At 33.9% G+C, this 72,089-nt stretch overlaps 2 protein-coding genes across 2 annotated transcripts; both read left to right on the top strand.

Moving 5' to 3' along the window:
• The first annotated feature begins 33,824 nt into the window (after positions 1-33,824).
• On the top strand, positions 33,825-36,746 carry LOC149794048 (uncharacterized). Its single transcript, XM_089967996.1, has 3 exons — positions 33,825-33,903; positions 34,855-35,236; positions 36,543-36,746. The coding sequence occupies exons 2-3, from the start codon at positions 34,864-34,866 to the stop codon at positions 36,560-36,562; spliced, it is 393 nt and encodes a 130-aa protein (XP_089824122.1). The 5' UTR covers positions 33,825-33,903; positions 34,855-34,863; the 3' UTR covers positions 36,563-36,746.
• Positions 36,747-47,542: 10,796 nt separating this feature from the next.
• LOC149794047 (uncharacterized) lies at positions 47,543-50,390 on the top strand. Its single transcript, XM_089966502.1, has 3 exons — positions 47,543-47,600; positions 48,537-48,918; positions 50,184-50,390. The coding sequence occupies exons 2-3, from the start codon at positions 48,546-48,548 to the stop codon at positions 50,201-50,203; spliced, it is 393 nt and encodes a 130-aa protein (XP_089822628.1). The 5' UTR covers positions 47,543-47,600; positions 48,537-48,545; the 3' UTR covers positions 50,204-50,390.
• The last annotated feature ends 21,699 nt before the right edge of the window (positions 50,391-72,089 follow it).

Here is a 72,089-nt window from a genome sequence, read left to right as displayed (position 1 = left end):
TATATATATATATATATATATATATATATATATATATATATATATATATATACACAATATTCCAGCTATGTCTTATTTCTTATTCAGAGCATTATGTATGTATGTAGGTAGGTAGGTAGGTATGTATGTGTGTGTATGTATGTATGTATGTATGTATGTATATACATGCGTAAGTGACATTTATCATGCAAACTAGGCATTAAGTTACAACCCTGTTATATTCAGATTTGATTGTGCCTCTATATATAATTTATTTCGTTGCTACGAAAATATTTTTATCTTCTTTTCATCAGTCTTTAATTTGTATAACTCAACAGAGATGACGTAGACTTTATTGCATTTGAGTGATGCTCTCCTCCGGTTGTTTTTGACAAGACGTATATATTGCTTGACAGAGAATGAGGATACGTCTTATTGTTATCTCGAACAAAATGTGTTCCTATAAAAGTGTCTGAGCTAATGGTCTTTTTATGTCTCGCTTTAAAAGTCATTGTAACTTTTACACGTGGACTCAGATTGTCTAGGGATTACTTGATACAGTCACGGTATAATAATATAATCTGGTATGACATGGTTAGATATGGTGGGCCTTAATATCCGAAACTTATTCTCTACATAGAAAAGTCTTGATTTCATTACACCATTCCAGATTTATGATGCTGATCCTTCTTATGTGAAAGATGTGTAGTTATACATTCACACGTAGAGCATGACACAGTATTGTTTATATTTCACAAAACTGATTGTAAAGATTTGTTTTATGGTTAAGATATAGACTATTTTATTATTTCCTGAGAAAAAAGATATACATAATTCACGAAAGTCAATACTAAGAATTACACCAAATGATATGTCAAGACTTATATGAATATTCATCTGGTCCATGGGCTATCTTAAAAGGTGGGTAATAAAAGTGGTAACCTTTATCACTGGTAAAATTATAAAAAGATCAGGCACCATAAAATAATCTTAGAAACATGCAGCAAAATGTGTTACAATGTGATAAATTATTGATAATTGTGGCTCTGGTTATGGATAATAATGGATATTAAAATTGCCTTTGGTCAAACATACCTCCACATCCGTTATTGTTTCTGCAGAATATAGATCAGATGATGTGTCTAAAATTAAAGGTTTTCAGATTTTTGTAACGGCCACATGTTTAAATGAATTTTTTATTTCACAATAGTTTATACTTGTAATCAAGTACCATATCTTTTAAGTATCGATGAACAAGATATACTTATTGTTGAAAAGACGTTCACTGATAAAACGGCAATTGGTTATGGAAAACATTGCCATTAAATTTTTAATGGCAGGGATTTAGAGACTTTTAAACCTATGCCATACGTTTTAAATATTCATGATAGGACAATGCTTCCCCATATCTAATAAGATGTGCAATTATCACGACCATTTTAAAGACAATAGCAATATGATCGTATAAATTTATACAAAAAATCACATTTAAGTTGTGTTGGAAGAAGAAAGAAAAAACAGATAAAGTGTAAGCTCATAGGTATGTGTGTGTGTGTTTGTGTGTGTATGTGATTTGGAGTTTTAACGTAGCCTTAAATATTTTGTTTTCAGTCATACCGCTACGATGTCTGCAGTGTGACAGTTGATACTGATGTCTAGCTCCCGGGAATCATCCCGCAGGCATGTAGCATGATGTCCCACCCTGTCCCATTATCCTGACACCAGGCCAACCAGTCCTAACACTAACCCTTTAATGCTGAGCGACTAACGAGACAGATGTTAGTATCAATTGTATACGTCTTTGATATGATATGGCCTTGGATTGAGCCTGTGACCTCACACGTACGAGGCAAACGCTCTACGTACTAGGCCATCGCAGCGGTCTTAAACTCCTATGTAACGTTGCAGTCAATTTACTAAAATAAGTTACTTCATGAATATCAGCGATAATTCTTTTTTTGTCAGACTAAATCTGATATTTATCATCAGATTTGTTCAGCATTATGTACAAGAGACTACATGCACATGTTGTTCATATAAACAAGGCTTTCGAAACCGTTTCGCATCGTCAGCCTTGACACAAACTGAGAACGTTCGGAACTAGATACAAACGAGGAATGGTTTAAACGGTATCTCGTTTAGATAGCATAGTGATCAAATGCGTCTGATAAGGTCCTTAAGAAAGTCTAAGTAGTTGTTACACTAATATCTGTTTCACGTCAATTACCGTTTGTTGTTCGTAAATTACTGATTTTATTTTCAATTTTAGGAGATTTGTTGTAATTGTTTATTTGTAACTTGTCAAAATATATAAATTAAACTGTCGTGTAAAAATAAACTAATGAAAAAATGACTATATCTTGACATATAAATATGCAAATATGCAACAAAAAACTCTAAAAATGTAGAAGGGGATAAGCATAGTTCATTCTTGATAAAATATCATTAGAGCGTTTTTCTTTTTGACTTTATAGAGAGATCACTTTTGGAGCAAGAACAAAATATTCATAATTAGATTGTCTCTCTGCTTGCATTCATGTTTGTTTCTTGTAGTATGGTAATATTTTTTGCGATGGCTACACTTAGCGTAAAATAGGTGCAATAGAAGTTTAGAAGAAACGAAATGTAAAAGACTTGAAATAATATAACAAATACGTGGAATCTTAACATTTTTTCGTTATATATATATATATATATATATATATATATATATATATATATATATATATATATATATATATATATATACATAACTCTCATTTTGGTCTGTTATATACCCCGCATTGATGAAAAGTAGAGGGTTTAATTAAAGATTTTAATGTAAAGATACGATGCATATGATATATTAAATTATCGAACAGCATGTTACGTTATATGAAATATAACATTTTACGTGAAATAAAAGAAAAAATAGAAAAATAACAAAAGGACAATTTCATTTACCTGTGATTAATACATCCATATATATGACGCCACAAAAATGGCAAACTTTTTATAAATAATCGTACTGTTTTTTCGTAAATAAGAACAGTAATTGTCAATCTAATCTACTGCCCGAACGTGTGATATTTAAAACATTCTCACCTGCCAGAGACTGCACTTTTTAATATCGATAACAAATTCATCAACTATTTCCAATGTCATGCCCGTCGTGAGATCTTCCCATAAAAAGTAATACTATTTTGTATATATAGGTTAATTTGCCATTTTGATTTGAACAGCAGCCTACATAGGTTGATGGTTGATGAAAATAGAATATAGACACCAAGGTAAGCAAATATTGTTAATAATCTCTCTCTTTCTCTCTCTCTCTGGAAATAGTACTGCTGGAAACTGAAGTCCCCAATGAAATGTATTTAGTTGTGTATTATTTGATCATATGTAGACAACTGTCACTAATTATTAATTTATAATTTTCCCGAAAATATTTTCAAGCAAAATACTCAATCATTTCTTTGAGTAGGTTCAGGTGGATTAGTGAATAGAAAGAAGGAAAGAACTTTATTTATTGAAACAATCAATATCATTTCGAAGTTAAATTGGACAACGTTGACATTAACATGTTCACTACTGAGTCCAACATAACCACGATTGTCCTATCCTCGTTTATATGATTTTTCTTTTTCAATTCAATCAACCTTGTCTTTTATACACATTGATAGCACACGCAAACTCAAAAATAATCGTCGAAACTCCATATCAGTGGAACCTTCTTTGAAATCAGAGAACTGAATTTATACTATATCATATGTAAAAAGAAATAGCATGCTGAATGCACGCATATATAGATCATAATTATATTTCCGTTTAATTTTAAAAAAAAATTAAATTGACATAAAAGTACAGCATAAGAATTCTATGAACAAATACTGACAATACGTTAGAAACTTGTTTGTCCTTTAATTGGAATGAAAGGCGTTGTCCATGTTATATAAAGGAACTTCATGTCATGGTTCCATCATGTATATAGGAAGGCAGAATAATCTCGTGTCTGTCTGGAATGGCATTACAGTGCATACACACCTCTATACGTATTAAAAGGTGAACCAAGCCCTGATAAGATCGACAACCAGCTACGAGCGGAACACGATACAATCCCATCGAGTATAGTTTTCGCCTTTTCTCCTCTTAGGTCTGAGCCGTCCAGAAATGTTGTATTCCATGGAACCTAACAGACATTCTGGTCTGCACAAAGGTCATTGCCTGTGATAAAGACGTTATAGTTTACACAATTACTTCGGGATATAAAAATTTCATTATTTCAATAAATTTGTATCGGTATGTACACAAATGTCTTAATAGCATAGCATAAGCTTCAAAGGAATAGAAGACATGTAAGGACTATTTTAAATATCATTTTATTTTGGTTTGTTTTGAAAAAGTATTGTGAATTTTGTGAAGGAATATTCTGGGTAACTACATTGATGACTCTGTGAACACTACTATTGTTTACTTCATTTATTTGAGTTTTGGACATACTTATTTTTCAAACTATCGAATAAAGTTCAGTCAATACACTTTCTTTAATTTAGACACCAGATTCGTTTTTAAATTTACATGTAAATAATAATTGCCTCCAATAAAACTGGCATGTAAATGAAAACACCAAGATTTGTTTATACATTATATAATGTATCGTTATTGAGGAAGTGTACGTGTGAGATGACTCTGAAAATAATTTAGCAAAGACCTATCTAACACATAGGATGATGACTGAAATTGTAAATGATGAAATTATGTGAAGTTTACTTTAAAAAAACCGCTGTCATGCTTTGATACCTGTTCGTTTTCATCAGTGCACGATTAAAATAATCTTACAATTCATTAACATTAACGGTTTACTTAATAATTCTTTGAATCTAGCTTTTTCTAAACAGTGAGAGAAGAGCATTATGTGAGCGACTCAGGGTCCAAATACTTACATAGAAAGCTCCGTTATTGATACTCTGTGTAAGATCTTTACTGACATATGGAATAGAAGCAGAGAGGATGAACACGGCGTAAATAACTTTAAAAATCAAGGTATTGTAACTACACTGAGGCTTATCTAATTGTGTTAGTTTATTTTTTATTTTTATGTTTTTCTCGGACAGAGATAAGCGCAAATATATTATGAACTTGAACCAACTTGAGGTCGCACTATTTCTGCTGCTGTAATTAAATCATTATCATATCAATAATACCACCAGCTAAAGAATCTCACACTCCAAGATTAGCTCGAGAGAGACTATAGGCAATCAAAACATTTCCTCCTGTTCGTGATTCTGTTAGAGAAAAATTACAGCAATGTCAAGAAGCACAAGTTGAATTTGAAGGTACAGAAGAATTATTTAAACCTGCTACAAAAGTTACTGAAAGAGTTGCAACAGCTACTGAAGGTCTCCTTCCATCAGTCAAACAAACCGCTGAGCAAACTGAAAAGATAGCAGAAGAACTAAACAAACGAAAAAGATTTTACGAGATCTTCCAACTAAAATAGCTGATGCTCAACCTCTATTTCCCACCGATGATATTGGAGAAATTCCTACTGGAGTAAGAGATATCAAAGATCGTATACCAGACGCAGGAACAAAAACAAGCAAGGTACAGAGTTGATATAAATGATAAATTTACCGAAGAAGGTATTAACTACATAAAAACACTTGACCTAGATAGGCTAGCTGAGTTTGCTACGCAAAGTTATGATCAGCGAGCAGTAGTTTAAAAATCCAAGCATGCCAATGATGCTGATAACTGGTACAAATGGATACTGCACCAAGAAATTCTTTGCCAGGATGAACATGTAGTAAATGTGGCCATCGTAATGGTCCTAGTTGATAAATTCGTTCAAAAGCAGATACAACTTCAGTTACTGGTTTAGTTGATAATGGTTCTGCCTCGTTATATCTACTTGGAACGTCAATGACAGCTAATGTGTATTTATATTTTAATCGGCGTATTCCAGTTATGATAGTATCATGTGGTAAAAATAAAATATCCATCTGATGATCTTCATTAGGAACGCTGACATCGAAATGTGCATACTGAATTCGTTTCGGTGGTGGCAGTTAATTTTCCCATATTGCCTGTCGTGCTAACCACGCTGCGGCATCAGAACGTGTGCCATTTGCTGCATCAACGAGTTTACTAATAGCTGCTCTACCTTTCCAATATCCTCTTGGGTTGTATTAAATCGATTCCATTATAATAATTGGTTAATTAATTACCAGCTTGGGAAATTTTCATTTTCCTAATAATAATTTACCTTTCATAGTAGTTCTTACCAACCAATTAGCTAATGCTTCTCTTATTTTTATTTGTTATGGAATTTAACGAATGAATCAACTTCACATCTGCAATATGTTCATCTTGTAGGCTTTTGTTTTTATATGCTACATCATGAACGTGACATGCTCTATCAATATCATTTATAGGATATTTATCAGGCTTTGGTTGATCTTGGTTATCAAGTCGGATGTCAAGTCGGGTTCTAGGACCGCAATAAGTATATCCAGGAAGATGATTTTCTCCTGGTTATTTAGCCCATGGAGTTCCTAGTAATTTTCCTAATGAAGTAGCGATATCATCGCCAATTTTCCTTGACTTGCCAAGGGAAATAATGTGTAGTTTTTTTGAACCACATCGCACACATTTCCTGTATGTGTTAATATTGTTGCCAGCATAACCGAGGAGTATGTGGTCTACATTGAACACAATTTAAATCCATATTATTTGGTATATTTATATAACATGGATGTCATTGATTTCTCAGCGACACAAAAGCAAAAGCCAGTCAAACATCATCCAGCGCTAACAAATTATATCAGAATGATAATAATAGGTCCATCTGGAAGTGGTAAGACGCAATTATTATTTAATTTGATAATGAGATGGCTCAAATGGGATAGGTTGCATTCATTAACTCGGTCATTTGATGATCAGAGATGCTGAGATGTACTTAAAGATTTTAATGAAAATGCAAAATCGTTCGACGAAGATGGCGATGATATTATTAATTTTATAACTGATATTGATGAAGCACCATCTGTAGACGACCTTGATGGACTTATTAATAATGTAGTTGTATACGATGATGTGATGCTGGACGAACACTGAAATCCAGCTAGAATATTTTCTCGAGACAGGTATAAAAACACAGATGTAATCTATGTTACTCAGCGATACACACAAATACCAAAAGTGATCAGAGATAACTGTAATATATTAGTTGTGTTTAATGGAGTCGATACACATACGTTGCGAAATATTCATCAGGCTTGGTGTAGCGGTGACATGGACATAATTAAATTTAAAAACTTCTTTTCGCGAGCACAGTCATCCCCACGCGGATTTATAACAATAAATTTGCAAGATCTTCGATCACGATATCGCATATGTTTTGATAACATATTTGGTTCAGATTGATATGATAATGATTTAATTATAGCAGCAGAGAGGGTGCGACCTCAAGTTGGTTCAATTTCGTAATATATTTGCGCTTATCTCTGATTTTTCAGTCCGAGAAGAAGAAAAATACATAAGTAAACTAACCCAATTAGAGAAGTATCAGTGTGGTTAGAATACATTGATTTTTAAAGTTATGTATGCCAATTAATATTTTTATTACGAAGGTTTATTTCGGCATTTGGACCCTTCAAAAATGTGGTCTGTTCACTCTCTCTGCTGCTTGAATACCCGTATATAAACGTGGACGGAAGACAACCGTCTGATAGGGGAAACGCAAGCAGGGTATGTGAAAAGAATATACTCTGCATATAACATTATGTTTCTTAATCAGGCTTTAGTCGAAACTTATATCTCTAAATAATGTGCCAGAACATTGAATTTTTGGTCCTTAATATAAATGCTGTATACCATGGTACGCGTAGTGGTATATTTTGAAATACAAACATTTGTGCGGTACCCAGCTCTAATCATAGGATCTGAAGTAAAACCATAGCAGTTTTAAGAGTCTTCAAAATTAAATGTTGGATATACTACAAAAGAGAGGACACGTCCAAATCACTCGCTCGGCCAAATTTGGAAAGAAAAAGTATCTCCGAAATATTTGAATCTTTTAAAATAATAAAAAAATTATACTGTAAAGTTCTAAGAATTGAAACTTCCGAATATCTAAAACGTTTGAGATTTTTTAAATTCTTAAAATATTTAATCTTCTAAACTTAAGAAATTTTAGAATGTATGTATGTATGTATGTATGTATGTATGTATGTATGTATGTAAACAAACATCTAATGGATGAAAAAACAAGGATTCAAACTATCTAAACTTTGCAACTTTAGAAATTTTGACTTTTGATCAAAATTCTAATTTTCTTAACAAATATGAAATATGAACAATTCAGTATTATATGGAATCAGAAGCAATTATTTTGGTAATTTTGCTTTAAATCTTTAAAATTTATTACGAAGTACATAGTTATTATAAATGTGGACAGTAATGGCTCAAGCACACTGTGACTGGTACTGTATAAACTCACTGGGTCTTTATCTTTTCACGTTTTTAATAGAGTATGTATGTATGTATGTATGGATGGATGCATGGATGCATGGATGCATGCATTATGTATGACTGACTGACTGACTGACTTTATTTCCTCTTAAAAAAGAGATTACATCAGAATAAACAAATTCATGATAATACAAGATCATAAAATAAAACAGAAAATTGACAAAAATACAATAGTAATACTGTGTCAGCTACCGTATTGACAAAATGAAATATCTCAATGCCTGCAATTATGCAAATCTGCAGTTATTTGGCGGAGCAAGGCACTAATCTTTTAACAGTTGCTTGATGATGATAATATTTCGAAACGTTAATACGTCTATAGTGTTATGTACTTAACATTAAGTTCGAGATAGTAACGAAAATGAAATGAAAAACTTATAACAGTGTAATTCTATATGTAGTTTTTTTTCCTTCATATGACGCATGTATTTATGCATATATATACTTGTTTGCGCGTATGCGTGCGTGCAAGCATTTATCTATGACTGACTGTCTAAATGACTTAGTTACCTCTTCAACAAAGAGTATATCAGGTTGCTAAGATACATATTATACATATCATAGGATTATGAGACACATCATAGACGAGAACGCAAGCATGATATATATACATCGTCAACTAATGCATTTACAAAGTGAGATATATAAATACAGAAAACCATATAGAAATCTCTTGGAAATAAACATAAACAAATACATAAACAAATACATAAACACACACACAAACAGCTGTCATACAACAAAATTTGCGGATTTGACAAGAAGACTTTGGCCTTTAATTGTTTATATTTAATGTTAATTTACTACTTACTTTTAATATCATGTTAGGGCATGTTAGTTGATAGTAGGGCACACATTTTATTGTAGAATGAAGCTATGCTGTTTGCGGTCACCAACATAAGCCTATCTGATACGTCATCGTCAATAGACGACATGCAGTCAACCCTGCTTCCAAGAAGTGTCTCCAACAATATATCGTCTTCTTGATTGAATAAGTTAACCCCGTCTCTCACTTCTAAAGAGTCAATCACTCTCTCAAAGAAAACGTTTCGTTCCTCAAGCAGCCTAAAATAAGATGTTTCGCTCTGTCGTCAGTCTCTTTTCCACAGAGTTTGCATACCATAACTTTACCAACAGGCATGATATATAGTTTCATTACTTCAGAGAGAGGCCATAACATGGATGGAAATTTACGCCCAAGAAACCATATATTACTTGGTTTTAAGTCCAAATGAATGTTTCTGATGTGAATTAAATCACCCCTTAGTTCCATATTTGCTCTCCAAGTAGTTTCTTCATGGTTTTGAATAATATCAATAATATGTCGATTCCAGATGAGTTTTTCTTCATTTTATACTCTTTCTGCATAGTCTAAAAGAACACTTCCCATACCATATTTCTTAGTTATTCTGTCAATATCAGGTATAAATCCCGTCTGTTTTAGCGGGTTGTTCAGATACTGACATAGGCGCATAATGAAAATCTTTTTCCAGATATAAGTCCAATCGCCCTTACACAATCGGTTGAAAAAGAGCAATTTCATCCTATCTATGTATGCTTCCATTGACCAGAGTCCTAAGGTACTACTCGTTGCCTCCGTAGGCGAATATTTATCGAAAGTTTGCATACGTTGCGCTGCATATCTCTGGCATAACTCAAGTTCTTCTATATTCGAGTTTGTGATACCTGACCATAGTTCACATCCATATAGGACCGAGGGTAGAATAATTCTTTTCCAAATCTTCAGACTTGTTAGAGTGTTCATTCCTCCATCTCTGATACCAATAAAATATAAAGAATTTAACAAGTGTTTGCCTTTATCACGTGCTTCTTTTATCGCGTCGTTTGGTTTTAAGTTGTATTTTAGAGGTATGCCGGCATACTTCTTACTTTTGACTGCCGGAATTGGAGATTTGTCGAGCATAAAAGAAGGTATACCAGTCGTTCTTTTGTTAGTAAACAAGATGGTACAACTTTTATCTGCATTATATCTTAATCTCCACCTTTTCGCATAGTCGGAAATTGTATCAAGCAGCTGTTGCATTGAATGATGCGAGTTAGACATTACAGTTGTGTCATCTGCTAATAAGACACAAGGCAGGTGGAGATCGACAAGATTTAGACCTCGCAAAGTGTGATCTAATTCCGTGATCAAATCATCTATCATTACAAGAAATAACCAGGCAGACAAGATACGGCCCTGTCCTACACCCTGCCTAATATCGAAGCGTTTGGACAGCTTGCCCGCATATAAAACAGAGCTTGTTACTCTCTCAAACGAATCTTTCATGATGCGCCAGGTCTTCCCTTTGATGCCAAGTCTGTACAACTTGTAGAATAACCCGTTATGCCAAGCTGTGTTGAAGGCTTTAGCATTATCAAGAAATATAGCATAGACAGGAGTATTTTTATCCAAATAGTAGCATATAGATTCTTTGATACAGAACGCTGCAGTGATACTACCTCAATTATTTCTAAAACCCTGTTGCAATGGATTTGGAAAAGAAATCTGCTTAGAAAATATAAGTAGTCTACTATATATAATTTGTTCTAGAACTTTCTGAAGCACTGGAATTATAGTTATATCGCGGTAATTATTCATATCTAATTTGTTCTTTCCCCCTCCTTTGAATATTGGTATAACCAAACCTTGTTTAAAGTGGCACGGGTACTTCTCGGCCTCGTACACTTTTGTGAATATAATTTCAAGTAATTGCACACTGCTTGGAGGGTCCGCAAACAGTAAATGCTCAGCAACAATACCGTCGTGGCCACATGCCTTATCTTTATTGAGAGAGCTAATTGCACTACTGAATTCGTCTCTAGTGGGGATTTTATCAACAAGTTCATCAAAGTGTGAATAGGTTTCTTTAGTTTGTTTTCTGACCTCTGCTAAGACCATCTGGTAATGATTTTCATCGTACAGATAAGTATTGTCAGGCAGTGATAAACTGGAAAAATGATTTGCCCATAACTCTCTAATAGAGTCGTGATCGCGTACAATTTTTCCGTTTGATTCGATTTCGTGAATGTAATCGCGGTTATTTCTTTATTCCGTATAAACTTACAGAAGGTAGAAATATCGAGCTCTGCAGCCTTTTCAAGCTCACTAAATTGTTTTTTATCGTATATTTCTTTAGCTTTCAATAATTCTTTTGCAAACAATTTCTTCGCTTTCTTATAGCTCGCATATGATATATATTCCCAGCCTCTTGGCCTACCATTAGAAATCCATACCCTGCGTTTCAGCCGCATTTCTGTGTGAAACTTTTTTACGTTTAATAGTTTCCAATAGGGGTTAGCGTATGGGCAAAATCTCTTTATGGGGAGAAACCTAGAAGCTGCTTCATGTAAAATCTTTACCGTGTCTTGAATAATAATTTCAATATCGACATTCGTCGCTAGTTCTGCTTTATGCATTTGCGCTAACAATTCATTGCGTGTTGCTTCCTTATATCTATTTATTTGTTCTGCTGAGGCTTTCTTCCAATTTATGGAATGAATGATATGCTCGTCAGCCATTGTTGCCTTATGTACTAAAGGTGTGACCAACTCTATTTTTTACAGGGAGATGATCTGAAATGTTCAAAGGATGATCATCTATTATTTCTGCCTTATCCACTAAATCCATTTTACTTTTTTGCAATAGTATATGGTCTATCAAAGATTTTGATTTGCCATCGGTTGAGAAAAAAGTAAAATCTGGCTCTTCACAAATGGATTGACTATTAACAGATATTAAATGTCTATCGCTCAGAAACTTTTCCAGAATAGTGCCTCTAGCGTTTGATGTTAGACAATTTGCTTTGGAGCTAAACAGTGAACTTAGCTGACCATTGAAGTCTCCGGCAAGTACGGGAATGCCTTCTTTGCAGAAATATCAAACTGATCCTTTAGTTCTTCTATTGTTTCGGAATAACTTGCAATAGGAAAATTAGTTGATGGCAAAAGTGCCCCGAATATAAAATATTTAAGTCTATCGTTACATTTTACCTCTATCCCTAAAACTCTGTCACTGCCAGCGCTCGACAAGGGATGTATGTATGTATGTATGTATGTATGTATGTATGTATGTATGTATGTACGTATGTATGTATGTATGTATCTATGAATGCATGTATGTGGAAAATTATCTGTTGTTACAAAATAAAAAAAACGAATTTCTTAACACGATAATCTTTGTTCCAAAGCTAATTCATTTGGATTGGAAATTATGCTGTCTATACAGTCCATACTTTGGACCGCTCCAGTGACCTTCTTGTTAGAGCGTGCGTCTCGGATGCGGAAGGTCGTGGGTTCGATTCTTGGCCGAGTCATACCAAAGATTTATAAAAATGGCGCTAACAGCTGCCTCGCTTGGCGCTCAGCGTTAAGAGGTTAGTGTTAGGACTGGTCGGTCTGGTATAAGGATACTGTGAATGGGTGGGACATCGTGCTACATGTCTGCGGCATGATGCCTCAGTGCTAGACATCAATAAAAACTGCCACTCTGCAGAAATCGTAGCGATATGACTGAAACATTGTTAAATCTAAGTTAAAATGCCAAAGGACACACACACACACACACACACACACACACACACACACACACACACTGACCATACTGAATCAGCTTGGCTTTCTCAAATAAACATTTAATTTTCGAAATCGTCATAACATATATATTCCTACAACGATATGTTTGTGTAAGCTATATTTTGTTTACTTGAATCGAAGAGGATGCTGAGTAAAACAAATGCAATTATTGTTTTGTTTCCCTTGACTACATCTGTCTTTATCGCATCCAGAAAGTCGGCTGAATTGCTTTTAGCTCCATTGCAAAGAATCCGTGGTAGTCCATTTGTTACTGGCTTGGCTCTGGTCACGATACTTTGCTTCATATGCCTAGACATCGTATAATCTTTTATATATCGACACGCTGTAGAAAAATCATATCATTTTTCATCCCATTGCAAAACTGCATTTAATTCTCGATTTTACCAAATGTTACTTATTATTACAGAAAATATGTTGAAAGCTATGCCAGACGGTATTTTAATGATTTGAAAGGGCCGATCTTATATTTATATTCATTAACTTATTTCATAATGAAATGACATATAAATATATTTAATGTAATACAATATATAATCATTGCAATCAGATATAATATAATACAAACCGAAATATATGTTCAATTTTTTTTAGATACATTTAATGATGAAGTTTGCAGTGGTTATCCTTATAGCCCTTTCGGCATCAATTAGCCCTTCATTCCAAACGTACTACCAGTCAGGAATAAGCATGGGTGGAATGCCATATGGTGGCAATGGATATGGAGGCGGAATGGGAATGGGAGGCTATGGAATGGCGGGTTATGGAGGATACGGAATGATGGGTGGATATCCCATTGGTGGATATGGATCTATGGGAGGATACGGAATGAGAGGATATGGAGGATATGGAATGATGGGCGGATATCCAATGGGTGGATATGGATCTATGGGAGGATATGGAATGGGAGGATATGGAGGATACGGAATGATGGGCGGATATCCCATGGGTGGATATGGCTCCATGGGAGGATACGGAATGGAAGGCTATGGAATGGGAGGCTATGGCGGATACGGAATGATGAGCGGATATCCCATGAGTGGATATGGACCTATGGGAGGATATGGAGTAGGAGGATATCCATCAGTGGGAGGATACGGAATGGGAGACTATGGAGGATATGTAATGATGGGCGGATATCCGATGGGTGGTTACGGTTACGGAATGGGTAATAATGGGATGAGTGGATACGGTGGCTTAGGTGGATACGGGATGATGGGCGTATATGGAGGATGGAACAGGAAAGGTAATGTAAATCGTTCCAAAATAGATTTCTGAGGTAGATTATAAATAAAAAATATATCGTTTATGAACGTGTAACGAGATAAATTAATCTTTATCTATTTCATTAATTTTATCATGATGCATGTTTAGAATAACTTTTTATTAATTTAAGCCAAACGACGTACGATGCAGGTTAGATACTAGGTCTATTTGTCCCGAAATTATAATTGACCATAAAATGCAACATAAGCAATACTAATTATTATTGCATTATTTAACTCTCATTGCTAGCCGACTTTTTAATGGCCACAACAGTCAATATCAAACGTTTACTGACGGTTAATAATATATGCCTCGATATTGGTGTTGGTGGCCATTGTAATATAGAGAAAATAAATTTATTTTTTGTTATATAAATACTTTTAGAGGCTTAAAATATTGTTACTGCAATAATAAGAATGATTATGTTAGTAATAATACTAATAATACATTATTATTATTATTCTTATTATTATTACTATTATTGCATCTGTTTTTCTCTGTGAATGTTTCATATCAATCTGTCATGTGATTATATTTATACTGAGCTGGCTCTTTCTTTTCACATTATCTAGGACTATTTCTCTCTTAAGTCATGCTGCAAAATACATTTTATTGATCACTGGCTTGACACTCGTAACGCTGAGCCAAAGCTGATTGAAATCTACGTGTTTGCATCCTTTTGTAAATCTCCATTACAGTTATAGTGTATATTTTCAAAATAATGACAAACAATAATGAATAACTCATATTTAAAAGAAATTTTCCAATGCATAATGTTTCTTTTATTTTAAAGGCAAAACACTCCAAAAAGGATACTATTGACAGTGAATGACATCATAACGATGGCAATGGACAAAGAACGAATAGCGGACATCAGTCTTTTATTTCAAAAATGGATGTCGTCTAACACTTGTAGCTTGATACTAAAGAAAAGACAAATTTTTCATTTTGGGTTTATTTTTAATATAGAATCTTAAGTGTTTGTTCATGTCACTGTATTATGTATGCAAGTCATGCCGTTACATATGTACCCATCGAGGCTGAATAAATAGCTATATCGTAAATCAGTGGCCATTGTCTTGATATCGAGCTTGTGATAAAATAAATGCATATTCCTCTATTTGAAAATCAAATCATGAAAGGTGCAAGTTAAGTAAGATACCTTCTTCAAAATATACTACTAATTCGTAAAGTAGATACAATATACCTCCTTGGATTCATGCAATGAAGGCACCCATTTATGCTGAAATAATTTTATTTTAAATTCTTAATACCTAAAATCAATTTTATTTAAAGAAATAAATTTATATTCAATTACTTCATGACAAAGAAATAATGCTATAGTGTCGACGTTGCTTAAATACAGAAAAGATTCATGAATTGTATTTTCTGTTAACACATTTAAAGTGTCGACTGACTATCCGGATTCCGATTAAATAAACCATGCGCGCGTACGATTCATTAACATCTTCCCATAAATGTTACATATTATAATGTAGTTATAAACAAACCTATTTGCATATTAAGGCGTCAACAGAACAAGAGAACAGATCATACTTTTTATGTGTTCAAATGTACGGCCTCTCGCAAGTAGCGCACGAGGAAACAAAACTTCAAAAGTAGTGATAAAATGTGGTAACTTTATGGATGAAACCAGAATACATTTTTATGCAGTATTTGATAACAATAACTGAGAGAAATTATGATCCGTCATTCACATTGGTATTCATAATTCTTAAGCTTTCCAATCTGTCAGTCGGCGTGTATATTATCAAATTTGTACTGAGAGGCAACACGTTTATATTTAGAAACCTTTCCTATCAAGTTGAGAAAGAAAACTCGGGTTTAATTCGTCGTCATTGAGTAATATATTTTGAGTAATATATTCTGCACTTCTTTTGTTCATATGGTACCATTTGGCAGCGGAAGGATACAATCACAACCAGATGGATCTCGGATTTGGTTGTTGTAACATATATTGTGCACTCCAACAGAAACGAACCACCCAACACATCAAATTGATATGTATTCATACAACTGTTTTCGACGTTGTTTAATTACCAAATGGAAATGATCGAGCCCTATTACGATCGGTACTTTCATTTTATAAAGAGTATATCTAACTGACCGTAACAAATGGTTGTAAAAACAGTCTTTCGAAACTCGGATAACAACAGTAATGAAACGTTTGATAATTTTTGCACTCATATTTCTATTCATTCTGTCTCACAATTATTTATTTTGAAAACAGGATTGTACTCCCCTTCTCTGGTGTCCTCACCCATCGTAAAGCATATTGGTGGTGCTTGTTAATTTATTTACGAAACAAATAGCACACTGTATGATCCACACGATTTTTATTAGCTAATTTAGAGGAAGAGACATAATAATGCACAACATTAACGTAAAATGGATCCTCCCTCTTTTCTTAACTCAGGGACTCATCTGGATATAGTTTAGGTACGTGCGTGTATTGATGTGTTATAAGAATACTTCTTTATATTGTGTGTTTGCGTTGTGTTTTGTATTGCATGTTGAGTAGTAATAATATTCGGCTTGGAAAGACATACTACTGAATTATACAAATGCGAAACAAGAAACATCATGCAAGTGTGAACGTATTAGAGTTTCGTGCTGTGTGGTCATTACGTTATTAAAGGGAAATTGGTTGTTGCGTTGGCACATTTAAAAACCTTTCAGTTGAAAACAACTCTTGTCAAAGACAGACTGACGAAGAAGTTGTTTCATTTAACTCGGTGGTGAGACTACTTGCGCGTAACAATACATACATACACAGAGAAGGCGACCCACTTACTTGCCAACATACGTGCATACTTACTTCCATATGTACAAACATACTTACACCCAAATCTCTAGTAAGTAATCATCTCTGGGAGGCAGGTAGAAAAGTGGCATTTCAAAGCAGATGTTTCTTTACACAAAAGAAAGAAATGTCTACGAATATTTTGTTCGGGTAATATATAAAACTGTCCTCGTAAGAGATAACCGCCCATGCACATGTATACATTCAAGGATTTAAATCTTTTATAAAATTCCACTTGCTCCGGGCAAACTGATTGGAAAATTTAACTTGCCATTTTATACTTTGAAATTGCCCCGAAACGTGATATCCAAATGAGTATAAAACAAGAAGATAAAATATGACATATTATCAGAAAAAACCTGTTATATTTTTACATGATGTTAGAAAGATAAAGGGATAAGTGTAAACGATTTAGGAAATAACGACATTTTTGAGAGAGAGAGAGAGAGAGAGAGAGAGACAGAGAGAGATAGTTAAAGCAAGACTGTTTGTAATGATTTATTTATACTAACTATTATTTGATCCATTTACTTCAGACTTATCATGAAGTCACCTTCAAATTGGCGACATGTATCAAAATATTGAGAATCTAAATGATTTGAGAATATGTTTTAAAGTTTTTGCCAGGCGGCTTATGTCGAATTTCTAGTTATTATGTAAGCAACATAGGCGCTGCATTTTCCTAACATTAATCGCACACTGAACGAAATTTTCCATGTAGTGAATCGTAACGGAAGTGTGTTATTTATTTCTATACTTACACCTGTCAATGAAATCTCGCGAATATAATTTTTAGCGCTTAACATGTAATTGCGAAATGCATCAAAACAATATTTGAAAAGTCATTGTACATCTGACAAACTGGTTGAGGTTAATTTATATGGAAAGTCATCGAAATCCATACTACATACAATTTTTTACAATTTCATTATAACTATTTATTCCTTATTTGTCAAAACTTGTTTTCATACTTCATAGTCTTAGTATCACGTATGCGCTACAGAATCCGAAATTGACGTTGACATTGACTACAACTTGAAAATTATATTCAATAAATAAAAGAAACTCAAATCATGTATAGTAAAGAATAATGTGACACGCTAAATAAAGGTATTTATACATGAATTGTGGGGTGATCAGATGGTATAAAACTTGCAGAGCATAGAACACAATAAAATGAGCACGATCCTTGTAGGTAAATCACATTGCCAAAAATTACTGTATTTTACTCACACCACCCACATTCAGTATCTTGTATCCCTCTCTTAGTTTGTGGACTTACCCGCGGGCTACAACCATTAAAAATGACCTTGTCCCTATAATCGGGCCAATAGATTTGTAAATCCCGTTTCAAACGCAGCGTATAATTTGGTGTAAACCTCTTTAAATGGAACCTCTTTTATCGTTTTAAACTGTTCTATATAATCTAAAATAGAGGGTTATTGTAAGTTTGTGTCATGTATATACCGAAAATGACATTCACATTTATTTTGTTTCTACCGTCTTTGACCTTTCTCTGTTAAATTATCGTTTTGCAACTCAGGAAATGTAAGATGGGTAGCTTTAATCGATTTGTTCATATAAAAAAAGCCAAACCATTCGCTAGTCAGTTTATTAGTTTGATTACCTTATTGTATGATTTTGTCATTCCAGTAGTTTTACTAATGCTCACGGGCAGATTTGAAATGTTTTTTATTTACAGGGATTTTTATTTGCATTTTCTTCAGGATAGTTTCTAAGTTATCAAGCTCATGGTTTGTGCTCGGATAGATCGGTTGAATATATGGTATAACATTAGGTAATTCAAGTGCTCTTGCTCATTCTCTTGTAATACCGGTTTTGCATTAGACACAAGTATTGAAGTTATTGACAACTGTTGGACTTTGTGTTGCAGTTCTCCTATTTTGGTGTCTCAAAGTTGAAATATATGAACTCAATAGGAGATCAAAAGCCCGCAAAATGTATCTGTATTGGTAGTGGCTTGAATAGTTGGATGTCTATTTAATACTAACAATTTATTATTGTAATTGGTTATGTGAACTGTTTAAATGATACGTTGAGCGATTTTTTTGTAATGTCATGTCTCAAATATTGAATATCAATACTTTCTTCATTGTCACTACTCGCATTTATTCCCTCTGACTTTTTAGTGTAAATCTGAAGCTTGCAATAACGGCAGGAACTGAAAAAGTCATAGTTGTTTTATTTCACTTTCCTTGAACGATATTTACTTTGGGTCTGGATTTTAAGTACGATAACACAAGTATGTTAATTAGTGCCAAGGCAATGAGTACAACGACTCATGTCTAAGAACCAAAAGAGTAGCTACCTCAGAGATAAAGTCTTTTGTAATATAGCTGTCTTGTTCTGCAAATACTGGAGTAGTTAATTTGTCATTTTGTACCGGAAATATTTTACCATACCTTAAAGCTCCCCATATTGTAAGTTTGTTTCCTTGTATCTCTTCTGCGTGCCGTTTGTTTCTTTATTTCTTTTCTACTTATTCCAAATTTTGTCTCTTTATATTTATTGAGCATTGATGATCAAAATAATCTTTCCGTGTATTCTCTTTGCAGTCATTGCATTGGTTATCAGAAATTAATACTGATTGAAGTATAAATAGGTGATGTTGCTTTTTAAACACTTTTAAAAACATTTTTGAAGCACATTATTTCTTTCATGGCTTCAAGCAAAATGCCTTCCAATGTTGTACTAACACCAAGGAATAAGAAGGAAGAAATACGAATAGAATTATGTGTGTGTGATTTGGAATTTTAACTTAGATTTAACACTTGTTCAGTCATATCGCTAGGATGTCTGCAGAGTTGTAGTTTATAGTGATGCCTAGCACTGAGGCATCATGCCGCAGACACCAAGCGTATGTCCAAGCCAGTCACATTATCCTGACACCAATCTGACCAGTCCTAGCACTAACTTCTTAATGCTAAGCGCCTTGCGAGGCAGCTGTTTGTACCATTTGTATAAGTCTTTGGTATGACTCGGCCACGGTTAGAATCCGCGACGACTCCGCATCCGATTGGGGCATTCTAACCTCTAGGCTACCGGAGAAGTTGAGTATAACTATTTCCTATAAACAAAATCTATAAGTTGAAACTTGTTTACCACCAGACACTGTTTCCATACATACATCTAACCAATTTAAAGACTTGTGTGAAACTTGAAATGGGACCCGAGTGGCCAATTAGTCTAAAGCGCTCACCATTAAGGATCACTGTCGTCTCAACCCTGTCTGCGTGTAGGTGCGAGTCTCGGGGACGGGCAATGTGGGTACGCAAAAAAGCTTTCCAATATCTTCTCGTGGGTTGGTGGTTCTTATTGGGGTTTTTCCGGTTTCTTCCTCCCGAGTGCTTGTGCTTAAAAATGGCGCTAAACCCTACGACGACAACATCAATAGTCACCTGAAATCATGATATACATTATTAAATAATGTTTAGTATCCACGACCAGAATGCATTTTGTTCTCCTTATTTTTTCAAATATTGTTGTTAAATTCTTTGATACTTATCGAACTGAGTAATATTGCTATAAAGCTTATCAGGCCATTGCACATGTCCTATCAATTAGTCATGTGCGAACTAAGCGTAAATGGAATTATTACAGTTAAACTTTACAAAATCCATATTTGATTGTATACATTTCGAAATTTGAAACAATGCCTGTAATTGCATGTTATATGCATCTGTGAGAATATGTGATTGTCTAAATACGACGAATGTTATTTAATACGTCGTATATTTGCCTGTAGTGTTCAATTTGTATGTTTTCTAGGAATAAAATGATTGGTTCTTATTAAGGACATACAGGGGTTGTGTGACCTTTACATGTAAACATGATCACGTCATCCTATATTTCGCAATTATTCATTTCCAAAACTGCGAAATACTTAATATTAATAGTGATATTGAGAGAGAGAGAGAGAGAGAGAGAGATAGAGATCTGAGAGTTTACCATTACGAAAACTGAAGTTACTAAAATTCCTGTCTGCTATTTAATCACAAATTGAATTCTAATGAGAAAATGGAGACCTCCCGAGGTACCTGCTGATGACGAATGGTCAGTGAACTATGAAATTGTACTTCCAAAACCTTTCAGACAGGAACTACTTAGTCTGGCCCATGAAACTCCATTAGCTGGTCATTTAGGGATCAATGAACTTATCACAAAATCTTGATTCACTTCTACTAGCAAAAAAAGAAATGTGATGCTAGTAAATACTGTACATCTTGTCATACCTGTCAAATGGTAGGAAAACCAAATCAGAAAATTCCCAAGCTACATCTACATTCTATCCCTGCTTTCGACGAACCATTTAGTAAAAGTATGATAGACTGTGTTGGTCCCTTATCCAAGACCAAGTCAGGTAACCAATACTTGTTGACCATTATGTGTGCATCAAGAAGGTTTCCAGAGGCAATTCCCGTGAAGAATATAAAATCTAAAATAAGAGTAAAAGCTTTGATAAAGTCTTTTACTCAGTTTGACATTTCTAAGTCCATCATATCTGATCAATGGTCAAAGTTTAGGACTGGAACTTTTCAGCATATTATGCTTGAATATGGCATTCAGCAAATCAAGTCAAAAGTAAAATTACGGCTTGACAGAACTTTTGAATTTTGTAACAATGGAGTTATGTCTCTCTTGCTCATTCTTCAACTTTTTCTTCAGTTTAGATATTACGGCCCTTACAAAGTTAAGAAGAAAATGAATGAGTTATAATATTAGTCCTCCTGGGATATAAATAAATTATATGAGCACGAGTATATTGAAAGAGATAACCAGGTTAAACATACAATTAATTCAGTTGTACCTGTCCCACTCAGTGAATTTTTATGTGAAGGAATATCGTTGAATTCTACTAATATTGAGAGAAAAATCATCGGAATTCAATAATTATGAAAGATCTGGACCAGAAACTTTCACATCTGCAAGAGCAAGAAAGAAATGAACTTAAAAGGTTATTATTTCAATATGAGCACTTATTTCCAGATGTTCCTACACGAACGAACAACATTTTTCATGACGCTGAAATTCTAAATTCGTAACCTGTTAAACAACACCTGTACAGGCTGAACCCTCTCCAACAGGAATACTTGAAAAGGGAAATTCAGTATTTGCTGGATAATGATTCTATAAAGCCCAGTAAATGTGACTGGAGTTGACCATGTATACTTGTTCTAAAACCAGATCAAACTTTCCGCATGTGTACTTTCTATAGGAAGGTGAATAGTGTTTAAAAAACAGATTCATTCCCATTACCAAACATCGATGACTGTATTGATAAGACCGGGAATGCATTTTGGCATATTCTACTAACGGATGAAGCAAAGAAAATTTCGGCATTCGTGACTCCAGATGGACTTTACCAATATAAAGTAATGTCGTTTGGGATGAAAGGGTCGCCAAGTACATTTCAAAGTCTCATGAATATGATTACCTCTGGTCTAGACAATTGTGATGCTTACATCGATATGTCATCATCTACAATGACAATTGGAAAGAATATTTAGCAACAATTCGGACATTCTTTGACAGACTCACATTTGCATGTTTGACAATTAGTTTATCAAAACTTGATTAATACCGTGCTAGTGTAACCTTTCTAGGACAAGTTAAACCTATATATGTTAAGGTCAAGGCTATCTATGATTTCCCTGTGCCTATAAATAAAAAGCAACTGATGCGATTTTTGGGTGTGGCCGGATACTATCGAAAATTTAGTTCCAATTTTTCTATAATTGCGGAACCCCAGACAATTTTCTGAGTAAGAAAAACAAGTTCCTTTGGACTGAAAAATGCCAAGAGGCTTTTGACAAGTTGAAAGCCACGCTTAAAAGCGCGCAAGTTCTTACAGCTCCAAATTTCAGCCATTCATTTTAATTGTCTTTTGATGCAAGTGATGTTGGGTTTGGAGCAGTTTTGATTTAAGAATATGAAAATGGTATTGTTCATCCAGTGGGCTATATTTCTAAGACATTAAATAAGCACCAAAGAAATTATTCAACAAAGGAGAAGGAATGTTTGGCTTTGATATTGGCATTATAATTATTTAGGGACCATCGTCAAAACGAAAACTAAACATCAAAGACTATTAAGGTTGAGTTTGTTTTACATGAATATAACCTTGACATCAGTCACATCGAGGGAAAAGATAATTTAATAGCAGACGCACTTTCCCCTGTATAACAATGTATTATTTCATTTAAGTGTGTGTGTGTGTGTGGGGGGGGGAGAGAATCACCAGACAGATGCCGCCAAGTTGTCGAAAAAGAGAAGAAAATGTGTTTTATATTATTTGATGTACATTGTGTGAAATTCATAGTAGTTCTTATGTGTTTCTTTAATGTTCTGTAAAAAGAAAGCTTTATTATATAAATCTTTCTTTTGTTTATGGGGTGGGTGTTACATATATTTGATTTAATTTGTATTTGATTTAAGTTATGTTTGGTTTGATTTGATTTTTGGGGGGTTTCGAAATCTTTTTGTTTTCTTTACATGTCAATGTAATGTAATTTTGTTAACTAGGTATTTGATATTATCCAATAAATTCAGTTTGACCCGAGTTTTCCCATAGATACCAAATAATAAAAACATTTGTTTCTATTTTTGACTTAGTTCCTGGCCTTGACTGAAGGTCAAGTATACAACTGTTTCTAGGAGTAAAATGATTGGTTCTTATCAAGGACATACAGGGGCTATGTGACTTTTGCATGTAAACATGATCACGTCATCCTCTATTTCGCAATATATTTCACAATTAGGCATTTCCGAAATTGCGAAATTCTTAATATTAATAGTAATGTTTTTTGAGAGAGAGAGAGAGAGAGAGAGAGAGATCATAGTCCGGAGCTTTTAAACACTTGATAACAAGTTGTTTTCTTCTGTTGTGACTAGCATTTAAGTTTTGACTTTTTGAGTTATTTGCTAAATTTCTTCAGATTATTTTGACTCAGATTAGTTCGTTTCTCTGGAAATATTATTGTATTCATACAGAACTCTTGAACAAGAACCTTTCTTGAAAATTGTATTTGGATTTCCAAGACCGGAGGATTAATTATTATGTTTCTACAAGGAACTGTAGACGTTAACACAGTACAGGCTACATAATATGCCATCGCCTTTCATCTTGGATTCTTCGTCGGGACTTGAGATTGGAATCAGTAGAACATTTCAATATTAGGAATTTAAAAAAAAAATATATGTGGATTATTCTTGTATTATTTTTGGATTTGATTCTGGAAACCGTAAATTCTCATATTTGTTAATTTTTACAGTATTTTTCCAGGGAAATAAATTATTTGTTATATTTTTCAAAGCTTGTTGTTTTCACTCTTTCTTGTGTTACTGTTTATTCGAGCCTAAACACGTAACATAAGATTAGTCTCATGAAATATTCACACATCATCTCTGTAAACTGTAAAGTGTATAACATAAGATTGCTCTGTTCTATTTATCTGAGTTTTAAAGAACAATTGAATTCTTTGTTTGCATTGTGCAGATGCTGTCCTAAGTGCTATCTTAGCTTTGATGTAAAAGATCCGGTGATATAATATTTAAAGGTGGGCTTGAAATGTTCATCTGCCACTGCACGAAATGGAAATAATTTCACATTTACATGGCTCATCATGTTCTTTTACACTTATATGTTATAGCACTGCTTTACACCTATACGAGATGGTACTTCTTTATACCTATATGAGATGGAACTCATTTACACCTATATGAGATGTTACTCCTTTACACTTATAAGATGGCACTCATCTACACCTATATGAGATGGTATTCCTTTATACCTATATGAAATGGTACACTTTTGCACCTAAATGAGATGGTGCTAATTTTAAAATGACAAAACGGAATGTCCGATTTAATTTGGTTGAGTGAGCTCGCGCTATAATTTACAAAAGCAGAAGGAAAAAAAAACCAATTGGACCTCAGTCACAGGCAGAGGCGTAGCTATGATATTTTGCGCCCGGGGACGAACTATAAAATTTGCGCCCCAGCCCCCTCCCCGTTTAATCACATTTTTGAATATTACCCTTGTTTACTTATTATAATGTAACGTTGTAAGCCTCATTTTGGCGCCCCTGTACCTTGGCGCCCGGGGACATATGTAATATGTACCCCCCTGCCCCCCCCCTCCCCAGCTACGCCTCTGTTCACAGGTACGTTTTCAACAACACGATTATAAACCGACATACGTAAAAACAAATTAGTACAAATGGGCTCTAAGTCTTTATATATATATATATATATATATATATATATATATATATATATATATATATATATATATATATATATATATATATATATATATATATATATATATATATATATATATATTTGGCAGACAGTACTTGCAAAAATCACACACCCGACGGATCAAACTATTTAACATTTGTTTTCTCGCGGGCTCATGTACAACTTACTTGAGAACACAGGAGCCGACTATGTTTTAAAATACTTATACCACTTGAATCATAAAATAACGATAAAAATATATCAAAACAGAGGCGAACGTGTAAAATTACTTTCCTGTAGTCAGTACCGGATTTACCATTGTGCTTAGGTGTGCTTAAGCACAGGGGGCCCCATCTTCCTGGCCAAAAAAAAAATTACGATGAATTTTTCAAATGTTTTTCAAAGTAAGGGGCCTCATAACTTAACTAGCACAGGGCCTCATTTCTCCTAAATCCGGCACTGCCTGTAGTGAATTTATATATGTAAGTTTTTAAGAGGTTTGACGTTTTGCAATAAGCGACTCGTTCATGTCGGTCACAGCGTATATTTCTTTCATTTTAAAATCGTGGTTAGTAATTTTATTATAAGTGGTGGTAAGATTAGTTCATTGTTATTCCTTTTGATGTTTGGGCCGTCGTACTGAACAAAAAATCATCACAGTGATACTCAGTTGTATTTCTGTGTGGTCCAAGCGTACTAAAACTGGGCATTTGACGTCCTCATGAATAAGTAACTGCATGAACAAACGGTATTAGAGTTGTGTGAAATGAACAGATGTAACATTCCAGGCTTGGGGCGTTTATTATCTAGCCTTAGATATGTCAGTACATAAACCGGACATTAAACCAACAAGCGGTACGTTATGTTTGCAATGACACGCAGGGCAATGAATTAACATTATAATGAAAATGTAATAGACACAAAGGGATTCGAACCGGCACCCTCTTGTACGACTGGTTACTCTGGCCTTTGGATGAAGTTATTTAGAGGGCCTTTGGATAGCTTTTGTAATTACTCATGTTTGTTTGAAATATACTTTAAAATTATTTTAGTTTCTTCTAGATGGCAGCTAATTAAAGTAGGCCATACACTTATAGTCTTGAATATTGACAACGTTTTTGGCAGACATTAGCAATAAGCATACAGTAGCGTTCACATGTAAATGATGTATATTACCCAAATGGGACCCATTACATGTTATGAAATTAAGACTTTTGGTGGAATAGAACGTACATAATTTATATTACTAACTATGTCAAAGTTTTAAAGAAAACTGAAATTTAAATGGTTTTATAACGTAGGATATAACAAAATCCCAAACACAACAAATAAAAAAAATTAGATTTGAATGTGAAGAGAAAAACAAAACCTCCAAAACGAAGCGTTTTGTTCTATCGTAAAATATATTGAACACCAATAGTAAAGGGAAAACCGTAGACGTCTAATAGGAATGAAAACTTGAAAGAGAACAGTATTCTGCAAATGACGCCAAAGTAAGCGAACCTTAGAAAATTAACACATTCACAATATGGAGGTAAGAAAAAAGTTACTAGATTTATTTTGAAAAATATGTATCCACATACACACACTGCTACTACTAGATTTGATAAAACAACTGTAAGACGGTATGAAAAATGAAACCGGAAGATGCTGGAAACATTTTTATAAAACATATCTACCGACAATCTTCTTAAATATACACACCAAAAGTTATATATATATATATATATATATATATATATATATATATATATATATATATATATATATATATATATATATATATATATATATATATATATGTATATATATATATATATATATATATATAAAGTATCAGTGATCAGTGAGGTCCTACACAACAAATTTAAATATTCAAGGTAAGTACAATACGATCAAAATCGATTTGCAAGAAAAGATTACTGAACTTGTGACAAAGTAGATTCAGTTTTAATTAAAATTACTGGACACTGTCGTCGTACTGCTGGCCCTCACAGATGGATTGAAATGCTTCACAGTCTTCTTTATCATTGCCCCATCATATACTATTAATTTGTCATGAACATGAGTTATTATATTGACGGTCACGAGTAATGAGAAGTGGTCATTTCATAGCGACCTTGAATTATTTACTTTCCGAAACGACACCTGCTACTATTTTGGGTGTACATATTGTTAATCCAATTGATGTGAGTACTTATTTTATAGATTTATTATAATGAGGATACCAGTGTTCTCCATTGTTAGTTTTGAGCAGTAAAATCTCTAGAGATAATTGGGTATTCATATGATATACCTTAAATATTGTAACGTTTGCCAGGAGCTGTGACTTGGCTCTCACCAGGGTCATAACCATTAATTGTTATTAAAAAATCTACCCAAAATGATTTTGTATATGGTGAAAAGAATGAGATACCTTTGCAGATCAATAGAAATTACAGCGTTTTGAAATATCTGACTAATATAACATACTCAAAAAATATAAATTATATATCTGTAATATATAACCTAATACTTACCAAGACAGAAGGTCATCATGAAAAGAAAAATCGGACATTGTCAATCCGGAATGTATTATATAGTATGGGTCTGCGGGAAGTGCCGATAAATTAAGACTTGAAATTGTTTAAAGTTATTTTGGGAAACGAATGTACACTCTGTACACATAAATCTGAAATTACAGAACATGTAAATACACAAATGATCAGTATGATCCATTGATCAGTATGATCCAAATTATAATGTGATACTTACAAACAAATGGAACAGTCCTACTTAGATAACTGGATATAATTTGACCAATAGAATATCTATGTCGTTTCGGAAAGCTTCGAGAACTCCAGTCGGACTGCTTTTCCACGTTGGAACATACAAATTATAATGCATGCCGGGCATGCAGTAACGTGTCGAGTGATGACCACCGAAATACGTACTGGCACACAGCTGGGGTATAATCTCGTCCAGTGGTGGTGGCTCCTATTTCCCACTTCTTGAGTAGACGTAGATGGCCAATTGGCCGCAAATGTCTTTAGTCCAATTCAAGTGAAGCTGTCTGACCAGTCTGCTGATAATACATAGGAAATAGCACATACCAAACATAATTGCTGTAGGCGATGTGAGGATCAGTAGAAATTCAACGAAGATGGAAACATTCCAATCTAATTCCAATCTAAAAACATGGAAAGGATTGATATAGTTTCGTACAGATCCATCTCTCTTGCCAACATTATTTGTATAGTAATGGAGACTATGAATAATGACAGATCGGAAGACAACCTAGAAAGAAAATATTTTTGTCACAAAAGCAGTGCGGGTTTTGCATTAAAAGATTGACCATAGATAAGTTTGTATCATTGGAATCAAACTGGCATTCAATTAGAAAAGAAAATTTTGATAGAAACTAATCAAATTTTTCGTTACTAATGAAAAGCAATTGATTTTATCTGGACACAGAGACTAATTTTGATGTTAAACTAGGTCGCATACATAAAAGGATATTACATTTTGTAACCTTTCAAAGAATTTGAACCAGAGATGGCGGTGGAACCTAAGCTCGGAAATTGAACGCATCAGAGCAGTGTACTGAACTCCATTGCGGCTCAAGATCATGATTGAAGACGTTAACAATCAATAGCTGAATACCGTCTGGACCCAACGCAGTTTGCCTACGTCAGCGGAATCTCGATAGAGGGTAACCTATCCAGTGAAGCTGTTTTACGCGAGATGCAGTCTGGAGTAGATAAAATTGATCGTTGGTCCGATAGAGTGGATTTCCGACAATTTCCAACTAAGACATCTGGAGTACTGTTTGCACCTAAATACAAAGCCTGCTTGGGAACTGCCGAATTTATACATTAGTACCATTGGGATCCGATTCGAAACGTCGACAAAATTCTTGCAGAAGCTAATCGATGAGCACCAAACATATGGCAGTCACAGCGCTAAGCTAGTGAGATGCGAACATGACAACCTTCCTGAGGAACCTAAAGAGAATCGATTGAAGTCAGACCAGGACACGCCATTCTACAGGATATTAATCCGTTCGAAAATAGATTACGGGTGCCAGACATATGCCTTGGCAAACCTAAATTTATTTCAATACAGTACCAAGGTCTAGTTATTTGTACCTGTGGGCTCAAACGATCTTCCTGGGAGGAACTTCAAGTCTTAGGAGTCGAGAAATATTGTTCCTGAGATCTCTGTTGATGACCTGTAGCACTCAGCCAGTAATATCATGGGTAGATGATATAAACCGGCATAAAATGGTCTCAAACGTGTCAAAGGGAAAACATCCATGACCTCCAAAGAGAATTTAAACTTAATGACCTTCAGGCTTTTCTGACAAGATACCCTAGCCATGCGTTTCGGGCCTGCAACACCCCTAAAACGTTTAGCCTTTACATTATGGGTCGAAACAATACCAACTATCATAAATTAGGGCAACAATATTCTTGGAGATAGAAGGTACATACAAGGGATCCATCCATATATCTTTACTGATAGCTCCAAATTACAAATCTCAAGAAACTCTGTAGCAGCGGTGGTGATCCCTGGCTAGGTCATTAAAGTGGGAGAAAGACTTCCCGATAACTGCTCCATATATACGTATAATCGAATTATGATCTGTAAATCAAGCAATTAAATGGATTAAAACACATGAACATCAAAGCTAGTTAAATTAGGGACTGCCTAAGTATACGACACTCTCTGGAATCAGTTAACTCTTCTAACAGAGACAATCTCTTGAGACAGGCAACTTTAGAATCGAAACCCTGGACATAAACACTTCATCTATGGAATTAATGTAGATGACATCACACATTGACACAATGCCACACCAGTAAACAAAAGGGCCGATAAAGAAGCAAAAACTAACTTGAACGAACCCTGGCACAAAATCGACAGGAAGTGTCAATGGAAAAGGGACAAAATCCAAAAGGACGCAAGCTTTTTTACATCCAAAGATCAATACGTATAAAAGTCAGCATGTCAATATTGATGAATCAACATGACGCCAAAGATATGACAAATAATTCTAACAAAATCAGGGAAATCACTTATGGCAGGCAGATTGGGTAGTTTTTACATAGTCTCAACCCAGCGTGCGGACATTGCCCCACCCCAGAAACACCAAGCCATGTTATCAATGAATGTCTCAAATACAATTAAAGAGAAAACCTGTCCATAATTCCTTCAACAAATAGATACAAATATTGTCAAGATGTAAAACAAAATCCTGGCATACGTTTCAATAACCAATTAAAGAAAAAATAACCATTCGTAAAACCACACAAAATGGCCTAATAATTCAATCAAATAAGGGTGGTTTACATCCAGAATAAATTAGGAATCAAACAAGCGAAGCATTCCTTAACAAATCCCACAAATATCTAAAGAAGCAATAATAAAATAAAATACGAAAAAATAATGGAATAATTCCGTTTACTATGCAATATATAGCCCATAGATTTGAAATATAAGGAAAGAACATTTTGATAACGGAATTATTCACAATCATACCTAGGCTTCAATTTATAAACAAATGACTAAAAAAATTTGCTAACAACCATTTACGATTTAAAGCCGTAAAATCCATTCACAGGAACAATTAAACTATTAAAGAGACAGACATGGAACCAAAATATTAAAAAAAATATAATCGAAATATATCGTGTAAAACATTCAACATGGCGGAGGAACAGGTGGTGGACGCGGTGATTAAGGTAATACAAATACGTTCGTTGACAAAGTTAAACATAAATTGAAACATACCGACAACTGCTTGTTTGAATTGGGTAAGAGCAATCAGTAGCAGAATTGCGTGCTATCTTGGCAATATAGCACACACTCTTGCCTATTCAGCATTGAGTTTATTATGTGTTAGCTGATGATATTAGTGTACTATATAAACATTAGCTGGTTAATTATTCTGGTTTTGATCAAAGGCGTAGAGATAATGACAATAGGAATTAATAAAACGCTCTCAAACGAGTACTATTAAGAGTAAGCACAATAACTTCTACAACCATTTTAATAATAATACACGCTTGCTAAATTGTTTTTTGATTTATTTCATTTAAATCGTTCACAGATTCGGTTGTATGGTTTGCAAGATTTTAATTGTTGCTTGCCTTCTGGTCTACATATTCCATACTCCCGTTTTCTTCTTTTCAATTGGTTTATCATTTAACGAATTCTTACAGACTATTCGTCACTTGCTGGAATTCAATTTATTGCCACGTTAGTATTTATAGTTGTATTTGTTTCTGGATTTAATGTATCTCAGGATTTATGTAAATTGTTATTGTAACCTATTTTATCACTCAGTTTCATAACCATATCGCAAAACTATACTATAAACAATAATATCATAGATTGTCCCCCCCCCCAAACATTTCGCTTCGTTGTTTTGCAGTTGAAACAGTCTACGAAAAGATGGTCTATTTCTTACATTACCCATACTTTGATGTAGACTTGATATTCCTCCTTCTGTTAGTCCGTAACTATTTTGCAAAGTAATAAGTCCATATGTTATTTCAGTATAAATAAACATTGAAATAATTTTTTAAATCAGGTAGTTTTCATCAGAACTTAACTGGTTTAGATCCATAATCATATTTACGTATATTATCATCTTTTATATGATGTCGTGTAGGCTCCGCAATCACACACTCTACAGTATTAGGTTTTTCAGGACAAGTTGCAATAAGCTGTTTTTCCCCCAGTAATATACCTCCAATCATGATGAGAAGTAATATTCAAGTTAATAAAGATTAGGTTTAATTATTTATATTCTTTTTGTTGGATTTATAATCTATTAATCACTCAATGGTATTTTGCATTCAGATGACATAATTCAGATATGGAAGGAGTTGTGGGACCTAATTATTCACTTTAATAATAAAGATAAGCAAGTATATATTAGATGTCATTAACATCCAGTATAACACATTTCACTAAGCATCAATACAAATCGCAAAAACCAACGTTTTGTTAAAACTGATTTCGACAACATTCCATCCCCTCCCCACAATAAAAATTTATATTTTGAAACTTCTTATCATACCGGTCAAAGAACGAATATAAGAAAAAACAAGTAAACAGAAAGGAGAATGAATGAAAAAGGAAAGAAAATTAAAAATGTAGGAAAAGAGTGAATTATTTATTTTATTTTGTTTCTTCATATATAAAGATCATAATTTAAAATAAAAACTTCTGAGAAGAGTGGAAATATGGTATTTAACGATGTACTTACAAAGTTTGGTTTATTATGTGATCTTTGCAACATAAAACCAGTAAAATACATCTAATACCAAATCCTTTATTAGTATCTACACTGGAGCAACATTAACAAAATCATCTTGCAAAACGACAACAACAATAACTGTAATAATAGTACTACCACTGATACTACTGATATCACTACTGCTAATAATAATAATAATAATAATAATAAATATACATATATAATATTAATCAGAAGAATAATGAAAACATCAATAGTTAAAACTGTCGCGGATAAGTTACAGTCGTTTATCTGCTATTGTTAACATACTTCATCAATATTCTCATTTGATATTCTTCTTCTAATGCTACTGTCATAGCTCCAACTACTAATACTTTACTTCTGCTACTCCTAAAACTGCTACTTCTGCCACTTGCACTACTACTAATATTGCTAAAATTACTACTTTTGATCATTTCACATGTGCTTCTTCTACACTTCCTTTCTCTTCCGACCTTGTCTTATTGACACTGCATTATAATATTCATACTAGTAATTGGCTGAGAAGTTCCTCTAATGCTAAAAGAGTTTTCTCTAGATGCAGTGTGCCGTCTCTTGATGTGGAAACAAAGACGTCTGTTTCAACTTCAAATCAGCCAAGACTGTGATGCTAAAATTCCCAATAGATGATTAATACCTGTAAGATGCTTATCATCCACTGATACTTTAATTATAACTCATGCATTTTTCTGCACAATAAAATATCAACAAATACCATTATCTTGAAATTGTCTTTACAAAAATAAGCATAACCTTAACTTTTCATTTGTTATTCAATTTTAGTTATATAAAATCAATCTAAATTTAAAATCAACCACAAAATTAGGAAAATGTTGACTCCAGAAGAAAACTATTTTTCATTACACATACATGTTTTGCAGACGTGCTCTAATTTTAATGTCTTTGTGTTAGGTACTGATATGTTGACATCTGCATTTTAATGAAAAACTCTTGCGGGTTTCAATGTTTTTGTTTCTATGACAGTTCCGGATTTGTTCAGGCTGCACAATACGTGCGCGTGGTCATATATAATTTTATATACTTTTTATTGGTTTTCACTGAAAATAAATGATTAATGAAATAACGCTAAGTCCGGCATTAATGGCAAAACATCTTGCTGTAGATTTGTATAAATACCGAATTCGACTGCTCCGAGAGCAGAGAAGAAGGCCCTTTCCTACAGGTAAGCTCTTTTCTGAACACGTACATTCAATCTTTATATTTACTTGAGAGATTTATAAACTAATGGAAGACATCGTATCTTTACTAAGGAATTGTTTGGTTGACTAATTAGTATTTCATTGCACATCAGCTCACGATAAACTATTTACAACTTAAACAATTGAATTATAGTGCTGGTACGGAGAAAAGTTGGTATCGGCAGAATACGAACCAGCAACCCGCTAAATATAAATCTGGCACACTGTCCACTCAGACACCGTGGTTTCCAAAGATATAAACGTAAACGCAATAGTTTGATTATTCGAACCTAATTAAATAAAAAGCCTTGACGTAATAAAGCAGTCAAGACTTAGGGTGAGGAAAGATAGGAAACTTCTGCAAGCATTACCTGTGGAATGTGGCTTACAGGTAGCCACCTGTGCAGAACTGTAACATCGTATCAAAATATAACTAATACGCAAGCGTTTTGAGGTACGTATTAAATATTCTGTATACAACATTTGAAACATTTGCATTTCTAAAGTGTACGTCATGTGGGGTCGTGCTTAATTCCAAATTATCTTTAATTCTTTGCCTTTTGTTGTGTTACACCATTTATGATGCAATTGTACCCAAATAGCAAAGAATTCATTTTCAAATCGATGTGTTTTCACTGCATTAAAATAATAACTTAGCGTAAACATTTACCAATATAAAAAAGCGAAGTAATTGTTTGATTATATTTGCCATCAAACTTAAGACACAATGCAAATTGTCTGTAGAAGATTTTGGCATTGTAATGGTTATTTGTCTGTATGAAGCCTGTTAATATTGCAGTCAACATTTCAATGCAGCCAAAACTATTCGAAAGCTGAATGCATGAAAAGCAGACGACTGAGAGAAGTTTGAAGGAGAAGCATCATGAACAATAATGCCATGAACAATGTAATGCTCTGAACATTTCTTTTTGTAGTCACTCAAAATGAAGATAGTAGTTTTGCTGCTCGTTGTCATTTTGGCTTCCGCCAACGCCTTCTGGAAAAAACCACCCCCAAAGAAATGGGGATTTGGCGGAGGTTTCGGAGGTGGATATGGTGAGGGCTACGGAGGAGGGTACGGAGGTGGTTACGGAGGCGGATACGGAATGGGATATGGCGGTGGATATGGAGGAGGTTACGGTGGTGGATACGGGGGTGGATACGGAATGGGATATGGCGGTGGGTATGGAGGAGGTTACGGTGGTGGATACGGGGGTGGATACGGAATGGGATATGGCGGTGGATATGGAGGAGGATATGGTGGTGGAATGGGAGGTGGATTTGGAATGGGTCATCATTTCAAATGGCCAAAGAAATGTAAGTATTGTATGTATTGGGAATATAATAAATCTTTAGTATCTGTTACAAATTGTTCATCCACATCTTACCGCGTCGGTATATAGGTTTTTACGATTGATGCAGTATATTGATTCTGAGAGAAACTATCTACAATATCAAATCGAATATATACTGTGTACATCTCAGTCGCTGTTAATTTAAGAGAAAGGCAGTGAAAAGAGGAAGAAAAAAGTCAATCACACTGGGAAACTTAGCAAGGGTAATTAGTTATCGGTATAGGTCACCTTTAGTGGAATATTAGTTTTGGATTGCACATGGATTATTATGATCTATATATTGTCATTACTTAAAGATTGTATGGAAAAATTATTACTGATCAGAGTTTCGTTCTGATGTGATTACATTAAAATGAAAGTAAAAACAGAATGAAGAGAACCATACAAGTTTATAGAGCAACTATATTTAAAGGTCTTACCAAGGTAAAATGTATTTTGGTAAAACTGTCCTGTAAATAAAAGTTAATATTTTCTCATATAATATAAATATTATATTATATATTTGTTTGTCTAAACTAGCGGAATTGAAATTGGTAATCCGATTAAACCGATTAAGACAAACTCCATTATATAATTGGAAGAATCACAATGAACATGGAATGGTTTACGGATGTAACTGAAATTGCTGCTCACGTCTTGCGGAATTATTTTGCTATGAAAAACACATGCCTTATTCGTTTTTGTAGTTTTCTTTGTATTCATTAGGTTAATATTTAGACGATATTTTTATTTATAATCAATATTGTTCATATCAATGCACATGACAAATGCCTTGATAACTCTGACAGTACATTTATTTAAGTATTCAGGACTATGGCATTTGGATTTAAGAAACAACAATACGATTTACGTTAACTGTAAAAATAATTCCAAAAGACCTATACAACAATATACTTATTTAGTACCATGGTTAGGCAAGACCTGAATCTTTACGTTGGTGAGGGGACGCTACTGTACGAAGCAATGATCTATCTATCTTAGGTCACATTTGCGCCACATTTCCCCTGAAAATTGAAATTACAGATTTTTGTCTTAAACATTAAGCAGCAAAATGGGCCCGATGAATGTCCAAGAAAGATCAGTGCGAAGGACTTAAAACAAACAATTCATTTTACATTTTACATTAATGTCATGAACTTATTTTCTAGTTGAATCAAGTATGTATATGTATTCTATTAAAACGTCCCAGTATTCAAGATATATCATTTACTTTGAACGATATGTCGATCAGCTCAGTATCATGATTTTTTTATTCTTCTCGTTTTCAGTCCCTCCCAAGAAATATTAAACGTCCAACAAAGTGAATGGAGGTGTTATAGATATATATCTTAATGGACAAACGAGACCTGAATGCTGGATGACATGAAGAATATAAACAACAGCTAATAGACATTATATCAATAAATTGTGATGTATGTCGACATTTTCATGCAGTGAATTATTGTTTATTAAATGCAAGCTAAAAACAAGAATCTTTCCAATTGATTTTTTTCAGTCTCATCTTAGTATGACAAGGAAGGATGGCGGAACTGTGCTGACATAATTTGTTTTAATTAAAAGTCATAGTCTTGTGTTTGGTTCCTACTTATATAAATTGTTTCTACGTATCATTTCCTTCAAAGCCACCTTTTCTGTTACAGAAGCTGGATAGCGGTTTAGTCACTATACGTAGCCAATGCGGAATAAATACTACCTTTGGCGAGAAATCAGTATTGGAAGACATTAAAAATCATTAAACCTATTTTGCAATAAGACATCAGTTTTATTTTATTTGAAAAGACTTTTTTCCTTAAAAGGTGTAATTCTACACACACCAAAATAGATAAACACACACGCAAGCACTTAAAACAATATTAAACATTTTTGCAGTATATAAAGATATAAAGTCATTCATTTATATGAAAAGGTAGTTGAATAGTATGTATATTGTCTCTCGAAGAAGACATATATAATTAGGTTGCTTTTGCGATTTTAATAAAAATCAGAACAGTTTGAGTTTTTCTCATCTTTCATCGAAATTGTACATTTTCGTTCACTTAGAAAAATAGTTTTTGCACTTTTTTTTCTACTAGGGATGCAAACTATTGTTAACTGGAATTTTCCTGAATTTATTAAACTTAAACCTACATGCAAAATGTAAACTATGTTTAATATTTAAAGCTAAAATAGCATGTCTCACATTTATAAATGAAAGAAAATGGGGTCACTGGTCACAAACTGTGATATTTTTATAGTCATAGAAAACCGCAATTCTTCTTTTTTCTCACCATAGAAACGTTCAATTAGTCTTAAAAATCCGCTCTTTTAAATGTAACAAATTATTTGGCAATCTCCATAAACAATCGATAGTTTCCGCGTGCCAAAAACGGATATAACTTACATTCATCCGTTATATTGTTCCTAGACATTTCATCCCCAAGACATTTCGACAGAAAGACATTTCAACCCCAAAGACAATTCGGCCCGGACATTTCAACCCCAGGGACTATTCAACCCCAAGACAATTAAGAGCCTAACTTATTTATTGTGTCCCGTGTTTATGTCTGGGTAATAAAGCAGTTCAAAATGGTCAACGATCATTTTCTTCTATAAACAAGATCTGACATTTATTCCGAAGACGAAATCTAAAAGAAAAAAATACGTTGCAGTTTTAGTACCAGGTAGACTATCCATCTTTTTAACAAATAAATATAACTGTTAGAAAGATATGCAAGCATTTGTATACAAGTACGGTATAAGAAACAGGAAGTATTTCATGACTTATGTCATTCATACCTCGTCACTATACGATTAACACAATTCAGTTAGAATTATACCAAAATATATCCAGTCAATATGTCACAACAGAAGATTCATATTGATTATCTGAACCAAATAGTGTGTAAGGTAAATGTAGCTGCTTTGTTGACGTTTCATGTTGAAAAACGTACTGTACTTGTACTTAACCTGTATTGTTCCTCTTTTTGGTGTAATTATTTTAAGAAGTGTTTACTCGAAATAACTCTGTTACAACAATGCGTATGGATTATTTTGTTTACATTCACCCACACAAAGGAAGATTGTGATTTAGTTTTAACAAAACATATTGCCTCTTTTTATTCAATTATACTATTATACGTACACGGATGGATTGTTTTAGAACTAGACTCTGTCTTCTTGAAACAATGTAATTATAGAATTGTGCAGTGAGCTGTGTTAAGGGCATACCAAGACTCGTGATTAAGTAGACATGAGCAGAGTCATCTGTTTCTTTTTAGAAGATTCAGTCAGTTCTAGCAATGCGCTAATTGTTGTTTCATACTATAATATAATTATTGTTTTCCTGTCCCAAAAAATTGGGTTAAACACTTTTTAGTCAAGGTATATGTCCTATGACTTGAGAAACGAACTATTTTTGTGTGAATTTGTGCTCCCTCCTCTACGGTACAATAAAATAGATAAATAAAACACTTATTTGAAAATAAAATGTAAGAAACGTACCTTGCATTATTAACGTTTATTCCTCCCATTTTATAATCAAAAATTTCTTAAAGAAGTAAATATATTCAGGAACTTCGGATAAGTAGGTATGCATGCTTAATATAGACTGAATAGCTTATATCAGATAAAACAAATTTGTAAAAGAGTCGGAAATATCACCCGATTGTTTGATGGAACCTGCCATTCACGCATGACACGTTATAAGGTATAAAATGACCAAGACTGTATTGTATCCAGGTTAAAGATACGTCTGTTTCTCGCAACTAACAACCGTTATTTGAAAATACATTCACTGTGAGTGCACATCATAATCTCTTCTCTAGCATGGGTTATAAAAGTATAATTAAAGTAAGTTATTGTTGTGTATACTATTTAACCTGCGCCCATCAATGCCCGTTTCTATCAATCATGAATACATGTCGCAAATAAATATAATTCCAGTGATAAATAAAAAAAACTGGCAGCTTACAATAACCTCTTTGCTTAAACATGCAGACAGAATATCAAAGACAAATGTTATTTTATTACAAGCAATCATAACTCGGAAAGTAACCTTGGATTCTTTGAAGTGTGCCAATTGTTGTAATAATCAATAACTTGATCGGAGTAATTGTAAAGAAATTATTTTTAAAAATGTTTAAAGAAATTATCACATATAAAATTCGTTAGAAACTTACTTGTGATCCCAATCTAGAATTTGTGCGCATATAATTTCCACAAGTCTAGTCTAATGTCTTAGGAAAACAAATGAAAGCAACGATTCTGCAGTAAAACTTGTATTTCGGTGTTATTTAGAGGGCCTTAGGATCGCATTTGTAATTACCCATGTTTGTTTAAAATATACTTAAAAATTATTTTAGTTTCCTCTAGTTGGCAACTAATTAAATTAGGTCTTATAGTCTTGAATATTGACAACGTTTTTGGCAGACATTAGCAATAAGCATACAGTAGCGTTCAAATGTAAATGATTTATATTACACAAATGGGACCAATTATGTGTTATGAAATTAAGACTGTTGATGAAATAGAACTTACAAAATTTATATTACTTGCTATGTAAAAGTTGTAAAGAAAACAAAAATTTAAATGGTTTTATAGCGTAGGATATAACAAAATCACAAACACAACAAATAAAAAAATTAGATTTGAATGTGAAAAAAAAACCTCTTATACGATGCGTTTTGTACTATCGTAAAAATATATTTAACACCAATATTAAAGGGAAAACCGTAAACGACTAACAGGAATGAAAACTTGAAAGAGAATAGTATTCTACAAATGACTCGAAAGTAAGATTGCAGCGAAGCTTAGAAAAATAACACATTCACAATATGGAGGTAAGATAAAAGTTATTAGATTTATTTTGAAAAATATTTATCCACACACACATACACACACTGCTACTACTAGATTTGATAAAACAACTGTAAGACACTGCAAGAAAAATGAAACCGGAAGATGCTGGAAACGTTTTTATAAAACATATGTACCGACAATCTTCTTAAATATACACACCAAAAGTACATTACACAGACAAAGACTCAATCTGGCAACTGAAGGTATCAGATGACAGATTCTTTTCTGGTACATGAACCAACCGAAATCTACCATACCTATTCGTATTTCAAATTAATGCTAGAAAATGATTAAGAATTATAAACAAGATATACATACATACATATATATATATATATATATATATATATATATATATATATATATATATATATATATATATATATATATATATGTCTATGTATATACATATATATATATATGTCATGTATATATATATATATATATATATATATATATATATATATATATATATATATATATATATAAAGTAAAGATGAAAGTATCAGTGATCAGTGAGGTCCTACACAACAAATTCAAATATTCAAGGTAAGTATAGTACAATGAAAATCTATTTGCAAGAAAAGATTACTGAACTTGTAACGAACGAAGTAGATTCAGTTTTAAATAAAAATACTGAACACTGAATTGAACGCTAATATATATATATATATATATATATATATATATATATATATATATATATATATATATATATATATATAGATGTGTGTGTGTGTGTTTGTGTGTGTGTGTGTGTGTGTGTGTGTGTGTGTGTGTAAGTAATGGCTGTTAGAATGTATATACACCTCGCAGGCCGGGTTAAAAGAAGAAATCACTAATATGTATTAGGAACTTCGATGATATAGATGTTTTTATGCATTAATGTCATTTACTGCAACAAACAAATATAGTTGATATATTTTTGGTACGGCACATAATCAAAAACAGGTTATTTTGGACCGCAATAATTCAAGTAAAATTCCTTGCCTAAAGATGGCACCCATGCTGGTGTGATGGTAGGCATCGAACCCGCACCCCTCCGATCCCTACAAAACGCTATACACTTGGTCTCGGCTGCTTAGCTATGGATAGACATGGTATGTATAATATTTAATAGGATATTCGAAAATCATTCTTTTCACGTATGCTTTTCAGACCAGCCACAGATCACAGCATCTGAGGTTATGTACTCGCCACGTTTATAGCTCATTAATTTTATATCAGTTTCAGAAACAACTGTCATCATACTTGTATACCATCTGAACCTGAAAATATTTTTGGTTAAAGCAACACATTTTCCTGATATAATTCTCACTGCTTTACTAAAAATGTAGGACAATATTCATGTCTGTTTTTATAAATAAATCTTACATTTGATTACAAGGGAACTAATTTAAAATACAGCAACAATATTCAGTACAAATAACTGAAAAAAGTATTGAAGACACTTATCCTGAATCAATGAATGTAGAATTTCTGTCACAAAATGCTGAACAAATATTATTCAGATCTAGGAAGAAAGATAACACGATTAAGAAATAGAAATAATACTCTAAGTTTAATGTTTTGTGTAATGAATAAAACTAACTACATATTGCAAAAATAAAGAAAAAGAAAAAAATTATTCCATACAAAAGAGTATATACTGGTTACGCAGCGTTTTGAAACACCGGACAATGATTACCTTCTCAGATAATAGAATTTATTAATCTCTATTATATAAGCTAATGCTTATTAACATAGAAGGCCATTGTGGAAAGGACAAATAGGTCATCGTTAATCCGGTATGTATTAAATAGTCTGGGTAGGGGGTAAAGAAAATAGACTTTCACCTAATTGATTTAATTTGTACCTATATTTGTTTCGTGTTTCTTTTAAAATTTAATGATAGGCAATATTTCTTTCATGTTTTTTTTTTCTGCGGTGAGAATGATATTTTTAGGGTATTGCTTCATTTTGTTTATGTTTTAAAAGGTAGGTATAATGATTGCTGAGTGTTTTTAAAGTTGGTAAGAGCTCGGTTTTATTTTTTAATGACCTTCTTGCATTCGTCATTCCACCATTGGACAATTTGTTTGACACCTCCTCCCAATTGTTTTGGTATGCTTTCTTCAGCCGCCGAAGACAGAGTTTCTTCAATGTTCTGGTTGAGTTTATATCTATTGTGGTCGTACTGCTGGCCTTCACAGATGGATTGAAATGCTTCACAGTCTGCTTTATCATAGCTTCATCATATAATATTAATTATTTTGTGAACATGAGTTATTATATGGAATTTGACGAGTAATGAGAAGTGGTCATTTCATAGCGACCTTGAATTATTTACTTTCCGAATCGACACCTTCTGCTATTTTGGGTGTACATATTGTTAATCCAATTGCTGAGAGTACTTGTTTTATAGATTTATTATATTGAGGGTACCAGTATTTACCCAGTGAGTGACCCACTTTTCGATATCCTTCCCTCTCCATTAAGGCTCAAGATTATTGCTGATGACCTGGACAATCAATAGATCAATACCGTCTGGACCCAACGCAGTTTGCCTACGTCAGCGGAATCTCGATAGAGGGTAACCTATCCAGTGAAGCTGTTTTAGGCGAGGTGCAGTCTGGAATAGATAAAATTGATCGTTGGTCCCATAGAAGGGATTTCCGACATTTCCCACTAAGACATCTGGAGTACTGTTTTCACCTAAATGCAAGGTCTGCTTCGGAAATACCGAGTTTATACATTAGTACCATTGTGATCCGAATCGAAAAACCGACAAAATTCTTGCAGAAGCTAATCAATGAGCACCAAATATATGACAGTCACATAGCTACGCATGTGAGATGCGAATATGACTTAACCTTCCTGAGGAACCTAAAGGGAATCGATTGAAGGGCAGACCAGGACACGCCATTCTACAGGATATTAATTCGTTCGAAAATAGATTACGGGTGCCAGACATATGCCTTGGCAGACCTAAATTTATTTCAATACAGTACCAAGCTCTAGCTATCTGCACCTGTGGGTTCAAACGATCTTCCTGGGAGGAACTTCAAGTCTTAGGAGTCGAGAAATATTGTTCCTGAGAGGCACGGATCTCTATCGATGACTTCAAGCACTCAACCAGGAATATCATAGAGAGATGATATAAACCGGCATAAACTGGTCTCAAACGTGTCAAAGGGAAAACATCCATGACCTCCAAAGAGAATTAAAAATTAATGACCTTCAGGCTTTTCTGACAAGATACCCTACTCTTGTGTTTTGGGCCTGCAACACCCCAAAAATAAACTTTTAGCCTTTAGAGTATCGGTCGAAACAATACCAACTATTATAAATTAGGGCAACAATATTCTTGGAGATAGATGGTACATACTAGGGATCCATACATTGATCTTTACTGATAGCTCTACATAACAAATCTCAAGAAACACTATAGCAGTGTTGATGATCCCTGGCTAGGACATTAAAGTGGGAGAAAGACTTCCCAATAACTCCTCCATACATATATATATATATATATATATATATATATATATATATATATATATATATATATATATATATATATATAAACGAATTATGATCTATAAAGCAAGCAATTAAATGGATCAAAACACATGAAAATGGAAAGCTAGTTATAATTAAGGACTCTCTAAGCATACGGCGCTCTCTGGAATCAGTTAACTCTTCTAACAGAGAAAATCTCTTGAGAGAGGCAACTTAAGGATCGAAACCCTGGACAAAAACACTTCATCTATGGAATTAATGTAGATGACATCACACATTGACACAATGCCACACCAGTAAACAAAAGGGCCGATAAAGTAGCAAAAACTAACTTGAACGAACCCTAGCACAAAATCGATAGGAAATGTCAATGGAAAAGGGACATCAAAACAAAAGGACGCAGGTTTTTTTACATCCAAAGAACAATACGTATAAAAGTCAGCATGTCAATACTGTTGAATCAAAATGACGCCAAAGACATGACAAATAATTACAAAAATCAGGGAAATCACTTATGGCAGGCCGATTGGGTAGTTCTTACCTAGTGTCAGCTTAGCGTGCGGACATTGCCCCACCCCAGAAACACCAAGCCATGTTATCAATGAATGTCTCAAATACAATTAAAGAGAAGAAAAAAAAAGTTACACATAATAAATAATTCTTGAAGCCCCGATAACCTGTCTATAATTCCTTCAACAAGTAGATAAAAATATTGTCAAGATGTATAACAATATCCTGGCATACTTTTCAGTAACCGATTAAAGAAAAAATTATTCATTCGTAAAACTACACCTAAGGCCTAATAATTCAATCAAATAAGGGTGGTTTACATCCAGAATAAACTAGGAATCAAACAAGGGAATAATTCCTTAACAAATCCCATAAATATCTAAAGAAGCAATCCAGATCAAGACGTAATAAAATACGAAAAAATAATGGAAATACATTCCGTTTACTGTGCAATATATAGCCGATATATTCGGAATATAAGGAAAGAACATTTTGATAACGGAATTATTCACAATCATATCAAGGCATCAATTTTTAAACAAATGACTAGAAAAATTTGCCAACAATTTAATCGATCCTCCATTTACAATTTAAAGCTGTAAAATCCATTCACATGAAGAATTAAACTTATTAAAGAGACAGACATGGAACCAAAATATTAGAAAAAATATAATCGAAATATATCGTGTAAAACGTTCGACATGGCGAGGAACAGGTGGTGGACGCGGTGATAAAGGTAGTACCAATACGTTCGTTCACAAAGTTAAAGATACATTGAAACATACCGACAACTGCTCGTTTGAATTGGGTATGAGCAATCAGTAGCAGAATTGTGTGCTATCTTGGCAATATAGCACACACTCGTGCCTATTCAGCATTGAGTTTATTATGTGTTAGCTGATGATATTAGTGTACTATATAAACATTAGCTGGTTAATTATTCTGGTTTTGATCAAAGGCGTAGAGATAACGACAATAGGAATTAAACAATGAAACGCTCTCAAACGTATACTATTAAATGTAAGCACACCAACTTCTACAACCATTTTAATAATAATAAATGCTTGCTAATTTGTTTCTTGATTTACTTCATTTAAATCGTTCACAGATTCGGTTGTATGGTTTGCAATATTTTAATTGTTACTTGCCTTCTGGTCTACATATTCCATACTCCCGTTTTCTTCTTTTCAATTGGTTTATCATTTAATGAATTCTTACAGACTATTCGTCACTTGCTGGAATTCAATTTATTGCCACGTTAGTATTTATAGTTGTATTTGTTTCTGGATTTTTTAATATATCTCAGGATTTATGTAAATTGTTATTGCAGCCTATTTTACCACCCAGTTTCATAACCATATCACAAAACTATACTATAAACAATAATATCATAGATTATCCCCCCATGCACATTTCGCTTCATTGTTTTGCAGTTAAAACAGACTACGAAAAGATGGTCTATTTCTTACATTATTCATACTTTGATGTAGACTTGATATTCCTCCTTGTATTAGTCCGTAACTATTTTGCAAAGTAATAAGTCCATATGTTATTTCAGTATAAATAAACATTGAAATAATTTTTTAAATCAGGTAGTTTTCATCAGAACTTAACTGGTCTAGATCTATAATCATACGTACGTATATTATCATATTTTATATGATATCGTGTAGGCTCCCCAATCACACACACTACATTATTAGGTTTTTCAGGACAAGTTGCAATAAGCTGTTTTTCCCCCAATAATATACCTCCAATCATGATGAGAAGTAATATTCAAGTTAATAAAGATTAGGTTTAATTATTTATATTCATTTTGTTGGATTTATAATCTATTAATCACTCAATGATATTTTGCATTCAGACAACATAATTCATATATGGAAGGAGTTGTGGGACCTAATTATTGACTTTACCAACTAAGATAAGCAAGTATATATTAGATGTCATTAATATCCAGTATAACACATTTCACTAAGCATCAATACAAATCGCAAAAACCAACGTTTTGTTAAAACTGCTTTCGACAACATTCCATCCCCTCCCCACAATAAACATTTATATTTTGAAACTTCTTATTATACCGGTCAAAGAATGAATATAAGAAAGAACAAGTAAACAGAAAGGAGAATGAATGCAAAAGGAAAAAAGAAAAATGTAGGAAAAGAGTGAATTATTTATTTTCTTTATTTTCTTCATATATAAGGGTCATAATTTAAACGACTTCTGAGAAGAGTGGAAAGGGTGGTATTTAACGATGTACTTACAAAGTTTGGTTTATTATGTGATTCAGTAATCTTTGCAACATAAAATCAGTAAAATACATCTAATACCAAATCCTATAGTAGTCTCTACACATTAACAAAATCATCTTGCAGAACAACAACAACAATAACTATAATAATAGTACTACCACTAATACTAATGCTATTACTACTGCTAATAATAATAATAATAATAATAAATATACATATATAATATTAATCAGAAGAATAATTATAACATCAGTAGTTAAAACTGTCGCTGATAAGTTACAGTCGTTTATCTGCTATTGTTAACATACTTCATCAATATTCTCATTTGATATTCTTCTTCTAATGTTACTGTTATAGCTCCAACTACTAATACTTTTACTTCTGCTACTCCTAAAACTGCTACTTCTGCCACTTGCACTACTACTAATATTGCTAAAATTACTACTTTTGATCATTTCACATGTGCTTCTTCTACACTTCCTTTCTCTTTCGACCTTGTCTTATTGATACTGCATTATAATATTCATACTAGTAATTGGCTGAGTAGTTCCTCTAATGCCAAAAAGTTTTCTCTAGACACAGTGTGCCGTCTCTTGATGTGGAAACAAAGACGTCTGTTTCAACTTCAAATCAGCCAAGACTGTGATACTAAAAATCCCAATAGATGATTAATGCCTGTAAGATGCTTATCAGCCATTGATACTTTACTCGTAACTCATGCATTTTTTTCTGCACAATAAAATATCAATAAATACCATTATCTTGAAATTGTCTTTACAAAAATAAGCATAACCTTAACTTTTGATTTGTCATTCAATTTTAGTTATATAAAATCAATCTAAATTTAAAATCAACCACAAAAGTAGGAAAATGTTGACTCCAGAAGAAAACTATTTTTCATTACACATACATGTTTTGCAGACGTGCTCTAATTTTAATGTTTTTGTGTTAGGTACTGATATGTTGACATCTGCATTTTAATGAAAAACTCTTGCGGGTTTCAATGTTTTTGTTTCTATGACAGTTCCGGATTTGTTCAGGCTGCACAATACGTGCGCGTGGTCATATATAATTTTATAGACGTTTTTATTGGTTTTCATTGAAAATAAATGATTAATGAAATAACGCTAAGTCCGGCATTAATGGCAAAACATCTTGCGGTAGATTTGTATAAATACCGAATTCGACTGCTCCGAGAGCAGAGAAGAAGGCCCTTTCCTACAGGTAAGCTCTTTTCTGAACACGTACATTCAATCTTTATATTTACTTGAGAGATTTATAAACTAATGGAAGACATCGTATCTTTACTAAGGAATTGTTTGGTTGACTAATTAGTATTTCATTGCACATCAGCTCACGATAAACTATTTACAACTTAAACAATTGAATTATAGTGCTGGTACCGAGAAAAGTTGGTATCGGCTAAATACGAACCAGCAACCCGCTAAATATAAATCTGGCACACCGTGGTTTCCAAAGATATAAACGTAAACGCAATAGTTTGATTATTCGAACCTACTTAAATACAAAGCCTTGACGTAATAAAACAGTCAAGACTTAGGGTGAGGAATTATAGGAAACTTCTGCAAGTATTACCTGTGGAATGTGGCTTACAGGTAGCCACCTGTGCAGAACTGTAACATCGTATCAAAATATATCTAATACGTAAGCGTTTTGTGGTGCGTATTAAATATTCTGTATACAACATTTGAAACATTTGCATTTCTAAAGTGTACGTCATGTGGGGTCGTGCTTAATTTCAAATTATCTTTAATTCTTCGCCTTTTGTTGTGTTACACCAATTATGATGCAATTGTACCCAAATAGCAAAGAATTCATTTTCAAATCGATATGTTTTCACTGCATTAAGATAATAACTTAGCGTAAACCTTTGCCAATATAAAAAAGCGAAGTAATTGTTTCATTATATTTGCCATCAAACTTAAGACACAATGCAAATTGTCTGTAGAAGATTTTGGCATTGTAATGGTTATTTGTCTGTATGAAGCCTGTTAATATTGCAGTCAACATTTCAATGCAGCCAAAACTATTCGAAAGCTGAATGCATGAAAAGCAGACGACTGAGAGAAGTTTGAAGGAGAAGCATCATGAACAATAATGCCATGAACAATGTAATGCTCTGAACATTTCTTTTTGTAGTCACTCAAAATGAAGATAGTAGTTTTGCTGCTCGTTGTCATTTTGGCTTCCGCCAACGCCTTCTGGAAAAAACCACCCCCAAAGAAATGGGGATTTGGCGGAGGTTTCGGAGGTGGATATGGTGAGGGCTACGGAGGTGGATACGGTGGTGGTTACGGAGGCGGATACGGAATGGGATATGGCGGTGGATATGGAGGAGGTTACGGTGGTGGATACGGGGGTGGATACGGAATGGGATATGGCGGTGGGTATGGAGGAGGTTACGGTGGTGGATACGGGGGTGGATACGGAATGGGATATGGCGGTGGATATGGAGGAGGATATGGTGGTGGAATGGGAGATGGATTTGGAATGGGTTATCATTTCAAATGGCCAAAGAAATGTAAGTATTGTATGTATTGGGAATATAATAAATCTTTAGCATCTGTTACAAATTGTTCATCCACATCTTACCGCGTCGGTATATAGGTTTTTACGATTGATGCAGTATATTGATTCTGAGAGAAACTATCTACAATATCAAATCGAATATATACTGTGTACATCTCAGTCGATTGACTTGTCTTACTCTCCGTTTGTCAAGTGTTTGGAACACATCCCATTCAACACTTGATTGTTGGTACAATCATCGCATATGCTGTTAATTTAAGAGAAAGGCAGTGAAAAGAGAAAGAAAAAAGTCAATCACACAGGGAAACTTAGCAAGGTTGATTCGTTATCGGTATAGATCACCTTTAGTGGAATATTAGTTTTGCATTACACATGGATTATTATAATCTATATATTTTCATTACTTAAAGATTGCATGGAAAAATTATTTCCTGATCAGAGTTTCCTTCTGATGTCATTGCATTAAAATAAAAGAAAATTAGAATGAATTTTCCAACGCAATCCAAAGTAAGACCGGTATGAAATAGCTATTTGTTGTAGAAATGAGACATTAGTCTGCGCCTATCTTTAATCGCAAATTATAATCGCCTCATCTGAAGAGATTTATCATATACAAATATTCTCCAAGCTTTCGACACAAGAAAAAAAGGAAGAAAAAAGAAACCATTTCGATAGTATTTTCGCTCGTAAAAGAAACAATATAAATATTATATTATGCAAAGGAGAAGGTTGTTCTGTTTTTGTAATATCACTTAGACATTAAATAACGCTAAATCATTCATTTATATGAAAAGGTAGTTGAATAGTATGTATATTGTCTATCGAAGAAGACATATATAACTAGGTTGCTTTTGTGCTTTTAATAAAAATAACAACAGCTTGAGTTTTTTCTCATCTTTCATCGAAATTGTACGCTTTACAAGTTAATAGAGCAACTATATTTCCCCTGAAAATTGAAACTACAGATTTTTTCTTAAACATTAATCAGCAAAATGTGCCCGATGAATGTTCAAGAAAGATCAGTGCGAAGGACGAGAGAACCGGTAATTCTACAGACTGACAAATAAATTCGGAACAATTAAAACTTAATAACAAACAATTCATTTTACATTTTACATTAATGTCATGAACTTATTCTCTAGTTGAATCAAATATATATATATATATATATATATATATATATATATATATATATATATATGTAACTATATGTCGATCTACTCAGTATCGTGATTCTTTTATTCTTCTCGTTTTCAGTCCCTCCCAAGAAATATTAAACGTCCAACAAAGTGAACTGAAGTGTTATAGATATATATCTTAATGGACAAACGGGACCTGAATGATGGATGGCATGAAGAATATAAACAACAGCTAATAGACACTTTATCAATAAATTGTGATGTATGTCGACATTTTCATGCAGTGAAATATTGTTTATTAAATTCAATAAAAAACAAAAATCTTTTCAGTTAATTTTGTTTCAGTCTCGTCTTAATGAATGATGGCTGAACTGTGCTGACATAAAAATATTAATCGTTCTTTTCTTGATTTTGGTTCCTACCTATAGAAATTGTTTTTGCGTATTATTTCTTTGAAAGCCACGTTTCCTGTTACAGGAGTTGGATAGGGGTTTTATTCACTATACGTGGTCACTGCGGATAAATTGCTATCTTTTGCGTGCAGTTAGTATTGTAACACATAAAAATACAATATTAGAAAACATTGTGCAATTTCATTATTAAATTTACTTTCCAATATGGAATACATTTTATTTTATACGAAAAAGCCTTATTCTTAAACATGTGTCATTTTACACACACACACAAGAACAGATACACGCACACGCATACACATAAAACAATATTAAATATTTTTGCAGTGTATAAAGATAAGAAGGCAACCTTGTCTTTCAAAATGCATACCAAAGTTAGAATCCAATCTCGGAGATTTATCTTATACAAATATTCTCCAAGCTTGTGACACTTATAAAAAAAGAAGGAAAAAGAAATCACGTAGACAGTTTTGTCGCACTTAAGAGCAAACAATGTAAATGATGTATTATGCAATGGACAGGATTGTTTCTAATTTGTTTATTACACTAAGACGTCAAAAAACGCCATGTCATTAAAATTCATATGAAAAGGTAGTTGAATAATATGCATATTGTCTATCGAAGAAAACATATTGCGTTTGGCTTGTTCTGTATGTTATTATATATATATATATATATATATATATATATATATATATATATATATATATATATCATAAAAGCTAGAGTTTTTCTCAACTATCATCGAAATTATACTTTTTTAAACTTACAAAAATATCTTTGACACTATTTTGTCTACTCGGGATAAAAGCTATCGTTAACTGTAATTTGTAATTTATCTAAAATTATCAATTCATTAATTAAACTAAATGCCAAAAAATGGATTTATTAAATATTTAAAACCAAAATCTCATATCTTACATTTATTAATTTCATTTCAACACCAGGGACAATTCAACCCCAAGACAATTTGACATCAACTTATATATTGTGTCCCGTGTTTATGTATGGGTCATATAATAGTACAAAACCATTTTGTTCTATAAACAAGGTAAGACAGACATACTGAAGTTGACTGGGTCAGCCGTTCAAATTTTGTATGCAATAACAACATGTGTCGCTGTATGAATATTGGGAGAATTTAAACTGAAACTAGACAACGATAATGTTAATGGTAAAGGATTATGACTTGGACGTGTATGAGTTGGATTTTTACGTAGCTTTAACAATTGTTCAGTCATATCGCTACGATGTCTGCAGTGTGGCATTATGTAGTGATGTTTAGCACTGGGGCATCATGTCCCACTCAGTCACATTATCATGAAACCTGACCGACCAGTCCTAACACTAACTTCTTAATGCTGAGCGCCAAACAAGGCAGGTGTTAGTACCATATTTGTAAGTCTTTGGTATGACTCTGCCGGGGATCGAACCCACGACCTGCCGCATCCATAGCGGATGCACTAACCATTAGGCCACCAGAGCGATTAATGGTTAAAGGACAAATATGTTAATTGATTATGTAGAATTAAAAGAAAATACGTTGCAGTTCTAGTACCAAGTAGACAAACAATCTTTTTAACTAATACTTATAAATGTCAAAAAGATATGCTAGCTTTTGTAAACATGTACAGTATAAGGGACATATAATATTTCATGGCTTGTTTCAATCATACATCGTTAATATGCGATTAACACAATTCAGTTAGCATTACACCAAAATATGTCCAGACGAAATGTCGCAATAAAAGATTTACATTGATGATCTGAATCGACGAGTATGTACGGTAAATGTAATGTTGCTTGTTGCGTCAATAGTGCATATTTGAATCAATTTGGTTATGATGATTAGATGTCTGTAATTTCCCGAGCTGTGAAATCATGAAGAACTTTTATTCACCTGTGACTATTATACTATTGAAAAGTATATAATGAATAATACTAAATATAAGTAACAAAGAAGAAAATGTGCTCTTTAGAATTAGACGTTTTGACATTCGCGTAAAACACCAGTTTGTATTAAATGGAGACATTTACAATTACTTTCACATATCACGGACACATAATTTCTGCAAACTTGTCAGCTGAAGAAGATATTTTATATCAGAGCTCTTTCGTGTACATTCTGACATTGTAACACGAGGATTCGGTACGTATAGCTGTTTTGTATAGTTTTCATTTTTAAATAAGTACTGTACTTACTTTTATTGTTCCATGCATTGGTGTAATTATTTGAGGAAGTGTTTACTCAAAGCAGATGTCTGTTATAACAATGTGCATAGTTCTTTTATAATCACCCGCGTAAAGAGAGCTTGTGATTTAGTTTCTTTTCAGAAAACGATTGACTCTTTTTGTTCAAATGTACATAGATAGTTTTCTTCTTGAAACAACGTAATCATATAATTCTGCAGTTTGATGTATTAAAGGCATACCAAGACTAGCGAATACTTATGCATAACAACATTCATTTGTTTCTGTTAATAAAATAAAGTCAGTTCTAGAAACGCGCTAATTATTGTTTTAAAATTTATATATAGATAATAAATTTTAAAAAATTCCTGTCCCAAAAGTTATGGTGAAATGTTTTTAATCAAGGTGTATGTCCAAGGGCTTAAGGAAGGAACTACTTTTGTTTCAAGTTGTGCTCCCCGTGCACTGTACAATACAATAAATAAGCAAAACCCTTATTTGAAAATACAGTGAAAGAAACCTTACCTTGCATTATAATCATTTATTCCTTATTTGTTCATCATCAGAATAATTTAAAGAAAACTATATCAACGAATTTCATACATGTAGCGGACCCCGGATGTTGTAAGCATTCTTACTGTAGTGTGAATCGCTTATGTCAGATACAAAAATTGCAAAATGACACATTATAAGTTGCAACGTGTCAAAGATTGTATCCAGGTTAACTATACGACAGTTCATCGCAAAAAAAATAATTATTTGAAAATACATTCACTTTGACTCCAAATGATAATCTTTTCTCTAGCATGGGTTACAAAAGTTTAATTATAGGAAGTTATTGTTGTGTATGCATTTTACAATGTGCCCATCAATGCCAGTTTGTATCAATTATCATTACATATGGCAAACAAATAGAAGCCCTAGTAATGAATAAACACATCTGGTAGCGAGCAGTAAACTCTTTGCTTAAACTTACAGACAGAATCTTCAGTACAAATGCATTTGTATTACAACAATCCAAACATGGAAACTGACTTTGGATTCTTTTAAGTTTATCAGTTTTGTTTTAGTGAAGATGGCAAACATAAGGAAGCCAACTTTGGTTCTTTTTAAGTGTGCCTATTTCTTTTCTTTTTCAAAGTCGTCTGATATTATGTAGCCAGCTTGGATTCCTTTTTACATGTATTTCCGGCAATTTTGAAGATAAATTGAAACAGAGATACAGTTTTGAAAGCGATATAAGGCTGAACGATAGTTTTCAATAATTTCATTTAAATGTTTCCTATTCAAAGTTTATAGCGCTTTTATTTTCGATAAGAAGAGTGTACGCGGTCTTGTGGGGGTAAATGTACGTCACTTCCGGTTGGGGCACTATAGAGTTGGAAAATCGTAGCGAAGGTTAAGTAATTACGTTGTATACTTCTACTTCGAGTGATTCAGTTGTTATTTCGTCTTTAAACTTGATAATATTTTTATTTTTGTTGTGCCAGTATCACTACTGTTAATCATGTTATGCAAACCTGATGGGGGCCCCGAGTGGCCTAGTGGTCTAAAGCGCTCTCCGTTAAGGATCACTGCCATCTCACCTCTGCCTGCGTGGGTTCGAGTCTCATTGGACTAATGTGGGTATGTGAGAAAGCTTGCCAGTAGATTCTCGTGGGTCGGTGGTTCTTTCCGGGGTTTTCCCGGGTTCTTTCTCCACCATTAATACTGGCCGCCATGTATAGCCTATCATGTGCTGAAAAATGGCGTTAAACCCTACAACAACAACAAGAACAAACCTGATGTAAAACGAAATGTGTTAGAGTATGGCTTTTGACATTAAAACATTGAAAGGAAACCCCAAATAAAGATAAAAAGAATCCCCAGCAGTTTCTTAATACCTACCTATTAAATATCTAATCACATCAATATCCAAGTAAAATAATACAAATCAGTAGGTTTGATTGGAGTAATCGTAAAGAAGGTCTTGAAATATATGTTGAAATAAATTATTACCTAGTAAAGGTCGTTGGAAAATGTTTGTACTTGTGATCCCAAATGTTATTTTCCACATGTCTTGCTTGAAGTCTTAAAGAAAATAAATATACGAAACTTTTCTGCAGGAACACTTTTATTTTGGCGTCATTTAGAGGGCCTTTGGAGCCTTTTGTAATTACTCATGTTGGAAACGATTTAAAGTAGGTCATACATTTATAGGCTTGAATATTAACAAGGTTTTGTCCAGACATTAGCACTAGAGATACAGCAGCATTTATATGGAAATGTTTTAGATTACAAACATTTAACCAATTTGATGTTATGAACGTATAAATTTCGTCTACAACAATGTACGAATTGTAAAAGAAATACCTAAAATCTTAATGGTGTTATAGCGTTGAATATAACAAAATAAAAAACACAACCAATCAAAAGCTACACTTGAATGTGAAAAACTCTCAAAAATGATATATTTAACACAATATATTAAAGGGAAAATCGTCGGCCATTCAGTAGGAATGAAAACTTGAAAGAGAATAGTATTCTGCAAATGACGCCAAAGTAAGTTTGTAGCGAAGCGCAGAAAAAAAACAACACATCCACAATACAGAGCTAAGATGAAATTTATTAGATTTATTTTGGAAAATATGTATCCACAAAAGTAATTCAGCTTAATGATAGAAAACGATTAAGAAATATAAATAAGTTATGTGTTTTATGAAAATGAATGTATGAATCAATAGTGAGTTAGATCCTAGACAAAAATTTAAACATAAGGTAAGCACAATGCAATGAAAATCAATTTCCAACGAAAAGATTACTGAATTCAAGACGAACGAAGTAGATTCAGTCATAATTGAAAATACCGAACACTGAATCGAGCACTAATATATATGTAGACGTATTACCTGTTAGAATATATAGAGAGCTTCCCGACAGGGTTAAAAGAAGAAATATCAACCAATAATAAGTATTAGGAACTTAGATGGTATAGACGTTTTTATGCATTAGTGTCATTTACTGCAACAAACAAATATACTTAATATATTATTTTTACGCACATCATCACAAACAGGCTATTTAGTACCGCGACTTAATTCGAATAAATGCTTTGCCTAAAGATCACACGCAGGATGGTGTGATGGTAGGATTCGAACCCGCACCCCTTTAATCCCTAACAAACGCTAAACACTGAGCCCCGGCGACTTAGTGAAGAAGAGACCTTATATGAATAATTTTAATAGGATGTTCGATACAAAATCTTTTCAGGGTATGCTTTTCAGACCAGGCACAAATCACTTCATCTGAGGCTATGTACTTGCCACGTTTATAACGCATTAATTGAAATACCAGTTAAGTTCCAAATACTAATTAGGTTCAAAATAAAATTGAACATCCTACCTCCAATCACTGTTATCCAGCTTTTGTCATTCAATCATTGCCCACTCAGCCGTTGTCTGCGTAAGCATGGATGAGAATTATTAGTTTTGGACCATGACCAAATCGTTCTAATGCAAGAAAGCATAGCATGTTATATCGAGGATTAAATTAAAACGGATAGTAATTTTGCCGGCATAACCTGACTTAACCATGTGTAAACTGTTTTTAAAAAAATGACAATAAGTACAGTTATTGACAGTAAAATTACTATTTCACGTTCAAATGTTTGCGGGTTTACATGCTGAGATATTGAAGTTAAATGAATTATGAAATGGCATATTACATGCTGAGATGTTGAGGTTAAATGAATTATGAAATGGCATATTACAGGCTGAGATGTTGAGGTTAAATGAATTATGAAATGGCATATTACACACTGAGATGTTGAGGTTAAATGAATTATGAAATGGCATATTACAAGCTGAGATGCTGAGGTTAAATGAATTATGAAATGGCATAGCATTACAAAACGAAAAGCATTCAATGAGGGCATAAAGTGTTCAGGTCAGAGACCGAAACGAACCACAACATAAATATATGATTTCATTCATAAAGTATGCTATTTAACCAAACAGTACACTATTACAGAATACTTACACTATACTATATACTTCAAGGGATTTTGTGCACTGTAAATTGAAGACAGACAGATTGCGCTAAAGTTATGTTTTTACCTGCGATGTATGAAAGCGTTTAGACCTATTTTTGTATCTTATTAGATGTAGATATCTATGTGAAAAGGATCGGTGACCGTGGCATCTAAGGCGTTGATACTTAGACACCAGACAACGACATGTACATTGTATTCAGAGTTTAAAAGACTGAAATTTTTAACTGAATTGGATTACACTGCCATCTCCTACCAACTCATTCTTCTGTATGAGTCCGAATGAGTTTGCCAGTCATGAAAAAATGGGGTAAACAACATTAATATTACGCACAAGGTAATGTCTTACATGCAAACAAGTAGTCATCTTGGGGCTCTAATTCTCGACACAGAACATAGGTTCAATTACTTAGAGAGTTTCCATAAAAGTTTATTCACCTTGATGCAAAATGGTGTGGTAATCAATATTATGCATAATTTATGTGAGGATCCCATGTGGCTGCAACAGACTTAATTAATGTATAGAAATAAAAAGAATTCCTTCTGGGAAAGTCAAGGTATCTTACTCGGAAATGCATACTTTAATGATTGTCAAGCTGGAGAATCATATGAATGTTTTTGCAAAGACAAATCGAATGGCATAATCAATAAAACGGAATATTTAATATCCGACAATTTATCAAGCCAGAAACAGAAAGTGGAATTTAAAAATGTACGTCTAATATTTATCCAGTGACGACAAAATCAATCCCTCATATCTTTTCTATTAATGATTTAAATCTTAACGCCAATACGTTTGAATTTCGATTTCTGCATTTGCAGAGCCATTATAAATGGATCCTGCGATAGTTAGACTTCTTTAATTTATAGAATGACGTTAATTGTAGAAAATCTGAAAGTAACAGTTCAGCATAAATAAAAGTGATGTTTGATACAAATTTTATAAATTGTAATATGTTGTTGCTAGCAATTGAGCAGGAATCTTTACTGTCTTACGCAGGAAACATATGTTTCCTGTTAGAAATTAAAAGATCAATATATAGCAACCATTAGTCATTGCTCCTTTATGCATATACTTGTATATATCAGTTTCATAAAAAAAAAATTGTCATCATACTTGTATACCATCTGCAACTAAAAATATTTTCTTTTTAAGCAACACTTTTTCTGATAGACTTATCGTTGCTTATCTATGAAAGTAGAAAACTATTCCTGTCAGTTTTTAAATAAATATATTTGATTAAAAGGGATCTAATTTAAAATACAGCATCAATACTCAGCACAATCAGTACTGTAGACATTTATACATTTTCTGACACAAAGTATTGCACAAATATTATTCAGGAAGAAAGATAACACGATTATGAAATATAAATATTATTCGAAATTTAATATTTGGTGTAATGAACGAACTAACTACATATTGCACAAACAAGGAATAAGAGCTATTCCATACAGGAGAGTCTATGCTGGTTACTTATGAAACCATTTCCAAACAGATATCATTAAAAACTGCAACAATATACATAAAATCATCATGTCAGTGATGTGTTGTCAAGATTAGATCAAACTGACCTAAATATGAGTTAACATACACTTCACTTTAATTATACCATTAAAACGGAGAACGTATATTTTAATGAAGAGAAATACTTGTACTAATAAAGTCCGTCAATGAAGTTTTTTAGAAAGAAAATATTGAATATGTTTCCATTTGCGAAGAGAAAGCATATATTATGAAAAGAGTTAATATAACGCTTTACGAAAACACAAATGGACATATGTATAGACATATATATTGCCAAATCACAATTCGGAATATTTCACTAGTAAATCAGAAGTCAGCTTTGAAAACAAAAATAGGTCACACTAATGGATTAACATATTCGTTTATCATGCAAACTGAAACCTAAAGCAAGCCTAACGTCAAATTAGGCAAGAATGCTGTAATTCCACATTTGGACATTTATTGATTCAATGCTCTCCTTTCCTGATTTTGGGTAAGACATATTTACGAGCAGAAAAAGTATTTTTAGGTGACCCTACTGTGAAGTAATTAGAGTTTGTAAAGGATAGACTATTGATATACTATTTAGACGAGCACTTCTGCTTTACAACATACAAGATGGTCTATACAATGTTGAAAACTAAAACGAAAGCAGAAGAAGGTAATAGTACTTCTGAGACAAAGAAAACTATTTAGGTCGTTAAAATAAAAAGAGTATGCACAACTGGTTCAAACTTTCAGAATAAAGTGGACCAAAGTATCTTGTACAACAGTTATTTTGACATCTTGCTTGATGAAATAATATCATTTGAATATTCTCAAAAGGTGTTATGGTACAGTAAAGCAAACTATTGACGTTATTACAATTACCATGTGAAACATAGAGTAGAACTCGAACTGTGCTTGATATATGAGATGCACAACTTTGACAAGGCAAATATGTTGACCCAATAATTTATTTAACTAGCAGACTGACTAACTAACAAATTAGCTAACTATATATGTATGTAATAAACTGACAACGAACAGCACAAAAATAGTGTCTAACTTGCATGAGCGCTTTCGACTCCAAGTTAGTCTTTTCAAAGGCAAATACAAAACATAGACAATACAAACAAATCAATCAGAAAATACCTTGTACTTGCAAAACTTATGTGACTATTTCCACAGACATTAAACCTATAAATGTATTATGTTTTTACTAGGTTATTTCAACTTGTTGACCTAGAAATCGAGTAGTATAACGATATCTATTATTTTATGTCAATGTATATAAGTTCAAATTATATCCCGGATATTTCATTGTTATAGTAGCAATTACAGGATATATGGTGACTCAAAAGCAAATTTAGTGAATTATTTAAAAGAAAATATGTCGGCTTCAGAAAGATAATTGTTTGTGCATGGCTGTTTTTTCTAGTCGTCTTGGTGTAAACCTCTTGGGTAAAAGGGTACTGAGGCTGTGTATCCATTAAGATTTCGTTTCTGTCTTGGTTTCAGAACTCCAGTTGAGGTTGTAAGCGATTGCAAAATGTGTTATATCACCGAAAGTGTGGCCACGGAAAGAGAAGTGTTCTGCTTCTAGGCTTCTTTACAGCGTCTTTTTCATTCAATCAGATCAATGAAAGTTGATCCTTTCCTGTAGAATTTTTGTTTCTCCGACATGCTGAAGGCTACAGATCGTACATGTGAGGAGATAAATTACATTCTCTGTTTTGCACCTTTAGTTTGGACCAAGTATGTTCAGCATGTCTCTAGTGGCTGTGCTAGAAAATGTCCTGGTCTCTTTCATATGTTGAAAGGTTTTGCACCTATGATTGCCACAGGAGCCATACTGACTAGAGTGGTATTGGTTAGTGATTTGCGTTAGCATCGCCATGACTAGGATTTCCCTTAGGTTTTTAGGGATCCATAAGGCTACTACAGGTTTGTTCCGGATGATTAACTTTAGTGCGCCACATGATTCCACGAAGGGTCAGTGTTTTCCGCTAATTTTACATACTTTAGGGTTGTCTGGATGGTGTGTCAGGATAAACGGTATTTTATCATCCTTTACCTTCTCTCCATATTTTGGTAGGTTATTGCGGTTTGTTTGTTTAGCCTTTTGAGTTGTCTCCGCAATTCTTGTCGTAGCCTCGGTAAATCAAATGTTTAGATAACTATTCAGGCCGTTTGAGGAATGTTTCATCGTCGGAGAGAATTCTGTGTATCCTAAGTGTTGGATGTTCCTAGTGCAGTGTTTTGGATGACAGGTGGTTGGGAGGAGATACGGGTGTTTGTCGGTTGGTTTCAATCAGATGCCTATATCGAATTAGTTTATTATTACAATATATATATATATATATATATATATATATATATATATATATATATATATATATATATATAATAAAAAAATAACTAATTCTATAGAGGCATCTATTCGAACAAGTGGAGGTGGTGGTGAAAAGGTTGTACAAATCCTTTCGTTGGCAAAGTTAAACATGGAATGAAACTTACTGACAAGCGCTTGTTAGAAATGGGTAAGAACAACCAGTAGCAGCATTGCGTGTTATCATTTGGCTGTCGTAGTCAGCATTTGGCTGTTGTAGTCAGCATTTGGCTGTTATCATTTGGTTGTAGTAGTCAGCATTTGGCTGTTGTAGTCACCATTTGGCTGTTATCATTTGGCTGTCGTAGTCAGCAAATAAATGTTTCACTATATGCTGATGATATTAAGGTCTTTATAGAAACATTAATTGGTTTGTTATTAGCTGTTTTGATCAAAGGCAAACAGAAAGCGACACTAATAATGAAACGAAATAGTTTATTATTAAAAGGAAGTATACTAGCTTCTTCTACCATTGTAATAATTATTACCCGTGTCCATTTGTTTCTAAATATATTTCTTTAAAATCGCGCACAGGTTTGGCTCTGTAGAGTACAAGACTTTTATTATTGTTATGCATCTTATACAGATTGTTAATACTCACATTGTTAATACTCACATTTCCTGCTTTTCGATCGGTTTTTTAAGATTAATCATTTTATTAATTCTTACTGACTATTTTTCCGAAGCTATAATTCAGGTTGTTACCATGTTAGTATTTATAGCAGTATCTGTTCCTGGACTAAAGTTGTCTGATGACTTATGGTATATTGTTATTGTAACCTGTTTTGCCACCTAGTTTAATGACGATATCACTTGCTACCATAACCACACCATCACCATAACATCATAGTTTAGCCTAATTTGTTGATATTGTCTTTAAATGATTTCATCCGAGTCATACCAATGTTCCTCCAAAAGTGCCTGTTTTATAGTGCCTTGTACGGTTGAAACTGGCAAAGTACAGATGGTCTATTTCATCCAGAGCCACCAATACTTTGATGTGTTCTTAAAATCGCTAACCGGTTACTCTGTTAATGTTAATGCAAAAGAAAGCGCATGTGATTTCACCAGATGTAACATTGACTTAATTACATTTACCTATTTCAGCATATTTTTTATGATCTTGTGTAGACTCCCCAATTCCCGATCGTACAGCATTTTGTTCTTCATGACCCATTGCAATATAGTATTTTCCACAATAATATACCTCCAGTTCAGTCATGATGAGAAGAAATATTAAATTTATTTCATATCAAGTAAATTATTTAGAATCATGGAATAGTATGTCGTATTAAAAAACAGACCGTCATGTAACCATTTTTTGCATTGAGTCAAAATTCTTCTTATGTGGAATCCATATATTGCCTTTACTAATTATGATAGGATAGTATGTGTTAAATCGAATATTTTAAAGTCTTATGTCGTTATACATACTGTCCATTAAGGTCGAGTATTTTTTTTTTGTGTCTTATGTCGTTATATATACTGTCCATTTTCATTGACAATCATCTAGGTTTTTCATATCACACTACAATCCTATGTATGTTCATAGAATCTTCGTTATCAAATATTAGCGTGTAATTGTATAAAATGACCAGTCAATTATGCATACAATATCTGTATATTTTACTTGTTTGCATGTGTCTGCAAATGTGCCATGACTTAATCGTGAAACAGTTGCTGGATAGTTATCAAGAGGAGCCAATTGTTAGAAATTTCTTAAATATTAAGTCCATTACTTTGTTCTGCCAATTTTAATTTTTTATAAATTAAAAAATATAACATAATGGCTGGTAGATATTTATCAATTGTTTTAAATGATAGAATGTCACCCCTTTATTATCTACATTAATGAGGTACGTTAGTTTGTTTTGCTATATGTAAACTCTGGGTATGTCGGTTTTGCAGTCTCTAGTCGTCATATTCTTTAAAGCCCTAAGCCATGTTTTGCTTTTTTTTTCCACAATGAGTCCGTCTTTAAATAGTGTGGTTAATAATGTTTAAAATATATATCAGTGTATTGAAACTGTGAAAATGGTAAGGAGACAAATTATATATATATATATATATATATATATATATATATATATATATATATATATATATATATATATATATACCCTGTTAATACACATTATTAACACGAAAAACATACTTAAAACTGGATTTAAAATTAAATGCATGTAGTAAAGATTGAAAATATTAAAATGCTTATCCATGAAAAGAATGAGTGGAAGAAAATGAAAAAAAACATAAATGACAAGGAACAATAAAGGAAAGAAAAAATGTGAAGAAAACTAGTGATTTTTTTATTTCGCCGCTTTGTAGGTAAAAGAATCAATTGATAGAAAGAAAAAAAACTTATGTGCATAATAAAAAGGATGATATCTGATTTTTCTTGACGATCTGGATACCAAAGTATAATTTTATATGTGATTCCATAATCTTTACAACGTAACACAAATGCAATATTGCATCAGCAATAACAACAGCTGTAATAATAATAATAATAATAATAATAATAATAATAATTACAGCTGCTTCTTCAAGTTACAATGGTTTATCTGCTATTGTTACCTTACTTTAATCATTTTTTCCTTTTATGTTCTTCTCATACTCTTTGTGCTATATGAATAACCATTGTTACTTTCACTTCTGCTACTGTTACGACTGTTACGGAACATTTCACAAGCCAATCTACTTCTGTTACTGCATTTTATGTTTTGGTTTGTACATCTACTGCTCCTCACCGCCCGACCAATAATGTATTATGTTGCTCCCATGCAAATTAACAACATTTATTTAAAATATGCATACTAAGTATTCTTGTGGAAGTAAAGACTTCAAATCAGCCATGAGAGTGATATTAAGAATCAAAATGAAGGAAGAACAACTTATGAACTTCTTCTCATCCTGTGACATTTTACTCATTGCTAATGTACTATCATTTTGAACAATGACATAGTAAACATGTCATGATCGTGCATGCTTCTCCAATAAATAAGTTCACATTAAATTTTTTTCTGTCATCCAACGTTTTCATATGACTTGCATCGAAATTTAAATATCAACCACAAAATTAAGAAAATAAGATTTTTTTGTCAATATACATAGCTATCATAATAGTTTGTACACAAAAAGTATGTTTTATAATTGGAATGGTTTTTTGTTGGGTACTGATTTATTGACATCTGAATTTGGGTTTAAAACATCTGCCGGTTTGAACGTCTTTGTCTTTCAGGGGGTTTCGGATTGATTCAGGCTGCACAATACGTGCTCTTGGTCATATGACAGTTTTATGCCCGTTTCTGTTCAATATAAATCAAATGATTAATGCATTAACGTTAAGTTTTGCATTTATAGCTAAAACGTTGCGGAAGATTTGTATAAATACCGCATGATTGCTGCGATAGTAGAGAAGACGGCCCTCTCCTAAAGGTACGTTCTTCTCTGCATATGTAGATTCAAACTTCATGTTTGCTAAAATGTATTACAAACTAATCCAATATAGTAGATTTCTACTGGTTGATTACTTGGGTGACTAATTTTTATTTAATTGTACATGAGCTCACAAACAACTGAGATAACTGGATTATGGTGTGTTGCCCATGTACATTATGAGTAGTGAAGTGGGGCACTATAGGGTCTATGGGAATTAGCATTACAGACCCCCCCCCCCCCCCCGGGCCTGTATAGGGTCTATGTAAATTTAACATGGAGAAAAACCCTGGGCCTGTATAGGGTCTAGGGGAATTAGCATTACAGACCTTCTTGGGCCGGTATAGGGTCTATGTAAATTTAACATTAACCACCCTGGGCCTGTATAGGGTCTATGTAAATTTAACATGGAGAAAAATCGTGGGCCTGTTTAGCGTCAAGGGGAATTGAACATGGGGAATAAATCGTGGGTCTGTTTAGCGTCAAGGGGAATTGAACATGGGGAATAAATCGTGGGACTGTCTAGCGTCAAAGGGAATTTAACATATGGAAATTGAACATGGTGGGTCTGTATAGCGTCAAGGGGAATTGAACATGGTGGGATCGTCTAGGGACAATGATGGTAGAGGGTCAAACACAACAGAGACAGAGACATACATACACTAGTACAAGCGTGAGATTTATATATAAAGCATTACCAAGACCTGAAATCTTGCTGGGGTGTTCAAAAATTTGCATAATTGTAATGATGCTATAAATAGCTATAATCAAGGAAATGCTCAACGACAAAATGGATGTGACTAAAATTAACGCTAAAATGACGAAATTGTCCCAGAATTTAAAGGAAAATAAACATATCCCCGAAAATTAAGTTACAATGGTTTAGACTAAAATGGATAAAATTAGTAACTACTTACAATATCAACTTGTGTGACGATCGTGGATAAACACCCATGTATCTATTTATAGCTATAATCACCTAAAATTCCTATGAAATCCCACTATCTATTTATATTACAACTTGTGGGTTATTCCTTTGGAAAACCCCACTATCTTTTTATAGCCTCAGCTTGAGTGACGTTCCTGTTTATGAACTCTAGTACATATGTATAGCTACAACCTGTGGAAATCCCCAAGTCCATATTTATAGTCTCAAAATTTCCAGCGTCAGTGACGTCACTGTACTGAACACTAGGGGATAAATGTCAACAGTGTTGCAAGTGGCTGACCTGAATACACGCTACTGCAGGTAGGTAGGTAGAGTGTATCTGATAGGGATAAAGTGAGTTTTATAGGGACAAATAGAGACCAATACACACACACACACACACAAACACACACACACACAACGTACGCGCGCAGACATACGCACACACACACACACATACACACACACACACACACACAGAGGGAACAGGAAAAACCAAACCCCAAATATACTATCAACACAGAAGGGAGATAATACAAACCCCAAATAAACTATCCACACAAACGTACGCGAACGCATACAAACCCCAAATATACTATCCACACAACGTCGCTAACGCATGCAAACCCCAAATATACTATCCACACAAACGTACGCGAACGCATACAAACCCCAAATATACTATCCATACAAACGTACGCGAACGCATACAAACCCCAAATATACAATCCATACAAACGTACGCGAACGGATACAAACCCCAAATATACTATCCATACAAACGTACGCGAACGTAATACAAATCCCAAATATACTATCAACACAGAAGGGAGATAATACAAACCCCAAATATACTATCCACACAAACGTACGCGAACGCATACAAACCCCAAATATACTATCCATACAAACGTATGCGAACGCATACAAACCCCAAATATACTATCAACACAGAAGGGAGATAATACAAACCCCAAATATACTATCCACACAAACGTACGCAAACGCATACAAACCCCAAATATACTATCCATACAAACGTACGCGAACGCATACAAACCCCAAATATACTTTCCATACAAACGTACCCGAACGCATACAATTCCCAAATATACTATCCACACAACGTCGCTAACGCATACAAACCCCAAATATACTATCCACACAACGTCGCTAACACGTACAAAACCCAAACATACTATCCACACAACGTCGCTAACGCATACAAACCCTAAATATACTATCCACACAACGTCGCTAACTCATACAAACCCCAAATATACTATCCACACAACGTCGATAACGCATACAAACCCCAAATATACTATCCACACTCGGGAGGAAGAAGAAAAAAACAACCAAATATACGATCTACACAACGTACGCGAATACACACACACACACACACACACACACACACACACACACACACACACACACACACACACACACACACACACACACACACACACACACGCACACCACAGTGGGAAGAAGAAGGAAACCATTATACACTATCCACACGGAGTGAAGAAATAACCCTTTATATATACTATCAACAGAGAGTGAAGAAAATAACCCATTATATTCCATCAACACAGAGTGAAGAAGAAAAAGTTTTTTGAAAGCACCTAAGCCCTCACTTGCAATGACCAACTCTGCCAAACACCTACACCCCACCCCCCACTCCCAACACTACAAAACCCATTTAACCCGTTATTTTATGGCATCAGTGTGTGACTTAGGAAACATCAAGACACAAAATGATGGATGAATAGACTGACTATTGTTTACCGACTTGCATGCCTAAAGAGCGTGCGTGAAGGAAAACATCCTTCCATTTCAATCCTAACTAAAACGTGATCCAGAGGGATAGAGAGAGGTGAAAGAGCACAATTTCATAAAGTGTGAGTAAAAACAAAACACGCCATCCTTATTATACAATGTCAAGACCAAGAGACACTTACGTTTTCTTTCTGGTCTATTCTCTTTTAGAAGGTAGTATGAAATTTCACATCAGGGCCAACGCATAGGCTCACATTGTCAATTTTTCCATTTCCATGTCTTTACTGGCACAAGTTCTTCATCATCTTCAATTTCTTCTTCTTCTGAATCCCTCTTCTCTGTTTCGTCTTGTTTTTGTTTCTTCTCTTTTCTCGTAGGGCACTCTGAATTCCAGTGTCCTTTCTCCTGACAACGATATTAGGTATCTTGACTTTTGTCTCTCTTTCTTAGACGAAGCAGGTATTCTGGAGACAAATACCCATTTACCTTTGCAGACATAGCAAACTTCATTAGCACTTACACACTTTCGTATGACTCTCATCAAATCAACGACCAAAAGAGTAAGTTTTGTTGCCACTTTCGCATGTGAATTATGCTTTCGTATGACTTTTAGCAAATATTTGACCAGCAGGTCGATCTGTGCTGACTCTTCCATCTTCTTGATCGTTTGAGAGTGGAATGAATACTCTGACGCTAAGACACTCTCCTTATATACAGGGACCTGCTGCATATGAAACCTTGTCAAATGTAATTTTGCAATAAGATGAAACGATTTCATTGAGGAAGTAAAAGGCAATGATGTACCGTATCGCCTCACACAAAACCTGAAGTGTTAGTTCAAATCCGTGTCAGCGATTTCGAAGACGACATAACTGAGCTTTAATCAATGCTCTCCAATTATGCCACAAAACCACGAGTCCTGATTCACGCCAAAAGAAATTTCGTTCGGTCCATAAAAAATAGTATCACATCTGAGAAACGCAAACCGAACTTCCAGAAAACTGAGAACGACGCCTTACACCTACAACGTAAATGTATGAGTTCAAGTAGTGCGTAAAACTTAGTCAAATTAAAGTTTTATAGTCAAGACGAAACGATCTCTTTTCGAACAAGAAAGCAGACACCAAGCGACAATGGCGATCCGTGTCACACAACACTTTTCAAAATGTATATTATCAGAGGTTTGTTCTAGCGATCTGCACGGTTAAATTAAATGTTGATGTATTTTGCAATAAGACGGACACAATTTCCATGGGATCGCCCATGGTACGATTGTTCGTGCATTAGTTTAATTTTTAAAAATAATTTTTTTATATAAATCGCCTATGTGATAGACCCAGTAAAGCATGGCCATTCTCGTCACTGTCTGAATAGCTACTCAAGTCAATTCGAAGCGAACGCGGTAAGAAAATAAGTATAGCCAATGAAATGGCTTACAACGGGTGATGCATTGTTTTGTTCTAGGACTGTGTGGCATAATAATCCCTATGTTTTTGCGTTGTTACCATTACAGTGCAGACAGACTGAAATGTGAACTTACAAGCCCTCTTTGTGTGTGTTGTACCATTCCTTCTTACCACATCAAAATACTGAGCGTCACAGTATTGATTCGCGTTTTCAAGCTGACCATTTTTTTATATCTCACTTAAACATTTTAACATAAACACTCACACTCACATCGGTAGAGTCAGAACAGATGTGTTACAGTATTGAGGGGTATGTTATCTTTTTTTTTCTTCAAAGTAACAAATTTGGGGTTTGTATGAAGTAAAGAACCGAAAGTACAGTGAAACTCAAGGATGATGACCCGATCTGTCTGTCTATTGATGCGTGTATTTACTTAAGAAGAAATATGACCTCTAAAACACAAAGAGATACGGCAAGCATGGTTATATTAAACACAACGATGTTTTCCTTCACGCCCGTGTAATTTAGAGTTTCAATCGTCTTTGAAGACAAACTTGGTCTCCTTTTGTAGGGCTTGAAATAATAAAAAAAAACTGAAAAATCTTAAGCACTTTGCTATAGATAATTTCATCAACAGACTAAAGAACATAAATACCGTTACAACAATAGAAAGCCTTAAATCTTCTATCAAAAAGAAATGCATCAAAATAATAAAAGATTAACGATAACTAACCAATGAAACCGAATTTAACAAAGGCAATGACATGTGAAGAAATGCCTCTTACTTTGGAAAGGTAGGTGAATGCGCTCTGTCATGCACCATCAACTTGAAAAAAATTATAAACAGAGAGAAACCTGAATTCAAAATTCAGTTGTTTTTTTTCTTCAAAATTGTTTCGTTTCTTTTTTCTTTTTTGTTTTTTGGAACAAATCTAAGCACTAATATAGAGTGGAAAAGGGAAAATGCACATACAAGCTTTGATATTTCTGAAAAAATGAGGGGATATTCCTAACGTTCATAACCACCTATATATGCTTGGACTTGTCTGTGACTTATCCACAAAACAAGATGTACATATTTCTGGTCAAGCTGCAAGTGTGTGCGTGTTTTTGAAAATGGTAAAAATTGGATATACAATTTTCTCGTGACACTTATAAAGTGAAGAGTCTGTGCAAGTGTCAAAAGCCAAAGTCATATAAGTTTTGTATTTTGTACGGCTTGTAAAGATTTCCACGTTAGAAAATGTGAAGCATCACAAGTTATTATCACAAACAGAAGTGGAACATAAGGGCTTGCAAGAAAGAAAATAACCCAGACAGTTGGTGTCATCAAGAGTGCTAGAGACGGTACCCGAACTTGCTTGCTTGCTTACTTGAATTAAAGTGATTTTCGCTCTAATGGAGCATGTATCACTGGTTTAATAACGCACCGCGTGATTTTTAATTACTCCTGGGGAAGGAAAGAGAGCCTCATCCCCCAGGCTTTTATGTACTCACAGACTATTTTTAAATTTAGCCACTCAGGTGTAGGACTAACTAGTCCTTAACAACCTGACTGAAAGGCTTTAAACATGAGTGGAAATTGTCTAACCACACACTCATTTTTCTGTCCGAGCGTGGTAAAGGAGGAAAAAGGTGCTCAGCAAGCCAGCCATGGATGTTAAGTACTCACCAAAACGCTAGCCCGTACTTATTTCAAATCAAGTCGTGTCACCAAAAAAGACGACGTGTACGACATCAAAGGCATTGTCAAACGCAGAAACCGTAAAGTGGGCAAACGACGTGTCAAAGAAGTCAAAGTACGTTGGAAAGGATATCCGCCCAGTTTTCATTCTTGGATCGACGTTTCGCACGTCATCGACTATAAAAAGAAGTGACCATCATTCCCTTTCACACAGATTCAGCTACTGCGATCACTCCTTCACCCAATTCTTCTCTGCAAGATTTACAAAAACAACCCTTGTGGGTGTGGTATAGAGAACGTGTGCCTAAAACGGAAATCGTCTTTTTCTGCCAAACCTTCGTGGTGTATTGTGTCATCGGTGAAGCCATCGCCAATTTGAGTTTGCAACAAGGAGACAGACAATTGTGGACCATTGTATTGAGCAGTTGCATCGGTTACCTGCTTCCTAATCCCTCCCTGAAATTCTCCTCGAACGGGAACCACGGGAACCTTGTGTCCAGTGTCAGTGCCAGTCACCACTCCAACAACAACTCCATTTTGGGCGGAGACACTCCTCTGACTTCCAGTAACACCTCTGAGAGCCACATAACTCTGGAATTATGAGCAATAACAACCAATTTTACTTAACCTTACCCAGTGACAGTTCCATGGAGGTGTTTCCCAAGAACACGTTGTGCTGTTACACGGTCAAGTTACCTCAAACCATCCAGTTAGATCACGAAGCTCATTGGGAAGTGGCTTTAGTGGAAATCATTCACCCAACACAAATCAAAAACATCACCGGAAAGCAAAACACTTTAGAGGTGGAAATCCTAAATGCCCAATTGGAGGAAGAAATCAACAAAATCGGGTTTTTAGGGGACACAAGACCAGCCAGTAATCCAGCCTTCATTATCTACACCTTGAAAATTCCTTCAGGTTATTATTTTAGTGGTGAACATTTGGTGGACACTATTGCGGACAGGTTCAACTTAGCCTTTGGCAAAGCACTGAACAGAGCCAAAAAAGTGTGAAGATTGAGTACCATAAAGTGGCTCATCGTCTCATGATCAAATTTCAAGATACGGACACATTGTCCCTCAGGTTCAATGGTAGTTTGTTTGAAATTTTCGGTAGACATGCAGAAATGGTCGCAAACAATTTGAGCCCCAAGATCAACAGTAATATGGATTTTTACAGAGCTTTTGGAAACCCGTAGAACTGAACCAAGGACTTAATTTGATCTTTGTGTATTCCGATGTGGTGGAGTACAACGTGGTGGGACACACCTCTGTGCCGTTACTGCGTGTCATTCCTTTCAAAGTGGATAGTACCACAAACAATGACCAGGAAGGTGCAAACACCTATTACGTACACCGTGAATTTGTACATCCTCACTATTTGCCCGTCAGTAAGTCGTATTTAGACACTGTCAACATTGCTATAAAAGGAGATCTGGGACAAAATATTCCATTCTCCAAAGGGAAAGTTACAGTGAAACTCCATTTTCGAAAACGGTTCTCTAACGAATTGTAAGTCAAGACAGCGACGAGTGATATTTTCACCCTATAAAATCCGGCCAGATGCGTGTGGAATTTCAGTTTGCAGAAAATCTACGCGCAGATAATACGGTGAACGTCATCCTGTATGCTGAATTTGACAATACGATATAAACCAACAGTTTGAGAGAAGTCATTCTACACTATTAGAACTCATAGAAGACTTTTATCAATGTTTATATAGTAGGGATTCTTTGGACATGGAATGTGAAGATCCCGAGGAAGGAGAACCCCAAGACAAAGACGAAGAAGTAATCATGATGAAGTCTAGATGGCCAGAACAAGAATCACATTTAGTTTCCTGTTATGCTATGGTCTTGACAGAAAAAAATTAAGGAATTGATCAAGAAAGATTGCTATTGATGTCATAACGATCATCCCAGTCAAATTCAACACGATAAATGCCTGATGCTGAGTCAAGAAGAAAAATTGGACGAATATCTGGACGAAGCTTGGAGTCTCATCTCGGAAGAAGACGTGTTACAACAGTGGTATAAAGGCTTGCGTGAACATTATTGTCCTCCATTAACAACTCAAGAGATCCATCGCATCGAAGCTCTCTTGGATCAGAGTTGGGAGACAAGGCGAAGAAACGGTTACTTGTCAGACATTTTCAAGCAAAATGTCAGGATCGAATTGACCACTAATCATTACCTGTGAAGAAAAAACCCACACAAAACAGGGATACCTGTGAACTTTATTACCTTTTGAACCACAGTTCGTACTCTGCTTCTTG

The sequence above is a fragment of the Sinohyriopsis cumingii genome, chromosome 8 (genome assembly GCF_028554795.1).
Source record: "Sinohyriopsis cumingii isolate HCF-2022 chromosome 8, ASM2855479v2, whole genome shotgun sequence".
In the NCBI taxonomy this organism is placed as follows: Eukaryota; Metazoa; Mollusca; class Bivalvia; order Unionida; family Unionidae; genus Sinohyriopsis; species Sinohyriopsis cumingii.
Note: the sequence above shows the minus strand (reverse complement) of the source record. Positions and strands in the feature narration are given on the sequence as shown.

What these genes read in the sequence shown, in the direction of transcription:
- LOC149794048 (XM_089967996.1), top strand. Translation starts at nt 34,864, where the DNA reads ATGAAGATAGTAGTTTTGCTGCTCGTTGTCATTTTGGCTTCCGCCAAC. An exon ending in TTTCAAATGGCCAAAGAAAT is followed by an intron (nt 35,237 to 36,542) that starts GTAAGTATTGTA and finishes TCTCGTTTTCAG; the next exon opens with TCCCTCCCAAGAAATATTAA.
- LOC149794047 (XM_089966502.1), top strand. Translation starts at nt 48,546, where the DNA reads ATGAAGATAGTAGTTTTGCTGCTCGTTGTCATTTTGGCTTCCGCCAAC. An exon ending in TTTCAAATGGCCAAAGAAAT is followed by an intron (nt 48,919 to 50,183) that starts GTAAGTATTGTA and finishes TCTCGTTTTCAG; the next exon opens with TCCCTCCCAAGAAATATTAA.